We start from the raw sequence: 72,089 nt of genomic DNA, 5'->3' as shown, positions 1-72,089 counted from the left end.
GCGGAGGGGCTGGGCCCGTGAGCCATGGCCGCTGAGCCTGCGCGTCCGGAGCCTGTGCTCCGCAACGGGAGAGGCCACAACAGTGAGAGGCCTAGGTACTGAGAAAAAAAAAAAAAACAAAAAAACACAACAAAACCCCGGGGCAGGTGAGGGTGTGTTGACCCTGCTGCATTGCTATTACCTTTGTAAACCGCTCCAGCTGTTTTAAAAAGTATTTTCAGAAAACGCATAAAGATTTGTAAAAAAATCATTGACCCTGTGATTTTACACTGGGACCCCTATCTTAAGCCAATAGTACAAATGCAGGGAAAACTATATGCACAAAACTTTTCATCAACATATTCATAAGAGCAAAAAATGAAAACAACAGAAATATCCAATAATTATGGGAAAGTAGGGTAAATTAAGGGATATCCACTAAAAGGAACACTATGTGGGTATATGTATATTAAGTATGAATGGTATGTAGCAATACTTATCCAGCCAACAAATATTTATTGAGCCAGCTTTACTATACTGTGCTAAGCACAAGTGATACAATGATGAACAAAAAAATGGAGAAAGTGTTGTCCTCATGGAGCTTGTGGATAACACTTACAATATAATATTCAGTGTAAATGACTGACTACAAAATTCACATACTAGGAGTACCCCAACGCAAAAATGAAATGCATAGGCAAAAGGACAGAAACAAAATAAAATACAAACTTTGTGGTGTTTTGGGAGATAGTAATGGCACAGATGATTTTCCCCCTCTTCATCATTTTACAGACTGTATTGAGTATTTTTAAATTTTAAATATTGTGAGTTATATAGAAACATCAAGAGCTACTTTTGTTAGCCGAAAAAAAACCCAGAATAATTAGTATGGATAGAACAGCTGCAGCTCTGCATGCAGATGCGCAGGGATTGAAAACAATTGTGCAAAAAGGAAAAGTGTCAGGAAGAGCAATGGGATCTGAGCTAACTCATTTTTGTTTTTAACAAGTGCTTGTTAATCTGTTGCTTCAAGTCTTGTTACAATGTGTACTTTAAAAAGAGCCTTGGGGCTTCCCTGGTGGCGCAGTGGTTGAGAGTCCGCCTGCCGATGCAGGGGATGCGGGTTCGTGCCCCGGTCCGGGAAGATCCCACATGCCGCGGAGCGGCTGGGCCCGTGAGCCATGGCCGCTGAGCCTGCGCGTCCGGAGCCTGTGCTCCGCAACGGGAGAGGCCACAACAGTGAGAGGCCCGCGTACCGCAAAAAAAAAAAAAAAAAAAAAAAAAAAAGAGACTTGGAGGGGTGTCTTCCTCTGCCAGTCCAGGAACTCTAGAGAGAGGCACACGGTACAGGAGAAAGAACATTGGGTATTGGAGTCCCCCAGACCTGGGCATACATCCCAGTGTGGTAACTTTCCAGTTGAGTGACTGAGGTAAGCTCCCTGGATTTACCTGAACCTGTTTTCCCTTTTAAAAATAAGGCTAATATTACCTGCTTCATAGATTGTTGTTAGTGTTAGAATTTATGTATCTACATACACAGAGGAAAAACTCTAGAAGACCATTGTATCAGGATTATAACTGGCTACAGATAACAGAATCTCAACCACAGTGGCCAAACAAGATAGGCCTTTATTTTGTTTCACATCATGAAATATCTGGAGGTAAACAGTTTGGGTTTTTTTTGTTTGTTTGTTTTTGTAAAGCAATTCTAAGATTAAAGCAGGGGACAAGAAAAACCCAACAACAACACAGGGGACAAGGTCTTTCCATTCTTTCTGCTCTGCCATCTTTGCCTGTGTTTTTTTTTAAAAAATAAATTTATTTATTTACTTATTTATTATTGGCTGCATTGGGTCTTCGTTGCTGTGCGCGGTCTTTCTTTAGCTGCGGGGAGCGGGGCTACTCTTCATTGTGGTGCGCAGGCTTCTCATTGCGGTGGCTTCTCTTGTTGCGGAGCACGGGCTCTAGGTGCGCGGGTTTCAGTAGTTGTGGCTCGCAGGCTCTAGAGCACAAGCTCAGTAGTTGTGGCGCATGGGCTTAGTTGCTCTGTGGCATGTGGGATCTTCCTGGATCAGGACTCGAACCCATGTCCGCTGCATTGGCAGGCAGATTCTCAACCACTGTGCCAGCAGGGAAGCCCTGTGCCTGTGGTTTTGATCTTCATGGGTCCAAGACCGTTCCTCCACCTTCAGACATCTAGTGTATAGGGTAGGCAAAAGCCTGCACCAGCTGAGTCTGCCTATGAGCTTTCCTGTAAGCTTTTGTGCTTACATAAGCCAAACGTAGCTCCTAAGGCTATTCCTAGTTCCACAGTCACACATACCCATACACACTTACTCTAGCCTCTCAACTTTTTGCAGATACTGCTTACACCTGGCACAGTGACACATAATATGTGCTCAACATATTCATAAGGACTTCCCTGGTGGTGCAGTGGTTAAGAATCCACCTGCCAATGCAGGTGACACGGGTTCAATCTCTGGTCCGGGAAGATCCCACATGCTGTGAAGCAACTAAGCCCGTGCACCACAACTACTAAGCCTGCGCTCTAGAGCCTGCGAGTCACAACTACTGAAGCCCACATGCCTAGAGCCCGTGCTCTGCAACAAGAGAAGCCACCGCAATGAGAAGCCCGCGCACCGCAATTAAGAGGAGCCCCCATTCGCCGCAACTAGGGAAAGCCCACATGCAACAACGAAGACCCAATGCAGCCAAAAATAAAAAATAATGTGTTGAGTTGAAAAATTAGTCTCCTCATCAAGGTATGCTTTCCTTATTGAATAATAAGTCAAAAGTAAAATATTAATTTCTTGACTTGATATGAGTAAAGGCTCCTGTCAAGAAAGTTCTATATGTTCCTTCACTAGGAAATACCCACAGTGAGGAAAAAATGAAAAGCTACTCACCTGGCTCCCAAGCCATCCTACGACCCACATTGTCCAGGTTGCTTTGCGTTGGGCTAGCTAATCTGAAACCCAGGAGACAGAAACCAGAGGCTGTCCAGCGTGTGGCCTGTTTGGAGAGCATGGTCCACGAGCACGCCCAGGGATAGAGCAGCCACAGGTGCCACGTGAACCTTCCAGGAGAAGAAATATGTCCTGAGTGCAGGTCTGGCAACTGTTAGGCAGCCATGTCTGCGAGAAAGTGTATTGAGAACTGAAGAGTGACTAAAATGAGCTGACTTCATTATCCTTACCTATGGTTGCCAAGGCAACAAGGCAACAACCCCCTTAGGATCTTAGGTAATAAGATCCTTTCAAATACACTTGGGAGATATCAGTTGTCTGTTGCCTGCACCTGCCTAGCGGGATATGATTCATTGGGTTTCTGCCTTCTGGTGAGCCAGAAAATAGCGCCCTGCATAAGTCTATTAGTTCTTACTTGTGTGTTTTCAGGTCCCACTGATATATACCAAATACCCCCCAACAAAAGACCTCCTGTTACAGACACATCCGCAGTGTGTAGAAGGATGTGGTGTTGAGTAATTCCTTCCTGCCCAGACCCAGATTGTTGATTCATAGCATCCTAGCTACTCATAAGATTGGTTGAAGCAATTGCTTGCTTTTCAGAATTACACAGAGAAAGGGTATATAAATCTACAATCCCTTAGCCACAATTCTGAAATTTCAGAGTTTTGCCTCTGAAACCAAAGGTTTGGTGCTCAAACTAATTTGGCAGCAGAATCTGACCTGAACTGTTAATGTAAGTCTGTTTATGATCCTTATTTATTCTACCTAGTACAAATAATTATACATTTCACTGGGAATATATCGATGGGTTTAAATAATTCCAGACTCTGCTGGAAGTATCATGTAATGCTATGTAGTATATGCACCACATTTCTGAAAAAAAATTTTGAATTCCAAAACACATGGCCCAAGAGTTTCAGATAAAGGATTATGAACTTGTAAAATTAAACCCCAGGGAGATATGTAGTTAGTGATGGGTTATTCAACACATCACGTTGTACTTGCAGCTTCTTTATAAACTGTAGAGTCTCTGCTTTCCCTGCCCAAACACACAATATATGTAACCCTAACTATTGCACGCTGTATCAGCCCTGTAGAAAATTTTGCAAACTCATTATACACACCCTCAAATTCTTTTTTTTTTGATGTGGACCATTTTAAAAATCTTTATTGAATTTGTTACAATGTTGCTTCTGTTTCGGTTTCTTGGCCCCAAGACATGTGGGAATCTTAGCTCCCCGACCAGGGATCGAACCTGCACCCCCTTCATTGGAAGGGGGGGGTCTTAACCACTGGACCGCCAGGGAAGTCCCTACATACCCCCAGATTCATACACTGTGAATTTTCACTGACTCGGCCTCTGTTTACAAGGATTGCTCCTCCTTACAGGCAAAACAACTCCATTTCCTCTTACTGCTTTTCATATCAGTAAGAAAACAAGCACCCACCTTGGGCAAACATATTTAAGTTTCTATGCAAGTTTCCAAAGAAAGCAAATTTGAAGGGCAACTCAAAGGAAGCCAACATGTTCAATTTCTTTTGTGTATCCCTTAATTTTCTTTATGTGACTGTGGCACAAGGCTTGGTGTTGTGACTCCCGTATGATATTGGCACAGCAAGTTAATCTTTCAAATATCCACCTAAGTCAGAAATCATGATTTGGATCTTTCATTGAACAGGAAGAATCGGATGCAGAATGCAGAACATATGAAGGTTTCATGAATGACAGATTATTAGGTTAGCTGAACAGATTAAGGTCTAGAGGTATTTCTGGTGACCAAGTAGAGGAGACATAGGCATGTCCCTGTTTTCCTCTGTACCTAGAAAAATGGAATGTACTCAATAATGTAGATTAATTGCTCCTGCACAGGGGAAACTTGTACCAACAAGCTAAAGGACATTCCATAGGAAACTCATGACTCCTCAATCATATCTGATGGAAGAAAGTTCTATAACTCAAAAAGGAAACTCGGTAAACTTCACAGCCTCATAAATTGTGTTCATAACCACCATATGCTCTTTGATGCAGGATCCCAGGAAAAATACGAAGATCCTCTTCATGATTAAAGAGCTTGTGCTTAGCACTGAATTGTCTGTCTCTTCATGGATCTGGGTTGACATCTCTGCTAAATGCATTACTTCCAGGAGAAAAGTGACTCCCAAGTCCCTTCTTTGTGCTCTGGAGGTGTGGTTTTAGCTACACCAAACCTTATTATATCAACTCTCACCTGGGCTATTGATGTCGTCTTAACTGTTTCAAGGGTGTGGAACACACTAACCTAAGCTGTGCACAAAGCTTGTTCTCACTTCGTTGAGGCTACTACTCAGATGCTAGTGTATTAGAGAAGTCTTCAACTACTGTAGCAAAAAGAGCTCCACCCAAGACAGTTCTGGAAATGGATGGTGGTTATAGTTGTGAAACCTCACAACTCACATTGGGACTTGAACCCATGGGCTGGGACTTGAACCCACTGTCTTTTATTTATTTTAAAATTTATTTATTTATTTTTGGCTGTGTTGGGTCTTCGTTGCTGCGAGCAGGGTCTACTCTTCATTGTGGTGCGCGGGCTTCTCATTGAGGTGGCTTCTCTTGCTGCGGAGCACGGACTCTAGGTGCACCGGCTTCAGTAGCTGTGGCTCAAAGGCTCTAGAGCGCAGGCTCAGTAGTTGTGGCGCAGGGGCTTAGTTGCTCTGGGCATGAGGGATCTTCCCCGACTAGGGCTCGAATCCGTGTCCCCTGCATTGGCAGGCGGATTGTTAACCACTGCGCCACCAGGGAAGCCCCCCATTGTCTTTTAATTAAAATTTTGCACACCTAGTCTCAGGACTTAATGAAGCTCAGGTTCTTTATGTCTCAATGCAGAAGGAATTCAGTGAGAGACAAAGTGATAGGTAAGAAGTGGCTTTATTCACAGACATACACATTCCATAGACAGAATGCCGTCTGTCTCAAAAGGCAAGAGCGGCCCCGAAATATGGGGGTGGTTAGTTTTTATGGGCTGGGTAATTTCATAAGCTAACAAGTGGGAGGATTATTCCAACTGTTTTGTGGAAGGGGCGGGGATTTCCCAGGAATTGGGCCACGGCCCACTTTTGGCCCTTTATGGTTAGCCTTGGAACTGTCATGGCGCTGGTGGGTGTGTCATTTAGCATGTTGGTGTATTACAATTAGCGTATAATGAGGCTCAAGGTCTACTGGAAGTTGAATCTCCTGCCATCTTGGACCTAGTTGGTTGTAACCAGTTTATATTGTATCCCCAACAGCTGTCATTCTTTTAAAGGTTGTGCCCTGCCCCCTTCCCTCCTGTTTCAGTTATACAACAATGTGAGTGTACTTAATGCCACTGAATTGTAACTTTAAAATGGTTAACATGGTAAATTTTATGTTATGGACATTTTTACCACAATGAGAAAAAAAAAGACAAAAAGGAAGAAAAATAGCTCCACCCAGCACACTTCATCCTTCTCCCCTGTTTCTTTTTCCTTCTTAGCACATCAATACCCAACACTGTAGATTCATATGTCTATTATCTATACTCCCCCAGATGAATGGAAGATCCAGGAGAGCTGATGCTTCATTTGTTTTCTTCACTCCTCTTTTTTTTTTGGCCACACCATGAAGCATGCGGGATCTTAGTTCTCCGACCACGGATCGAACCCATACCCTCTGCATTGGGAGCGTGGAGTCTTAACCACTGGCCCGTCAGGGAAGTCCATTCACTCCTTTATTTGTGTTGCCCAGAAAGTGCCTGGCACATTGTAGATACTCCTAAAGATTTTCTGAGTGAGTGAATAAAAGCAAACTAGCAAGCTAGGTCTGAAACTAGTATTCCCATCTCTAGCTTCTCTCCTTATAATCCAATCCAGCTTAGACATTGACCCTAGAATTACCTGGGTTTTCTTTTTAAAACATAGATCTGATCTTACTATTCCCGTGCTCTCAAATTCTGCATGTTTAGAAGAAACACAAATACTATTTCTAAAAGGAGAAGAAGAAATAACAAGTGATAACCACAGAATGTTACCTAGATCATCTCTGAGAAATAACATTCTAGTTTCTCTGCCTGTCACAGTCTCATGTAAGAGTTAACAAAGATACTAGGTCATAAGCAAACCAACACCATGAATAACGGCAACAAAAAAATTCCCCAAACCAGCTGTGGCTTTTTACTAACTGTAGTAGAAGGTCCAAATTTAATAGATGGCGTGACATTTTAATTCCTTTGAAGGTAACAGTCCCAGTACAATAATTAATACAGCCGTATAATTTATAAGCATGTCTCTCCTTCCCCCAAATCACTTCATGGAGTAGGGATACAGGAGCGTAATCCAACTCCTTGTCGATAGATTCATGGCCTCTACAATCTAGACCTTACCTGTCTTTCTATCTCCTCTCCACGCCATTGTAGGGGAGCAAAATTTGCTACCCCAAATACCTCTTTGGCATGAGGATTAATTTAGGCTGGAAAACTCAGGAAGTTTTTCTTCTTACCTTCCCCTTAACTGCCTAAATGAATTCTCATAAAAAGCCTGTTCCTACTAGAAAAATGGTACAGATGAACCGGTTTGCAGGGCAGAAATAGAGACACAGATGTAGAGAAAAAACGTATGGACACCAAGTGGGGGAAAGTGGCGGGGGAGAGGGGAGGTGGTGGTGGTATGAATTGGGAGATTGGGATTGACATGTATACACTAATATGTATAAGATGGATAGCTAATAAGAACCTGCTGTATAAAAAATTAAAATCAAAAATTCAAAATAAAAAGCCTGTTCCTGGAATAGAGCTATCACCAGAGACATCTGCAAAGATGATGGGCTAGGTGTGGTGGAGAGGCAGGGCCTAGTGATTAGAGTCCACTCTGTGTCCCATTGTCTCTGCACGGCCGGCAAACATTTATTTACCAGACATTTGCTTTTCCATCGTCATGTGCATTACGTCCCAAACCACTACCTGCAGTATCCTCTTTTGTCTTTAGCTGGAGATGATATTTAAGGGGAGGGTTTTGGCTATTTTGGTGAGTTAGTTTTCCTGGCTTTATCCCATGTATAGATGTTATTAGACTTTGATTTTTCTTTTGTTAATCTGACTCATGTTAATTTAATTCTCAGATCAGCCAGAAAAACTTAGAAGGAATTTGTTCCTCTCCCACACCGTGCTCCCCACACCCCAGCAAGAGTGTACTTTTCTACTCACTTTATCACACCCGTGTTCTTGCCCCCCTTCCTTCTGCTCAAACCTCCCCTGTATCCAGAACGTCCCTACTTCCCCCTCCAGCTGGCCCCTTTGTACCCCTTTCCCCTCTCCACCTGCCACAGTTGTGCTCATCCTTCAAGACCCTCTCCTCCCAATCAAAAGTGTGGCGCTCCAAGGACAGGAATGCTTCAAGGACAAAGGACAGCCCTGCCTGGAAAGGTTTCAGCGTTACACCCCCTGCCGGACTCTTAATTGCTCTCCCTACCAAGTTGCCATGGTTACGAAATTCCTGAGCCCACCTGGGCGACACCCACCTGGGTGAAGGGACCTGTCCCAAATAAGGAAAGGCATCTGGCCAGTCCCACTCCCACCCTACAGAAGGAAGGTATATGTGCCTCGACCAATCAGTAAACAAAATTTTCACCTCGGACCGTTCTTTTGTTTTCTGGCTATAAAAATTGATCAATAGCACATTGTTTGGGCTCGACTCTGCCAGACTACTTGGGAGTCGGCCCGCTGTTCTGGCAGCGACCCTTCCCTCTAATAAGTTCTATCTTCTTTACATTCTGGCTTGTGTCTGGAAATTCTTTTCCAACCCACGTTCGGACCATGACAAGAAGCACTTGCCGACTTCCTTGAGTTCATCTGGTATTTTAAGCCTCTCATCAAGCACTATTTTGGGTTTCGATCAAGGTCCTGTATGTCTCTGCGTCTCTTCATGACCAGACTGTAAACTGAGAGGAGGGTGGCAGTGTACACAATAGGTGCTCAAAGCGCGCCTGTCAGAATTGGCTTCTAGTCACGTGTGCCTCCAGGACATTACAGTTCTCCACAGCTAGACCCTCTATGAGGCTGTTGTCTGTCAGCTTTAGGCATGGATGCTGGTGGCTGTGTCCTGCCAGGGCACGGTGATGCCAGAACACACGGACTTCACTCGCAGAGAGAAGAGGCAGCCCTGTCTGCGTCCACCTGACTGAGCCCTTAGGTCTGGTGGAGTTTCCGAGGGAGTCACCGGGGCAGATGTGTACTGTATCTCATCAGAGGAGCAAAAGGGCTTCTGATGAGCAGATCCTGAAACCGTGGAAAGCAGAGCTTTGTCAGCCTCTACCTTTGAGGCAGCGTGGAGGGAGAGATCCGTGTTGACCTGCAGGAAACCCCATGGTCTGGCCATGTCACCACAGACATCTCTCTCATGGGAGAGTCCAACCAGGGACCAGTGGAAGATTAGATGGAGTTAAGTTGGGGAACCAATGTGCAAGCTGCAAAACTCATGCACAAAACTTGACTGATTTCTGGAGTATGAACTAAGGGAATAAACATTAAAAAAATTTTTAAGTTACTTGAGAATTATGATAGGTAGCAAAACAAACAAAAACTCAACAACCGTTTGAAACAAATACACTTCTATTGCTCTAGCTCCAGCTTGACTCCTCCTTTCCTAAATCTGACAGAGATGTCCTACTCATCTTTCTCTTCTTCAGCATTCCCGACAGAACTTCACCAACCCTGAGCAGGAAGAAATTCAGGAAACAGCGGGTATGGGGACAAATCCTGGATTTTTGTCCCAGCTCTGTCTCTGACCAGTTGTGTGACCTCGATTCACCTCTCTGGGCCTCGATTTTCTAATGTATAAAATGGGAGAGGTGGACTAGAGCAGAGTAAAACGCCAGTTCTAATAGATTTAATAGGTTTTCCCAAAAAGGGTTTTGAATCCAGATGTCTGGGAAATTCTGGGCTGGACAGGTTTCTGCACTGTGGGACTTCTCAGATGTATGCATTGTAACTTTTCAAGAGGGAGAGAAGTGCTGGGTGTCCCAGATTTCCTTGGCCACAGAATTTTTTTCTTCCCATAAACCCCTGGGACTCACTTGGGTAGATGCTGGAATGGAGAATCTCTAAGTTTCCTTTCCAAGCTTACTTGCCCTTCCCATGCCTGGCCTCACTGTGACTTTCCTGGTCGTGTGTTCTACCTTATTTTGCACGAGTCCCATTTTGTCCCATCGGCTCATCTCCCAGCCATTATCCTTTCAGTGCAAACAGAGTAACATGGGTTTCTTCATTTCTCTGAAAATCTAGATGCATCGTTGTCAAAATGTCAAAATGATATGACTATTTGAAAACAATGCAATACAGGGAACTACAAGTAAATTAAAATTTACCCCCAATTCTCACCACCCAGAAATAATTCTAACAAAGCATTTTTAAACTGAGCCAGAGGATTCTACAATTGGCAAATTTTTATTTAATGCTTCAGTTACAAATGTATATGGCAAAATCTTTAAGACAGATTGAAGTTTTAGAACTCCTATATGTCTGAAACATTGAGTGAAGATTTATTAATTAGGGTTGTTTAGATATTGGGGGAGGGGTTGTGATAGGTTGAAGTGTGTCTCCCTCTGACCCCAAATATATCGAAGCCCTAACCCCTAGTACCTCAGAATGTAAACCTATTTGAAAGTAGGGTCATTGCAGAGGTAGTTATATTAAGATGAGATCAGGACTTCCCTGGCCGTCCAGTGGTTAAGACTCCACGCTTCCACTGCAGGGGACACGGGTTTGATCCCTGGTGGGGAACTAAGATCCCATATGCCACGTGGCGTGCTGCCCACCACCCCACAAAAAAAAAGAATTATATATGTTTAACATCCTCCTATGGACTTACCTAGATCTTAAGCCTTACAGTAAATTGTATTTACCACAATAATTATTGAACACCAGCACAGCACTTAGCCCACCATATCTGCAGCATAAATAGAATAGCTTTTCAGTTTTACCCTAGCAGTTACAACCACTTTCCTCTTCCACTAGAGAAACCGTAAAGTAATGCAAGAGGGTGAGTGAAGTGCCCGTTACATGGAGTACCAGCCCGGATGCCTTCCACTCCCAACCAGGCATCAAACCATGAAAATGCAACAGCCCCACCGTGGCAAACTCTCCTCCCTGGTTCAGCCTCCACTGTCCCATTTCCTCCTACCCACCACTCACCTAGGGCCAGAGGATCTATTCAAAAATGCACAGCTACTCGGTAGCGTCCTCTTGAAAAAAACGCACTACATAAGAGCTGTAAGTAGAATTTTTCAGTGTCTTACTGAGGAATATAGCCTGGGGAAACTGTTCTGAAGCTGGAAGGGAGGACCCAGGATATATATGAAATTTTTTGCTGAGAAAAACATGTAGTCAAGCAGAAAAATATTGTTGAACAGACATCTCAAGTTCTTTCTTTCGTTCTTCTTTCTTTCTTTCTTTCTTTCTTTGTATTGAAGTATAGTTGATTGACAATGTTATGTTAATTTCTGCTACACAGCAAATTGATTCAGTTATACACATATATACATTCTGTTTTTTTAAATATCCTTTTCCATTATGGTTTATCACAGGATATTGAATATAGTTCTCTGTGCTATATAGTAGGACCTGTTGTTTATCCATTCTATGTATAATGGCGTATATCTGCTAACCCCAACCTCTCGCTCCATCCCTCCCCCAATCCCCTCCTCCTTGGCAACCACAAGTCTGTTCTCTATGTCCATGAGTCTGTTTCTGTTTTGTAGATAGGTTAATTTGTGTCATATTTTAGATACCACATATAAGTGATATGATATTTGTCTTTCTGTTTCTGACTTCCTTCACTTAGTATGATAATCTCTAGTTGCATCCATGTTACTGCAAATAGCATTATTTCATTCTTTTTTAGTGCTTTTCTATGTATGGAAACATGCAAGAATCTGGGGTCATTGAAAAATTTCCTTAGTTATGTATCTTAACTATCTAGGGGCTGGTATATCCAAAGCACAGAATGCTTCCTGTTTTTCTCTATTCTGAATTCCCACAAGGTGCACTGCAGTGGATAATGGCTTGATCCCTATAAAACTGGAATGGCAGGCAACATTTTTTTCTTTACAGTAGAACGATCTCCAGGGAATATTGTACAGTGAAAAACAAAGCATGCACGCGTGCGCACACACCCACACCCAAAATCAACTACTTGAGTTAAAACAATCAATCAGTCAATCAAAGAAAAAAAAAGGTGCTGGACTGTTGGTACAATGTAGTATCTTTTATAATTTTATTTTTAATTTTTTTTCCTTTTATAACTTTAAAAAGCAGTCTTACATATTCTTGGATAAATATAAGGTGGTCTCTGTATGCCTATAGTACGCACTCTTTTCACAATGCATTTTATTCGTTTACTTTTCTATTTCTTCCAGGAGACCATGACTTCCTTGAGAGGAGGGAATGCCTTCATTGACCTTTGTATCCTAGCACGTGGCTTGGATCAAATAAGCAATCAATAAAAGTCAGTTGAACAAAGGAATCATTAAATAAAGGCAGAAACACTGCCTTTAACAGTTTCCTCTTCTCAGTTAAATTTACTAAGCCAATATTTTAACATAAATACAGATCCATCAAGGGTGTATGTCACTTCCTACCATTTTAAAGTTGTTCTTTTTAAAAAAATTTTTATTTATTTATTTATTTTTGGCTGTGTTGGGTCTTCGTTGCTATGCGAGGGCTTTCTCCAGCTGCAGCGAGCGGGGGCCTCTCACTGTCGCCGCCTCTCCTGTTGCAGAACACAGGCTCCAGACGCGCAGGCTCAGTAGTTGTGGCTCATGGGCCTAGTTGCTCCGCGGCATGTGGGATCCTCCCAGACCAGGGCACGAACCCGTGTCCCCTGCATCGGCAGGCAGATTCTTAACCACTGCGCCACCAGGGAAGCCCTGTATTTTTATTTTTATTTATTTATTTATTTTTAATCAGGAAGAGTCAGAGGCAAAAAAAAAAAAAAAAGTGAAATTAAACACACACACACCACAAACATGTAATTAGACCAAAACGAAACCAACTTACAAGCCTTGGTTCATCATCTATGTGCACTGATAGCTACGTGCACTGATCCTATAATTCATGTCTACTAAACACTGTTATTTTCCGTATCTGGGCATTAGGCAACTCAGGAAAGGGTTCCAGAAAATTTCAACACTACTGGCAATCATGATTATTAATATTATTAATACTGTTTATGGCCAGTCTTCTATACTCGTGTGTCCGATCTGAGAGAAGAATGTATTTATAGGATTGCAGCCAAACGCAGCCGTAAATGCTTTCTTTCTTTTTTAATATACATTTTATTTATTTATTTATGTCTGCGTTGGGTCTTCGTTGCTGTGTGCGGGCTTTCTCTAGTTGCGGAGAATGGGGGCTACTTTTCATTGCAGTGCGCAGGCTTCTCACTGCGGTGGCTTCTCCTTGCAGAGCATGGGCTCTAGGTGCGCGGGTTTCAGTAGTTGTGGCTCAAGGGCTCTAGAGTGCAGGCTCAGTAGTTGCGGAACAGGGGCTTAGTTGCTCCACGGCATGTGGGATCTTTCCGGACCAGGGCTCAAACCCGTGTCCCCTGCATTGGCAGACGGATTCTTAACCACTGCGCCACCAGGGAAGCCTTGAGGGGTGAGGCAGGGGATGTTAATAATCCCTGCTTCCAACTTCCTCCCTCCCTTCCCAGCCCAGGTTACTTCCTTCCACCTGAGTTGGCTACTTCTCCAGGAAATAATTGCTCTTTTCAGGCTTCTCTCAGAGCAGAAAGAAAGGTCTGGATTCTCCTCCTTTTCAGAATCCACCTTATTCTATGGTTTTCCAAATAACCGCTCTCAGCATCTCTAAAACCCTTAATTTCTCTCCTTCGGCTCTCAGATTGCAGTTTACATAAGAATCCTCCTGGGGAGTTGGTCAGAGATGCAGATCTCTGCTCTGCCCCTGGAGTTCGTCCAGGAGTTTGCTTAGTGAACGGAACTCTCCCTGGGAGTCAGATGACTTTACCTTTTTGTATGGCTTGCACTTTTTACCTTGAGCTTGGGGTAGTTTGAGCAAAAGTTTTGTAAACATTGGTGAAAAATCCTGAGGGAGGAAAAGAACAGCCAGACCAGAGCTGGAGTTCTTCTACAGTCATATAGTGCCGTGAACCACAAAGATGAGACCAGGGCAGTTGTGATGGGATGGAGGCTGAGCCCCATTTACATTCCAGTGAGTGTCTGGAAAGGTGTCTACTGTGATGTTTTTACGGCATCCTGCAGTCTTTCAACTTTCCCCTTACTAATTCTTGCTAAAAGCTCTGCAAGACCCCACCTACCAGAGTTGCTCTGGCTTTTCCCACCATGAGCCTACAGAGGCAGGAAGTCCGCACTGGAAGAAATGCAGGGCATATAGCAGGGTAGAGCCCCCTACCCATCCAGAGAGCTCCAACCCAGAGCAGGAGGCAGGGTTCACGTTTCTGATTCCTGCTTCCTCCCCCTCGGGGTTGGGCACAACTCAGTTAGGAGAAAGGAGTCAGGTCCCATTATCTTGTGGATAGCACACCCTGAGGGCAGATGAATGAAAAGACTCTTCACTTTCTCCCCTCCTCCATGCCCCTGTGCCCTATAAATGTGTCCTTTGGGGTTTCAAAGGGCTGGCTGTCAGATCTGGAAGAAGCAGGACCCTGCAGGTGACATACCACAGAATAGAATGAAAGGAAAAAAGGCCTTTAAAAGGGGGAAAAAAAATTAGGAAGCCTAAATGGGGAGAGGGTTCTTGGACAACAGCTAGGAGACGCTGTGAGAGGCCTTTGAGGGTCTAAAATTGGAGTCTCACAGCAATTCCACAAATTCAGGAAACCTGGGTGGGACTGCGGATCTCTAGTGGGATAGGATGGTGAAGTGATTCCCAAACTTAAAAAATCTCAGGATCTCTTATACTCTTAACAGTTATAGAGACAGAGCACAGAGAACTTTTAGGACACTACTCTTTATGATACAGTTATGGGGCGGGGGGGAGGACTTTCCTTCTATCATCCTATGTTCAAGAGCTGGGTCTATGAAATAAACTGACAACAGGCAGATTAACAGGAGAAAAGGTATACAAATGTATTAATTTTTAATATATGCACGGGGACATCACAGGAAGAAAAGAGAATACCGCCAAAAGCAGTGATATTTGAGAGTTTTTATAACATCTTTATTGGGGGATGTAGGCTGTTTAGAGAAAAGTAAATAATATTTAGAAAAGATGAATGGGTCCTTAGAAGAATAGATGGGAGATATGAAAATGTAGGGGAGCAAAATTTGCCACCCCAAATATGTCTCTTTGGCATAGGAATTATTTCAAGCTGAAAACAAACATGGCCCCAAAACCTCAGGAAGAACCTTTGACATTTCCCCCTAACTGCCTAAAATAATTTATACAGAGAGCCTGTTCCAGGAAATGAACTATCACCGCAGATATCTATAGTATTATATGAATCAGGCATGGTAGACAAAGAGGAACTTAGCAGTTGGTGCTGAAAACCCCCTCTGTCTCATTGTCTGTGCTTGGCCCCCAGCAAACACTTGTTTGCCAAACACTGGCTTTTCCATCTCCATGTGAATTGTCTTCCTCCCCCTTTGAAGTCCCAAAACACTACCACCAACATCCTTTGTGTCTTTACCTGAAGATGGTATTTTAAGGGGAGGGTTTTGGCCATTTTGGCAAGTTACACAGTTTTCCTGGGTGTCTCCCATGTGCAGATGTTATTAAACTTTTGTTTGATTTTTCCCGTTAGCCTGTCTCCTGTCATTTTAATTCTTAGAGCAGCCAGAAGAAACTAGAAGGAAAAAATTTCCTTCCCAGCAATAGTTTGTAACAAAATTTGTCTGAGTGTGATAAAATCCAATCTTTCCTGGCTGTGAAATTACCTGGGAGATTTATGACAAGTGAATTTCTTTTGCCTCCAAAGGAGGTGACAGATAAGGGGAGTTCAGAGAAAGCCTCTCCCTGCATTTGCTGTTTTTCCAAGTGCCTTCAGCTCAAAATAGTCAGTATGCCAAAGCAGCATATTTTAGGTTGTCATGTCTTCAATTTCTTCAGTATAATAATGGATACATGTCATTATACATTTTGTCCAAAAAACTAGAATGTACACCACCAAGACAGTGAACTAATGTAAACTATGCACTTTGGGTGATTATGATGTGTCAATGTAGGTTCATCAATTATAGCAAATGTATCAGTCTCGGGGGGATATTGATAATAGGGGAGGCTGTGCATGTGTGAGGTCAGGGGGCCTATGGGAAATCTCTACTTTCTGCTCAGTTTGGCTGTGAAACTAAAACTGCTCTAGGGACTTCCCTGGTGGCACAGTGGATAAGACTCTGTGCTCCCAATGCAGGGGGCCTGGGTAAGTCTATTAACAAAAAAAGTTATCGAGGATTCCAAAGAGCTTTTGTTTGTGTGTACTGTATCTATTCATTTTTACCATATTTTAAAATTTTTAAAAATTTATATATATATATTTATTTATTTTTGGCTGCGTTGGGTCTTCGTTGCTACACCGCGGGCTTTCTTTAGTTGCGGTGAGCGGGGGCTACTCTTTGTTGCGGTGCGTGGGCTTATTGCTGTGGCCTCTCCCGTCGTGAAGCACGGGCTCCAGGTGCACAGGCTTGAGTAGTTGTGGCTCTCGGGCACTAGAGCGCAGACTCAGCAGTTGTGGCACACGGGCTCAGTTGCTGTGCGGCATGTAGGATCTTCCTGGACCAGGGCTTGAACCTGTGTTCCCTGCATTGGTAGGCAGACTCTTAACCACTGTGCCACCAGGGAAGCCCCATATTTAAAATTAAAACTGAGAAATTTTTATGTACTTATTAATTTAAAATTCAAAATATTCATTAATTTAGAAATAATAATAAGCTCATGACCTATTAATGTTAATGACACAGTTTATGATAAATAACTATATATTCAGCTGTTTGCATCCACGGGTCCAGCATCCGTTTGTTCAGCCAACTGTGAATAGAAAATATTCTTCTCTGGGGAATTCCCTGACGGTCTAGTGGTTAGGATTCTGCGCTTCCACTGCAGGGGGCATGGGTTCAATCCGTGGTCGGAGAACTAAGATGCCTCATACCGCATGGCTTGGCAAGAAAAAAAAAATCCCCCCCCCCAAATTCCAGAAATTTCTAAGAAACAAAACTTGAATTTGCTGGGAGCTGACAACTATTTACATAACATTTACATTGTATTAGGTATTATAAGTAATCTAGAGATGATTTATAGTATATAGGAGAATGTGCTTAGGTTTTATGCAAACACTCCCGCCCACCTTTTTTTTTTTTTTTTTTTTTTTGGCAGCGTGCAGCTTGCAGGATCTTAGTTCCCCCACCAGGGATTGACTGTTTTTTCTCCATTGTATATTCTTGCCTCCACTGTCATAGATTAATTGACCATAGGAGCATGGGCTTATTTCTGGGCTCTCTATTCTGTTTCATTGATCTATGGGTCTGTTTTTGTGCCAGTACCTTACTATTTTGATTACTATAGTTTTATAGTATAGTCTGAAGTCAGGGAGTGTGATACGTCCAGCTTTGTGCTTTTTTCTCAAGATTGCTTTGGCTATTTGGGGTCTTTTGTGGTTACATATAAATTCTAAGATTTTTTTGTTCTAGTTCTGTGAAAAATGTCATGGGTATTTTGATAGGGAGTGCATTAAATCTGTAGATTGCTTTGGGTAGTATGTACATTAAAAAAATATTCTTCCAATTCATGAATATGGAACATCTTGCCATTTCTTTGTATCATCTTCAATTTCCCTCATCAGTGTTTTACAGTTTTCAGGGTATAGATCTTTCACCTCCTTGGTTAAATTTATTCCTTGGTATTTTATTCCTTTCAAAACAATTGTAAATGGGATTGTTTTCTTGAATTCTCCCTCTGACAGTTCATTATTAGTGTATAGAAAAGCTACAGATTTCCGTACGTTAATCTTGTATCCTATGACTTTACTGAAGTTGTTTATTAGTTCTAATAGTTTTTTTGGTGGCAACTTTAGGGTTTTATATATAGTATCATCTCATTTGCATAGTGATAGTTTTACTTCTTCCCTTGCAATTTGGATGCCTTTTACTTTTTCTTATCTGATTACTGTGGCTAGGGCTTCCAATACTATGTTAAATAGAAGTGGTGAGAGTGGGCATCCTTGTCTTATTCCTGATTTTAGAGGAAATGCTTTCAGCTTTTCACTGAGTATGATGTTAGCTGTGGGTTTGTCATTAATGGCCTTTATCATGTTGAGATATGTTCCCAATACCAACTTTTTTTTTTTTTTTTTTTTGCGGTACGCAGGCCTCTCACTGCTGTGGCCTCTCTCGTTGCGGAGCACAGCCTCCAGACGCACAGGCTCAGTGGCCATGGCTCACGGGCCCAGCCACTCTGCGGCATGTGGGATCTTCCCGGACCGGGGCACAAACCCATGTCCCCTGCATCGGCAGGCGGACTCTCAACCACTGCACCACCAGGGAAGCCCCCAATACTAACTTTGATGAGAGTTTTTATCATGAATGGATGTTGAATTTTGTCAAATGCTTTTTCTGCATTTATTGAGATGATCATGTGATTTTTATCCTTCCTTTTGTTAAAGTGGTATATCACAGTGATTGATTTGTGGATATTGAACCACTCTGCATCCCTGGAAATCTCACTTGATCATGGTGTATGATCCTTTTTATGTATTGTTTGCTAATATCGTGTTGAGTATTTTTGCATCTATATTCATCAGAGATATTGGCTTGTACTTTTTTTTTTTAGTGTCTTTTTGTGGCTTTGGTATCAGGGTAATGGTGACCTTGTAGGATGAATTTGGGAGTGTCCCCTCTTCTTCAATGTTTGGAATGGTTTGAGAAGGATAGGCATTAGCTCTTCTTTATATGTTTGGTAAATTCCTTGTGAAGCCATCAAGTCCTGAACTTTTGTATGCTGGGATTTTTTTTTTTTTTTTTTTACAAATTCAATTTCACTACTAGTGATCATTTTGTTCAGATTGTGTGTTACTTCATGATTCAGTCTTAAAGGCTGTGTTTTTAAATTTTTATTTTTTCTTATCTTTGGCTGCATTGGGTGTTGCAGCATGCGGGATCTTTCGTTGCAGTCAGCGGGCTCTTTGTTGTGGTGCACGGGCTTCTCTCTAGCTGTGGCGTGCAGATTTTCTCTCTCTAGTTGTGGCGCGCAGGCTCTAGGGCGCGTGGGCTCTGTAGTTTGCAGCACGTGGCCTCTAGTTGAGGCATGTGAGCTCAGTAGTTTTGGCATGCGGGCTTAGTTGCCCCACGACATGTGGGATCTTAGTTCCCTGACCAGGGATGGAACCCACATCCCCTGCATTGTAAGGCAGATTCTTTACCACTGGACCACCAGGGAAGTCCCAAAGGCTGTATTTTTCTAAATATTTGTCCATTTCTTCTAGATTATCCAATTTATTGGCATACAACTATTTGTAGTATTCTCTTATGATTTTTTATATCTCTGTGATATCTTGTCTTTTTAAAAATTTCTCCTCTTTAATTTTTTATTTTGTTTATTTGGGTTTTCTGTCTTTTTTTCTTGATAAGCATAGCTAAAGTCTTATCAGTTTTGTTTATCTTTTCAAAAACCCAGCTCTTAGTTTCATTAATTTTTTTAGAAAAATAAATTTATTTATTCATTTATTTTTGGCTGCATTGGGTCTTCATTGCTGCACATGGGCTTTCTCTAGTTGTGAGCAGGGGCTGCTTTTCGTTGTGGTGCACGGGCTTCTTATTGTGGTGACTTCTTTTGTTGCAGAGCATGGGCTCTAGGTGTGCGGGCTTTAGTAGGTGTGGCACACGGGCTCAGTAGTTGTGGCTCACGGGCTCTAGCATGCAGGCTCAGTAGTTGTGGGGCATGGGCTTAGTTGCTCCACGGCATGTGGGATCTTTCTGGACCAGGGCTTGAACCCGTGTTCCCTGCATTGGCAGGCTAATTCTTAACCACTGAACCACCAGGAAGGCCCCACTGATCTTTTCTAATGTTTTTTGATCTCTATTTTATTTATTTTCTCTCTGATCTTTATTATTTCCTTCTTTCTGCTGACTTTCAGATTTGTTTGTTCTTCTCTTTCTAATTCCTTTAGATAGTAGGTTAGGCTGCTTTTTGATATTTTTCTTGTTTCTTGATGTAGGCCTATATAGCTATAAATGTCCCTCTTAGAACTGCTTTTGCTGTGTCCCATAGATTTTGGAAAGTTGTGTTTTTATTTTCATTTGTCTCAAGGTATTTTCAGATTTCCTCTTTAATTTCTTCATTGACTCATTGATTTTTTAGTATCATGTTGTTTAGTCTCCATGTGTTTGTGTTTTTCCCACTTTTCTTCCTGTAATTGGTTTCTAGTTTCATACTATTGTGGTCAGAAATATTTCTTGATATAATTTCTATCCTCTTAAATTTGTTCAGACTTGTTTTGTGACGTAGCATATGATCTATCCTAGAGAATGTTCCTTGTGCATTTGAAAAGAATGTATTCTGCTGTTTTTTGGAAGATATCTATTAAGTTCAGCTGATCTAATGAGGCATTTAAGATTACTATTTATTTATTGGTTTTCTGTCTGGGTTATTTGTCCATTGATGTAAGTGGGGTATTAAAATCCCCTACTATTATTGTATTATTGTCAATCTCTTCTATTATGGTTGTTAATACTTGCTTTATATATTTAGGTACTCCTATATTAGGTACACATATGTTAACAAGCATTATATCCTCTTCTTGTATGGATCCCTTTATCATTATATAATGCCTTTCTTTGTTACTTGTTATAGACTTTACTTTGAAGTCTATTTTGTCTGATATGAGTATTGCTACCCATGCTTTCTTGTCGTTTTCATCTGCATGAAATATCTTTTTCCATCCTCTTACTTTCAATCTCTTGGTGTCTTTAGCTCTGAAGTGAATCTCTTGTAAGCAGCAAATGGATGAGTCATTTTTTTTATCCAATCAGCCACTCTATGTCTTTTGATTGGAGCATTTAGTCCATTAACATTTAAAGAGATTATTGATAGGTATTTACTTATTGCCATTTTGTTGCTTGTTTTCTGGTTCTTTTTATAGTTCTTCTCTGTCCTTCTTTTAGTTTCTTCCCTTGTGGCTTGATTATTTGCTACAGTGGTATGCTCTCTAGTTTTTGTATATCTATTGTAGGTTTTTGATTATTGGTTACCATATGCTTTGTATATGTTGACCTAAAACTTTGTCTACTTGTTTTAAACTGGTAGTCATTTAAGTTCAAACATATCCCAAAAGATCTACCTTTTTTTTTTTTTTTTTGGCGGTACACGGGCCTCTTACTGTTGTGGCCTCTCCTGTTGCGGAACACAGGCTCTGGACACGCAGGCTCAGCGGCCATGGCTCATGGGCCCAGCCGCTCCGTGACGTGTGGGATCTTCCCAGACAGGGGCACGAACCCGTGTCCCCTGCATCGGCAGGTGGACTCTCAACCACTGCGCCACCAGGGAAGCCCTATATCTACCTTTTTTTTACTCCCCTCTGCCACATTTTGTGTTTTTGCTGTCATATTTTATATCTTCATATTATCCTTTCACTGTTTATTGTAATTATAGTTGATTTTACAATTTTTTTTGTCTTTTAGTCTTTGTAATAGCTTATTTAGGTTGTTGATCTACAGACTTTACTGTATATGTGCCTTTACTAGTGAGATTTTTCCTTTCCTATTGACTCTCACTCTTGTTATAGCCTTTTCTTTTCCACTTACAGAAGACCCTCTAACATTTCTTTTAGGATAGGTTTAGTATTGATGAAATCTTTTCGTTTTTTCTTGTCTGAGAAGTTCGTTATTTCTCCTTTAATTCTAAATAATTATCTTGCCGTGTAGAGTGTCCTAGGTTGCAGAATTTCCCCGTACAGCACTTTAAATAAATCATGCCACTCCCTTCCGGCCTGCAAAGTTTCTGCAGACAAATCAGTTAATAGCCTTGTGGGAGTTTCCTTGTATATGAGTCTTTAGTTTTTCTCTTGTTGCCTTTAGAATTTTTCTCTTTATCCTCAACGTTTGCCATTTTAATTATGATATGTTTTTGTGTGGGTCTGTTTGGGTTCACCTTGTTTGGGACCCTCTGTGCTTCCTGTACATGGATATCTTCTTCCTGTTCAGGAAGTTTTCAGCCATAATTTCATCAAATACATTTTCAATCCTTTTCTCTGGGTCTTCTCCTTCTGTGATTCCTATAATGTGAATGTTGGTATGCTTCATGTTGTCCCAGAGGTCCCTTAAACTATTCTCATTTTTAAAAATCTATGGGGTTGTTTTTGTTCTGATTGGATTATTTCCATTATTCTATCTTCCGGATCACTTATACATTCTTCTGTATCACCTAGCCTCCTATTAATTTCGTCTAGTGTGTTTTTCATTTCAGTTATTGTATTCTTCAGTTTTGACTGGTTCTTTATTTTCATTTTCTAGTTCCTTGTTCGTGTTCTCACTGTGTTCATCTGTTCTTTTCCCTAATACAGTTAGCATTCTTATTACTAATGCTTTGAACTCTTATCTGGTAAATTTTGTTTTGTTTTTTTTTTGGTACGCGGGCCTCTCCCTGCTGTGGCCTCTCCCGTTGTGGAGCACAGGCTCCGGACGCGCAGGCTCAGCGGCCATGGCTCACGGGCCCAGCCGCTCCGCGGCATGTGGGATCTTCCCGGACTGGGGCATGAACTCGTGTCCCCTGCATCTGCAGGGAGACTCTCAACCACTGCGCCACCAGGGAAGCCCTGGTAAATTATTTCTCTTTCATTAGTTGTTCTTTCAGATATTTTCTCTTGTTCTTTCATTTGAAAAAAATTCCTCTGTCTTCTCATTTTGCCTAATTTCTCTATGAAATCAGGTGAAATAGTTACCTATTTAGGTCTTGAAGGGATGTTCTTGTATGGGATTGTCCCTGTACAGTCTGTGAGCGCCCAGTGGCTTTGGTGGTAGGGCTTGATCTGATGTGAGAATGAGTCATGTCTTCCCCACAGAGTATGCTGGCAACTCTCATCTTGGTAGGAAGTGAGGCTGGAGATGGAGGGGCTAGAGCCAGAGCCAGGTGTGTGGGGCTTCTACTCTGCTCAGTGGTCAGCACCACCCTATTGGGGGCAGGGGTGGGTCACAAGTTTCTGGAACAAAAGCTCTGAGGGCTGGGTCTGAGCTTGTTCCATTCCCTCTTAATGTGCACTACCCAGTACTGGCACTCTCACTCCAAAAGGGAGCAGTGCCGGAGCAAGTGGGGCTTGAGCGGGCACTTGGCATGGGTAGGGGAGAAGGCTGTGGCGGTCCTAGCCCCAGTCAGTGCCCTGGACCTCTCCTGATTTGCTGCCTCTGTAATGCCGGCAATGGCTCCCCTTGGCTGCCGCCCTCAGGCTGGTGTTGAGCTGCGCTATGGAGCAGTAGGGGCTGGAGTGGGTGCTCAGCTCAGGCTGGTGCACATGCTGGGGTGGTCATGGGAAAACGGCCAGAGTCCCCAGTAGTTTCAATCTGCTTCCTCTGCCTTGTGTTGGGAGTGAGCAAATGTGTGTGTGCTCTTCACGAGCAGAGTCCAGGTTTCTTACAGCCCTCCTGTTAGTCCCATTGGTTTTCAAACCAGCTAGGGGGATTTGTCTTCCCTGTGTTGGACCCCAGGCCTGGGGCACTCAATATGTGGCTCCAGCTACTTGTTTCCTAGGGAGGATCTCCGAGACTGTGTAATCACCCTCCTCCTCTGTGTCCCCTCCCAGGGGTGTATGTCCTGACCTTATCACTTCTCTTCCCTTCCTACCCAATTCCGTGTGACTCTTTCTTATAGCCCTGGTTGTACAAGAGTCTTCCTGACCATCTTCAATTTGTTTTCAGTGAGAATGCTCTGTATGTAGATGTAGTTTTTTGATGTTGTTGTTTTGTTTTTTTGCGGTACGCGGGCCTCTCACTGTTGTGGCCTCTCCCGTTGCGGAGCACAGGCTCTGGACGCGCAGGCTCAGCGGCCATGGCTCACGGGCCCAGCCGCTCCGCGGCATGTGGGATCCTCCCGGACTGGGGCACGAACCCGTGTCCCCAGCTTCGGCAGGCGGACTCTCAACCACTGCGCCACCAGGGAAGCCCTGTAGATGTATTTTTGATGGTAGGAGGCGAGCTCCATGCCCTCCTACTCCCCTCCTCGGAAATTTACATTTATAAAGGAAATTTCCATTTGTAGAGCTATCTCCCTCCCCTTTGCCAGGAAGAGGAGGACTCTTAACAGTTCTTACCAGTGGAGAGGGCAGCAACTTAAATCTGCATAACAAACATTACTAAACAACCCTTGTTTATCATACTTCTCCTGGTCACTTTCCCATTACTTCCCTTACATGCTCAAAAGCCACCCAAAACCCTTTTGCCTTTGTTTAACCTAAGTTGGTATATTAAACCCAAATTCCAACCACCCATTTGAGCTACTCAATACTTAGTACTCAATACCTGTGAATGCATGTGCAATGCACATGTTAATAAACTTCTGTTTGTTTTTCTCCCCTTAATTTGTCTCTTGCCAGTCTAATTTATAGCCCCCCCAGCTGAACAATCTAAAATGGGTAGAGGAAAAGGATTTCTCCCCTCCTCTATACCCTCAATTGACAACCCCCCAACCATTTTTCTGTAAAAGTTATATTTCTTGTTAACACTTCAGGAGCTGGGTTTATTTGAACTTTACTTGGGCTGTACTGGTAAACACATAATTACAACACATTTATTTGACATTTATGGAGCTCTTATTGTATGCAAGGAACTGTGCTAGATGCTGGAGCTACAGCAGTAAACGGGGGAGATGAAGTTCTGTCCTCTTGAAGTGTATAGTCCAGGAGAAGTGAAAAATTCTAGAGTAGTGAATTCCCTTTGCCATCAGTGCTGGGAAGGAGAAACATGAGGTGCTGTGAGATTATGGAACAATCAAGGGTGTCCAGGTTAAGAGGCTGAGTGCAGGAGGGGTCAGCAAGGTTGTGCTGAGAACATTTTTCAGGTAAAATGAATGCCCGAGGCAGAAAAGTGGGTAATAAGGACAAAAATGGATTCAATGCTGGCCAAGTCTCAGAACCATGTGAAACAGCGTAGAGTCTTTAGGGAGCTGGGGGTTTGGACTTGTAGCCAAATGTTGAGAGTGAAGGGTGAGAAAAGCTTAATTATACTGTGGTGTCAGTGCAGGGTTAGGTCAGAGAAGTTCACTTTTTATGCTATGATACTTGGACTTGGTCTTGTCTGACCTGGTCCTGCTAAGGTTTTATAGAGGTAAAGATCATATTTATACTTTTGGAAGCTCACTCTGGAGGCAGCATGGGTGATGAGCTAAAAGAAAGGGAGGGAGGTGGAAGCAAGAAAGCTTCTGCAATAATACAGATAAGAAATGATGTAGACCTGAATTGGGGGTTGGTAGGAGGGCAGATTTTAGGAATGTTTGGTGAAGCATTTGAGGAGAATTGCTGATAAACTGGCAAAATGAATTCCAGCAGGATCAGGTGGATATGCTGTGAACAGTTTGCACAGCTCTAGGTGGCACCATTCACATCACACTGTGGTGGTTGTAATCTTCATAAATAGTAATGCTGAGAGTTGTGCAGTGCACAGCCTGGGCAGCCTTACACAGCAACCCTGACCCTAAATTCATTTACTTCTATTACTTTTGAACCTTGGAGATTTTAAAATTTTATTTCTCTTCTGGTTTTATTTCATTCACTTTCTTTTGGAATAATCTCAGCATTGAAGGAAGGGGTAGGAAGTTAATGTAACTGGGCAGTGCACTCTTATCTTTCTATATAATTTAACTACTTTTCCACTTAACATGGCAGAAATCGGAGCTAAAAACTTTGGGGTCAAGATGTGGCATTACCAATGCTCCCAGATATCACAGAAACACAAGTGGAAATAGAGGCTTGTCTTGCACTAATATTTCTAACTGGATAGAGCCTCAATGGGCTTGACTTTTTTTTTTAGAGCAGCAGAAAGTCTTTGTGAGCCAATTTTCCTGTTGGGTACAGGTGTTTTCCTCAACAGTTTAAATAAGTCTTCAGTAGACAGCTCAAAAAATCTGTTCTGGTTTATTGGCTTAAACTCTCTGGTTCTGGATTATCATCTCTCTTATATAAGAATAGACACATTCTATTTTTTTTTTAATTGCTGAAAGTTTGTACCCTTTTACCAATATCATGCCATTTCTCCTACCCCGCAGTCCCTGGCAACCACTTTGCTACTGTTTCTATGAGTTTGACTTTTAAAAAAAAACTTATGTATTCATTTATTTATTTTTAGATTTCACATATAAGTGATACCATGCAGTATTTGTCTTTCTCTGTATGGCTTATTTTACTTAGTGTAATGCCCTCCAGGTTTATCCATATTGTTGAAAATGACAGGATTTTCTTCTTTTCTTAAGGCTGATAAATATTTCATTATACCTATATCTAAGTAAAGATACAGCTATAGATACGTCTCACATTTTCTTTATCCATTCGTCCATCAACAGACCCTGAGGTTGTTTCTGTATCTTGGCTATTGTAAATAACGCTGCAATGAGTATAAAGGGCATAGATTTCTTTGAGATAATAGTTTTGTTTCCTTTGGATATATCCCCAAAAGTAGGACTGCTAGATCATGTGGTAATTCTATTTTTAATTTCTTGAGGCACCTCCATACTGTTTTCCATGGTGACTGTACCAATTTACAGTCTCACCAGTAGTGTACAAGGAATTCCTTTTCTTGACATACTCACCAGCCTTTGTTATCTCGTCTTTCTGATGAGAGCCCTTCTAACAGGTGTGATGTGATATCTCATTGTGGTTTTAATATTCATTTTTATGATGATTAGTATGTTGAGCACCTTTTCATGGACCTTGTGGTCATTTTCATGCCTTCTTTGGAAAAATGTCTACTTAAGTCCTTTGCCAATTTTTAATTGCATTATTTACTTTTTGCTATTGAGTTGTATGAGTGCCTTGTATATTTTGGATATGAACCCCTTATCAGATAAGTGGTTTGCAAATATTTTCTTCTCCTTTGCTGTGTAGAAGCATTTTAGTTTGATGTCCCATTTGTTTTTTACTTTTGTTACCTTTTCTTTCAGTGTCAAATCCAAAAAAATCATCACCAAGACTCATGTCAAGGAGCTTACTACCTATGTTTTCTTCTAGGAGTCTTATAGTTTGAGGTCTTAGGTTCAGTTATTTAATCCATTTTGAGTTGTTTTGTGTGGTGTAAGACTTTCATTCTTTTTTTGGTGTATGGTGTACTTTCATTCTTCTGCTTGTGGCTGTCCAGGTTTTGCAATACCATTTATTTAAGAGACTATCCTTTTCCTATTGTATATTCTTGGCTCCTTGGTTGTAACTTAATTGGCCAAATATGTGGTGGTTTATTTCTGGGCTTTCAATTCTGTTCCATTGATCTATGTGTCTCAGTTATGTCAATACCATACTGTTTTGATTGCCTTGTAGTACAGTTTGAAATTAGGAAGTGTTATGCCTCTTGCTTTGTTCTTCTTTCTCAAGATTGCTTTTGCTATTCAGGGTCTTTTGTAGTTCCACACAAATTTTGGGATTGTTTATTCTATTTCTGTGAAAAACGCCATTGGAATTTTTATAGGAATTGCATTGAACCTGTAGGTCACTTTGAGTGCTGTAGACATTTTAACAATATTAATTCATCCAATCCATGAACATAAAATACCTTTTCATGTATGTGTATTTCCTTCAATTTCTTTCATCAATGTCTAAGAGTTTTCAGCATACAGATCATTCACCTTCTTGATTCAGTTTATTCCTAAGCATTTTATTTCTTTTTGATGCAATTATAAATGGGATTGCTTTCTTAATTTCTCTTTCTGATAGTTCATTGTTGGTGTTTAGAAACACAACTGATTTTTTCATATTGATTTTGTATCCTGCAGCTTTACTGAAATGGTTTATTAGTTCTAACGGTTTTTTGGTGGAGCCTTTAGGGTTTTGTATCTATAATATCATGCCATCTGCAAATAGTGACAGCTTTACTTCTTCCTTTCTGATTCCGATGCCTTTTCTTTTTTTCTTGCCTAATTGCTCTGGCTAGGACTTCTAATATTATGTTGAATAAAAGTGGAGAGTGTGGGCATCCTTGTGTTGCTCCTGATCTTAGAGGGAAAGCTCTTAGAGTTTCACTCTTGAATATGTTAGCTATGGGCTTGTCATATATGGCCTTTGTTATGTTGAGGTATAGTCCCTCTATACCCAGTGTGTTGAGAGCTGAAACATTTTATCTTAAATAATACATCCAGAGAAAATGGACCAGGTGAGCTCAGATTGTTTCTGTAGCAAGCATCAGGATATAAGTGAGCTCAGTTTTATAAATTCCCAGGGGCCACTAATTGGGATCTTTAAAATGTCATGGTTAATTAAGTCAAGCCAAGGATCTGAAGCCATTTCTTACTCTAATAGTAGTATACACAGAAAGACAGTCATGAAGTCATAGTTTTGAACAGCAGGGTAAATTTATATGAAATTTCATACCTGTGCCCCTCCTTCTTTTTCTGGTATGTAGCTGTTTTCATTTGCAAAAGATAAATCCATGCCAAGAATTCAACTGGACATGACCTAAAATTACTTTTTTTTTTTTTTGCCGTACGCGGGCCTCTCACTGTTGTGGCCTCTCCCGATGCGGAGCACAGGCTCTGGACTCACGGGCTCAGCAGCCATGGCTCACAGGCCTAGCCGCTCTGCGGCATGTGGGATCCTCCCAGACCGGGGCATGAACCCGCGTTCCCTGCATCGGCAGGCGGACTCTCAACCACTGCGCCACCAGGGAAGCCCCTAAAATTACTTTAATCTTAGCATGTACCTTGGAGGTATAAAGTCCGCTTTCCTTGGCAACCGTGTATAGCCAATCCACACAGACTTTACATGTATGAACAGGGGGTCTTTCTTCAGAAGTAGCAATGAGGTTTATTAGAATATCGAGTCAGGTATAGCTTGAGAAACCTATTATAAACCTATTATTTAATACAAACTGTCAAACATAAGGTTGGCTTATTAGTTTTAGAAGCTATGAAGAAGATGGAGTAAAATACAAGTACTGTTAAGGGGCAAGAAAAATTGTTCCAGGGAATCAGAATCCATCACCAAGATAACCAAAATAAGTGTTTTGACTAAGTTTGAGGTTGAGCAGAGGATGTCATAAATCATACTTCGGGGGAAAATCCCAAATCTGAATATGAAATTATGCTGCACACGTGATAGTATTTGTCATGTGTTTGCTTTGCTCATGGCCCACGTGCCACAGGTTAGGTTCTCCACTTTACAGACAAGAAAACTGAGGCTAGTGTCAACAAACAACTTAAGTGGCAGAGTTTGGATCAAATTTTTAAAACTCTGATTAAAAAAAACCCCAAAAACCTCAGGCTCTCTTTTACATACCCCAGCGCTTTTCTGTATCTTCACAGAGGTAAATAAATCATTCTGGGTAGTTTTATTTTCTAGTGGCAAAGAGTCTATCCACTCAGAAAGCGAAACATAATAGAAAGCTTTCTAAAATTATGTAATATATTTTCTTGCCCCGTTAACATTATTATGCTAAATAATACTGAACATTTACAATGTTTTCCTGAGAATTCATCCTTAATAAGGGTGATACCAGAGATGAGATGATGCTCCCAGGGTCCGAGGTATGGGGGGCACTGGCCGCACACCGTGTTGCTTTTCCAGTTTGTCAGAGCATGATTTTTATTCCTCCCCCAGCTGCTGTTTGTGCTTGCAGTGTTTTCGCCGCCTTAAATGGGAATCTCCCAGGGTCTTAGAATCTAAATAATTAAACCAGTTAGAATTGTACATAAATAGAAGTAAGTAGGCCTGAAAGGCTGCACAAGGAAAAGATTAAGAGCACAGTCCCTACTTTCCATTTTCATGTTACCACAGCCCAATTAAATACTTCTTTAAATTTTATGTTGTGTCCCAGATAGGAGAGCGCACCACTTAACTGAGTTCTAGGTAAATGAGGGACAACGAAGCTTTCATTAGAAGCAAGAGATACATATACACACACGCGATTTATTTTTTCACTGGTACTGACTACCCCACTTAAAAATTTCTACTGGACTAAAAAATAATTTATTTTTGAAAAAGGACTATATTTTAAATACTCGTTTAGCATTTGTTTATATTGTTCTATTGTTGAGTTTTTTTCCACAGTGGAATGTGTTTTTGGTTTTCCTACTGCAAAAGCCTTTGTTATAGATTTGCATAGACTAGTCACTAATAAATCTTGCTTTAGTAAGGAAGTAGCAGAACAGGAGCCTAACTCTGGGCGAGTTTTAATGTTCCTGAGCCCTGGTTTCTTCATGTGTAAAATGCAGGTCAGTAACAATGCAAACGAGGTCATATGGTATAGCAGGCTGCCATAGTCCATCAGGGCTGCTGTAACAGAATACCAGAGACAGGATGGCTTATAAACAGAAATTTATTTCTCATAGCTGTGGAGTCTGGAAAGTCCAAGATCAAGGCCCCAGCAGACTGGGTGTCTGGTGAAGGCCTGCTTCCTGGTTCATAGACAGCTGTCTTCTCGCTGTGTCCTCACATGGTGAAAGGGATGAGGGAGCTCTCTGGGGTCTCTCTTAGAAGGGCACTAATCTCACTTATGAGTGCTGTGATTGGGGGTTAGGATCAACATCTTAGCATTCAGCCTACAGCCCAGGCTTAGCACAGTAATGGCACAACAAAGGATGAATATTTGAACACGAATTCAACTGAAATTCAAGTAGAACAGAACTCAAAACCATATACTTACTCTATAGCTTAAAAAAAACTGTTCACCGTCATCTCCTCTACTAGAGGGAATTAAAGCTGGCCTGTTAAGTTGCCTGACAGGACCACTAAATGTCTAAATTGGGAATCGACTATATTCTATCCAGTTTAACGCTTTCTGTTAACACGGGGAAACAGAGGTCCAGGGAGTTCGAGAAACTTGCCCAGAGACAGACAACTACTTTTGGGCTGGGCCAAGTGTAAGACCGGGGTTCCTTTCATTAACACCAACATCTTTTCATTTACGTGGACTTTCACAATTTACCAAGCACCTCGTCAGCTCCATGACCTCATTTATTATACTATATCCGTGAGCTTACAGAGATGGCTTTTGGGAGATTTTTTGCATCCACAGACCAGTGTTGCAATAGCTTATTCTATACTGACCCTTAAATTTAAAAAATATGTTTGTACACACACATGTAAATGTGTGTGTACATATACATGCACACATGGAAGACACGGCACCACATCTCCCTGTGTCACCCCATGCGGGCCACACCCTGGCAGTCACAAAGCACAAAAAGAAAAGGGTCTTTGGTTTCAGGATTCCCGAGGTGCCACTGGGCTCAGAAGTGTTTACGCTTTCAAGAGGAGTAGGAATATTTTAGGCTTCCCTTTAATGAGTCTCATTTTGAGATAGGATGGCAAGGTTGGCCAGCCGCTCTTCATGCAGTTTTTGTAGTAAGTCTTTCAGAGAATGAATGGTGAAGCCAATTCATTTCTCCTCCTGGAATTTGTCCTTCTTCTTTTTCTCTGTTGTGAGGTTATATATTAAAGGTATGGGCATACAGACATTACGAAAGATAAGGGCTATCACGTGAGGGAAGAAATCAGAAAATAAATCCAAAGAAACCTACGGAAATTAAAAATCTGAACTCAGGGGCAGGGCAGGAGGCGACACGGTCTTTTCACAGAGCCGTTACACATAATGCAACTGTCCTCAAAAGCAGGAATGGAAAAGAACTAGCCATTCAGCTGCAGAACGAAGCTGGGGTCTTGGCTTTAGAGCTTTCCATGTCTTTAGCATTAGGCTGGGCAGCAGGTGCCTTTTCCAGAGTAGGCCAGAGAAGATAAGTCCAGTTTTGTTTTTAAGGCTTGAGTCAGCTCTGTGGCCAGCAGCTCGTGGAGGGACACACCGTCGTGGGAGTACACCCAGTTTCTCCCGGTCCAGTCGTAACGCTTGGGGCCACTGCAGGACAAAACACAGTCAGAGTAAGTCCACGGGAACAGCCCTTCAGAAGAAACTCTCACCAAGAAATTGAATGACTGCAGTGCAGATCTAGAAAGTAATACTTAACGAGCCATGTATTTGACTTCTCGTCCTAGGGTCTATTTAATATAACTGAATCACTTTGCTGTACACCTGAAACTAACAAAACATTGTAAATCAACTATACTCCAATTAAAGAAAAAGCAGCTACACAATTATCCTCTGGTACAATTCACAGAACACCTTTCAAGACCTGAAAATATTTCATCCCTATTGATGAGTCTCCGTGTATCACATTCTGATCTTTTGCTTTTCCTAACTCACATATGATACCTGAAATATCACAGCAGTGTCTTTTAGATGATGGCCATTCATGTACCACTGACATGATTTGTCCCTTACCTACATTATTATTATTTTAGTACGTTCATAACACTGGGCAACCACTACCTCTATCTAGTTTCAAAACATTTTCATCACCCACAGGAAATTCCATATCCATTAAGCAGTTACTCCCTATTCACTCCTCTCCCCAGCCCCTGGCAACCATCTGTATTATTATTTTAAAAAATAGTTTTCTTAATTCAATTTTAAGTCCATGAAGGTGAGAGTTTGATGGGCTAGTTCATCCATCTCAAGCTCATCTAGTGAACACAAGCCGTACGTGCACTTCATGCTGGGAACGCTGTGTTTGTGTGGACCCAGGTGTGGCTAGGTTTCGCCGTGTCTTATTATTCCAGATGGACACAGAGTGTGCCCATTAATTCCACCTCCTCTGGGCCTAGTGGAGGGGTGGGGGGAACACGTGCTGAGGCAGGAGATAGATAGGCCTCAGGGTAAGCACCTGGAGTTCGTTCCCTGTGGACAGAAACTCCAAAATATCAATAGCAGGACAGTTGGGAGAAGAGCTGAGCCCTGCCCTGATAAGAGACAAAAGGCCGCATATCCCTCATTCTCAAAGTCAAGGAGACCTTCCCAACTACACATGCAGAGAAAGGCTCCTTGCAAGTCAAAAGGGAGGGGGCGCCACCCCATAGTAAGTGATGTCAACTACCCATAGGCCTCTTCGCTAGAATCCATCTTGGCTAAGAGATGCACATGTACACAGGGGAGGACCCTGAGATATACCAAATATGGCCTCAGAACCAGGCAAAGCAAGATGATCGGTTAAAGGAAACCTGGAAGAAATGCTCCATAAAAGTGATTCAAACTACCACAAGGGCGCGACTCTCTCTCTGAGCCCGCAAGTGTGTCTATCCACACATACTATACTCTTTTTCCTCCTAATAGTACTTTACTTGCTTTGCTACTTTCCGTCTCTACGTGGAAATTCATTTCTACACAGCTGATGGGCCAGGGCCTTGTCATTAGCCACTGGTCCCTGGTGGTCTAGTGGCTAGGATTCAGCGCTCTCACTGCCACTGCCTGACCTCAATCTCTGGCCGGGAACCGAAATCCTGCTTCAAGCCGCTGCAGGCCGAGGCCACCCGAGATCAGTGCCAGCAGCTAATGGTGCTACATGATGACGCCTTGATGGACAAAGGAGCAGAGGATGCTGAGAGCCCACGGGAAGGAAGGGACCCCTGAGTCCACCTGCACACTCAGGGGAACTCTTCCGAAGTCCAAGACTGGGACGGGTTTGCCAGGGACGAGGAAAGCTTAGAAGGGAAGCATCTTTGTGGGGTTAGGAAAACATCAAGGATTTCTGTATTACCCACCAGAGGCTGGGGTTTGAACACTTACTTAACAATGGGGATAATGATAATAGGGACAAACCAAAAGCACTGGACTTTTGTTTAATATGCACAAATAGCTGAACACGTAAAGGTATAATAACCTGGACCAAATCCAGAGAACGTTCCCTTGGCCCTGGACTCCGATTTGCTGCCGGGATGCCAGGCAAGTGTGAGAACCTCCAGGCCCCTCCACGCTGCCTTGGACGCCCAGCTGTCCACCCAGACCTCTCCTTGATTCCACCCTACAATCTCCTCAAGCAAGGTGATGGGGGAAGGCCACTGTTTCCTCTACCTGAAACGCTGTCAATGAAAAAGCCTCCCAAATATCAGAAATGCAGCCCTAGGAAGGATTATTTTGGACGAACGTGAAAAATTGAGTGGAAAATAAATTTTTTTTTTTGAGGAACATAGTATCCATGACAGTAAATGGCTGCTCGGCAGATTTTCTTTCCAGATTCCCATCATGAATTACAGATTTTAAGAAAACAACAAAACTTGGAATTTCTCAGAATTTCTTATTATCCAGAAGTAGATTTTTCTAAACATGCCTGCGGTAGGATCCTATTGCTGGTAGATGTGTCCAAATGCTATAAGGACTTTTTCTGTCTCAAGATACAACACGAGGGAATTCTGTTAGTGGAGCCATCACAGCTGGTTCTGGTGCCCTGCCTGCTATTTACAAAGCCACTGATTCCCAAAGCTGATGGCTGGATTTGAGCTGATCCAGCCAGTTTCTCTCGTACTAGTTCCTCTGAGATGACGGACAAGACTGCAGCCCTTGTGCATGGCCACAGTTAGGGTCAGGGCAACTGTTTGAGGCCAAAGAGAACAGGCTAATTGACCCTCCCAGGGTAACCCCCCAACCCCTGCCAAACTTCAAGTAAACTACCTGGATCTAAAAGCAAGACCATCTGTGAATAAGGGCCTCGCTAGAAATGACAAGTGATTCCTTGGAGTTGTTTTTCTTGAATTGTAACATACTTCCTAGACGAGGCTGGGATGAAGGAGGCCTAATGCTTTATTTATTTTGAATGAAGAATCACACATTACAGCACCATAAACAGTATAATATTAACTGCCTAAAAGTGATGTCAACACTGGGGCAGGAGAAGAGTTAAATACTTTTTTTGTTTTAATGCAAAAACCGTGAGGCTTTCAAAGACTTCCATGCTGGTTATATCTGGGCCTTTCCCAATTCACATCGCGTTCTCTTTGGAAGTGCTAATGAGTGACCAGGAAGGCTGGTCTGAGAGCTTTTTGTGGGCGTCTCTTTTACTGTCTTACAACCACTTCAACAGCAGCCAGAGGGATGAGGGACCCTCTCTCCCTGCATGTTCTCAGGCCTTGAGACGCAGTACAGACTGTCTCCAATACAATCTTTTATTCCGCTAGATTGAAAGCACATCAATGGAAAAGGCAGGAGGGATGAAAAGCCCTAGAAGGGCTGTTTAAAACACCTTCCCACCTCCACAGAGTACACAGCCCTGTTCTGCAAATGGAATTAAACTGGCCTTTAACTGAGATGCTCAAAATGAACCAGAGGCCAAACTTTGAAGACAAAGGGCAACTTGTTCAGATGCTGTAAAAGCAAAAGTGGCTTTTTCAAAGGCACGGCAATGATTGAGTAGAGAAAAACTGTCAAGGTGGGGCTCCGAGAATTTTTCACTTTGCATCTTGTTAACGTCCCGCTATCTGCTTTTAGAGCCACAGAATCACGAGACAAGAAGTGATAGAACCACAGTAAGCTTTCCTACTGAGCGTGAGACATGCTGTGAAACATCAGAAAAGGTTCACTTACACAGCTGCGAACACACGAGGGTGACCCTTCTTAAACGGTCCACAAAGTCTTGTTTCGAGCAAGCTGAACAAGGAGAGATTTTGACTTCTGAACGTACCTGGATGGTGAAGACAACCAGATTTGCTTGTTTGGGGTCTGCTTGTTGATCACGTACGTTCCTAGATCTCCACCCAGTTTAATTGTTAAAACACCACTCTGGTGCATCAGATGGAAAAAGCATGAAGAAAATAAAACAAGACAGAGTTATCACGGTGTCATAATCGCCTCCTATTTTGTTATATCTCAACACTTTGCATTTATACAGGTACGCAACATACACCATAAAGAACTGTCTTTAATTTAGTGTTTGGAATTAGGAGGTAACGCAGAAAGAGCGCTGCTCTCAGAATCAGACTATGATTAATCACGATGACACTTAAAAATCTCAGTGCTTTTCCTCGTTTCCTATGAGGTGGCAAGGTGAGAATATCCTTAGTTAAGTGACTAGTCAGAGGCATTGCAGCTGGCAAACGAAAGGATCCACATCCTTATTGGTGCCTTGGTTCCTCAAATACCGGCCAGAACATACTAGAGACATTAAAAAATGGAGACACACTGGGCTTCCCTGGTGGCGCAGTGGTTGAGAGTCCGCCTGCCGATGCAGGGGACGCGGGTTCGTGCCCCGGTCTGGGAAGATCCCACATGCCGCAGAGCCGCTGGGCCCGTGAGCCATGGCTGCTGAGCTTGCGCGTCCGGAGCCTGTGCTCCGCAACGGGAGAGGCCACAGCAGTGAGAGGCCCGCGAACCGCAAAAAAAATAAAATAAAAATAAAAATAAATGGAGACACCAACTCTACCGACGTCCCAGTCAGCACAAACATCGGGCAGGCCAAGTTCATGACCGAAGAAAGGAAAAAAGGCAAGAGAGAAGGAAATAATCAAACCACCTGCTTTGCTGGTCTCAGAAGAGCAGTAGCCTGAGCTCTGCCAGCAGAAGGCTGACACTCCAGACTAGGGTTCTTATTCCCAGACCCTTCCCAAGCTCACAAGCTTCTCAGATACCCCTCTCCAGCTTTACTTTCCTCTACTGGAGCCTTGAATTCGTCAAAAGACTGGCTGGTCCACCTTTGCCCAATAAATGCTCACTTAAATTTGAAAACCCTCTTTCAACAAAGGAGCCCTTTACTCCCAAGGCCTGAGGTCTCTCTAGAATGCACAGGATATTAAAGAAACAGCTACACGGCTGAGCTGGTGAACGGGGAGCCTCGCTGCCCCCCATCCCCTGCACGGCCCGCAGACAGGCAGCCTTTCTCTGTGCCTCTCAGAGCCCCTGTCCACCAAGGGGCCCCCCAGTGGTTCTTAGAAAAAGTTTTGTGTTTGGTTTGCAAACACAAAGAGCTGTTGAAAAGGTGGAGGGAATTCCCTGGTGGTCCAGTGGTTAGGACTCCGTGCTTCCACTGCAGGTCGCCCGGGTTCCATCGCTCGCCGGTTGGGGAACTAGGACCCACAAGCAGTATGGAAAAAAATAAACAACAAACAAACAAAACATGGCGGAGAAAGTGCCAATAATAATATAACTCATAGGCATGGGATGGGGAGGACACTATTGGGTTATTTTTTAAATAATGTTTTTTCTGATTAAAAAAGAAACGTAGCAAAATTATAGAGGCATTGGGAATACAGGTGGTATAAATAAAATGCAAACATCAATAAAAATAGCATCTACTGTTTTTCAGTACCTACTCTGCGCCAGGCACTGTGCTTTGCACTTTGTGTAAAACCGCTTCCTCCGTGACCATAACCATGGAGGTAGGAACCATTACCCCAATTTATAGGTGAGGACAACAGAGGGACAGGGTAATAAAGAAAACTTAGTAACGGGCAGGGCTGATCTTAAATTCAGGTCTGCTCGGGTCCATAAGATGCTGTTGTTTCCATAACACGAAGCGCTCTCTCAATCCCATTAGTCAGCGACATGAGCTGTTCACTCTCAGGTATCGGCTGCAGTTTTTAAATGCAGGGCTAGGATCACGGTATACATAAGTTTGCTTTTTAAAACATTTTTTCCTGAAACCCACGTGTACTATTTTGTTAGGACTACCTTTCATTTATTTAAAAATTTCTTACAACTGTATAATTTAGTAGTTTTTAGCATTCCACAAAGTATTTTCATAAAGTGTGCAAACATCCCCACTGTCTAATTCCAGACTACTTCCGTCACCCCCAAAAGAAACCCTGTACGTATCAGCAGTCACTCCTTCCCCGCCTCCATATATAGTTTATGGCTTATTTATCCATATGATATGAGGCCCAGAGAATCAAGACATAATTTCTTCTAATCTGACCTATTTGTGGCCCTTAAATGCTCCAATGTGCATTGACCCTACACCTGGGAGGTGCGTGATGCAGCGGAAAAGGCAGGGGGCCAGGTCTAGGGATGTGCGTCAAGCCCCATCAGCTCTGTCGTCTCCTTGGGACAATATCTGCTCTGCCTCCTTCAGAGACAGTGCGAGGGCGAGGGCCTGAGGTGCTTCTGGGAAGGTTCCCCTGACGCCCCTCAGCTGGGACCATGACCCGTGCATGTCCCCACAGCTTCTGTGCTTTCCTCACTGCGTCTGAGCTGCTAGCTTGTTTGCTGGTCACCTGCCCCTTCGCTCCACTACTATAAGCACCTTGAGAGCAGACCTGTCTTTTCATCCTAGCACTTTCAGTATTTGTACAAAATATCACTGAATTAGAAAAAAACTGTGGATCAGTGAACTGAGTGGCTGATAACCAGGCACTGTGATAACACGCACATACCACATGAAGGGCAAGGTTATGTAAGGCAACACTCAACCACGCCCCCTCTTGTTCGTGGTGTGTAATTAGACGTTTTTCTTCACAGAGCCAGAAGCTGTTTCCAAGGGAAAGTGGCAAGAGAAGGGAAACTAGCTGTCTTACTGGTTCCCCAGGAGTTCTTAAAGCTTTTGCAACTGTCTTCAAGTAGACCAAATAAAGAGAGTTTTTTGTCCATTAGTGTTATTCCTTAAGGGGCAATCTGAGTGTCTACTTTGAGAGAGTGGGTAGACGTTAATGCAGGGCAGCGTGGGAGAGAGAGGCAATACTGAGCAGCTGGAGGAGACCCTGGCCACGGCTGGTGAGGCTTGATTCCCGACAGGCAATATCAGTGGAAGCAAAAATAGCAAGGCTCAGGCTCTGTTGTCACCAGCTCATTTGCAGAAACAGGCACATACGGGAATGGCATGTTGAGTCGGGATTTCACATACGTGCATGTGGCCTCCCACACTCCTAAAACGGATGCTGACTTCCCCTTAAGGAATAAGAATAATGAATATAAAGCACTTTTACCTACATTGTTTCACTGAATCCTAAGATACACCCGGGGAAGTAGAGGTTACTGTCACCTCTCCTTTACAGCTGAAGGACCTGCCCTCACAGAGAATTCACTGAAGTGCTCTCAGAAAGAAAATACAAATGCAGGATGCTAGGCCAGGCCCTCTGTCACCATATCCAATAAAGTGCTAACTCTGAGATGGGGTGTGTGACCTAGGACCCAGAGCTGGTCTTCAGGGGTCTGCATACAGCTCTCATAGGTATGCAGGGATGTTTTTCTTGGGAGAGCAGTCAGATTCTCACAGGGTGTCCTGATCGCCAAGTGGTTAAGAAACCTCTGCTCTGTGGCAATAATATGCAGACAACTCAGTGAACTAAGGACATGGGCGGCAAGCAAATTCTCGTTAAAGTGTCTAAGAGGCCAGGGCTCTGCCTGGAAGAAAAACGACGGCAGTTTGGAGGTAACTCTCTAAATAGTGTGGTGCTTCTCATGCATCAAGTGTAGCGGACTCCGTGGTTGCCTGGTGATGGGAGGGGCTTGGGCTCTGGTAGGCAGCTCCTTCTGATAACCATTACCAGTGAGCAGCGAGGCCTGGACCCAGACACTGACATCCACCGCGACCCGCCCCACTTGATGGACCACACAGCAGCCAAGAAGCTGCTCATGTCTCCCAGTCCACAGGAGGAAAGTGAAGAAACGTGGCCTGGGTGTATCTAGAGAATTCCTTTCATTTGCCTATTTGGCCAGTAGCAAGTGGATAAAACAGCACTAAGTGCTGAGTGGCATCAATGAAAGCATGTTCTGGAAAAGTAGGTGCGCCTCATTTCATTTACATGGTGAATCGACATTCGTTAAGTCCCCGCTAAGTACTTAGCAATGTTCCAGGCATTGGGAGACCAGGAATGGGCAGTGTTCCAGCTGTCCAGCTCAGTGTAGCCGTGGGAACTGATGTGTAAAGAGACAGTTACAACACAGGGTGATCATCCTCAGAGTGCTGGGCAAGGAGGGCAGGGTGGTGTCTGCCTGGAGCATCTAGGAGGGCTGTAGAGAGGAGGTGACATCCAGCTGGACCCTGAGGGCATAGAAAGACTGCACTCCAGCCAAGCTCAAGTAATGGTTTTACAGGTGTTCTGCTGTCTATAATGTAATTTCAACTGATTTATCTTATATGTGAAATACATGAGTTTGCTAGCACCTGAAGGACTCTAATCAGGAATTCACACCCGAGGGTAGATAGCATTTCAAAGTACTTAGAAGTCCAAACTACAGAGGGAGCTACTATATGCCATTAGCCTTCTACACCTACACTAGAGATTTTCCTACTTGGCAAATGATTTGCTAGAAATACTTCTTCCCTAGTGAGTAGAATGGTACTCAATGTACAGTGTATGGATTGGCTAGAAAAACTCAGGTGCCTCTTCCCTTGGAAGAATGGGTTTTAGACTCTGGAAAGTGTAGCAGCTGAATCACTCTTCAGAGAGACACTCTGAAGGTAGGTAAGATCCTGACCCACCACTGAGCAGAAGCTTTTGTTGCCTGCCTTAGTGAGGTAAGCAGAATCCAGCCGCTACAATACTGGCACCTTTGCCTCTAATGAAACATTCACGCAAAGTGTTTGAGTCAAGCAGGGGCTTCATTAATCCTGTAAGGACAGGTGGTGTGACTGTTTCTGTGGCATGTACCTAAAGGTTTGCATGTGTGGCAGAGTTTAGCCTGAGCCTTGGTTTCCCCATAGTTACAGAGCCTGGTAAGGAGGCTGGGGTAGAGGAGACCTGTAACTTCCCCGGCTCTAATCATCCCACAGACGGTCAAGTTCCGGAGGCCAGTCTGTAATGGTTCCCAAGTAGCTCTGTCTTCTGAGGCTGCCTGCATAAGCACGTCTACAGCCCCGCCGGGACATTTCTGCTGCTGACAGCGACCAACGAATCCACCTGGAAGGCATTCAATCGTTTCTTGCCTCGTTACCACCAAGGCCCTTACTGTCCTTACAACTAGGCTTGACACCTGCCCATCTGATGGAGTCCTTTTCTATCCAGTGCCCCCAACAGCAATATCCAATACCATTTCTATTGCTTTAGCCTGACAGCTGGTTGTCCTAAATAATTCCATGATTTAATCCCAAATGCACTCTTCATGACATTTTCTGGTATTAATTAATTGCTGTCAAGAGGGTTAACCTCTGCAGGGGATGTGCTCCCAGTGGCAAAAAAAGAGCTGCTCCCTAAGGCCTAAGCAATAATTCTAAACCCAAAGGCAGACCCTTGTTCAAGTCTGCCACCTGGTGGCCAGTCGATACACACCAGCATTGCCCTGGCTTCTAGGATTTGGGGCTTAAATTTCATCCAGCCCTGGGGTTCTCACCCAGCTGCATTAGAATCCTCTGAGGAGTTACTCTAAAAACTTAAAAAACCCCAAAGCCTGGCCTGAGCCACACCCTAGACCGATTTTTATTTGATTAATAAAAATCCCTAGGGATGAGACCCAGGGATGCTCATTAGAATCTCAGGTGAGCTTTTCAAAAACATGCTTCCTAGGACTGTACCCTGACCACTGTATGAGAATTTCCAGGAGTGGGGCCCATGTCTAGTCTGAATACATCTCGGGCAATCTCTCACCCGGCTTAGGAACTAGCCTGCCTGCATGATGAGAGACGTCTTGCTACACAAACACATGCCTGGGTCCCTCCCTGATTTATCTTAACAGGTATTGAGTGAAGCTTGAGAATCTGTATTTTTAGGCAAACGTGAGGCTCAGAGAGGCTGAGTGACTTGCCCAAGGTCACAAGCCTGGTGATGCAGGGCTGACACCAGAACCCCAGTCTTTTGGTCCCATCCATAACCACATACGGCTGGAGAGGAATTCTTTATCTTAGCTAAAATTCCTAGGGAGGATACAGAAGAATGAAAAGAAGCAAATAGGTACCGCAAAGGAGACATCATAGTCTTCAAATGTGTAAGGTTTGTCTGCAAGGTCTTCAAAAAACTCCGCTAAAGAGTCCAGTGTCTCCTCGGCCAGTCTTTCATAGGTGGTATCGTCCAGAGGGCTGTGAGGGGAACAGAAACAACCCCGATCATGCAATCAGCAAACCGCTCCATTCTATTAACATCGATGGACACATTTATTCTTTACTTAGATTTTTTAAATTGATGGAAAATATCTAACATATACAGAGTAAAAATTGAAACAGCATCAAAGGGTTTACAGAGAAGTAAGCCTTTCTTCCCAAATAGGCAGCCCCCATCCCAGAGTCATCTATGATGAGCAATCTTTTAAATATATCAATGAAGCACCTTGCAGTTTTCCTTTCATATGTCTTGGAAATTGTTCCATATTAGCACATACAGTTTTCATAGTATTTTATCTTATGTTATTCATTCAGTTTGTCCCCTTCAGCAGGACACTGAGGTTGCTTCCATTGCTTTTGTTGTGAAAATTTGTTGGGCAAACCACAAAGTGGGAGAAAATATCTTTATTCTATATATCTGAAAAAGGACATATCTAGAACAGGTAAAGAACTCGTAGAAATCAATAAGAAAAGAAAATCCAATAGAAAAATGGGCAAAATACTTGAACAGGTTTCATTAAAAAAAAAAAAGATATCCAAATGGCCAATGAACGTATGAAAAGGGGCTCAACTTTGTTAATCTTCAGGAAAATGTAAATTAAAAAATCACACTGAGATACCACCAGAATGGTTAAAATGAAAGAGACAGATAATATGAAGAGTTGGCCAGGAAGTACAGTAACCAGAGCTTTCAGATACTGCTGATGGGCAAGTAAATTGGACAATCACTTTGGAAAACTGTTGATACTTCTACTAAAATTGAATATATTCATATCCTATGACCCATCAATTCCACTCTTGGGCATTTATACAACAGAAATGCATACCCAAATATAAATTTCCTTAGCAGTGAAAAGACCAAAACCAATTTCGATTTGAAAAAAATAATTCAGATGACAGAAATATAGAATTGTATAATACAATTTGATACTTAATAAATATTGTAATTGCTCTAAAAAGAAAGAAAGAAAAAAAAAAAAGAAATGCATACCCAAGTTCACCAAGAGACATGCACCATGCTAGAATGTTCATAGCATAACTATCCAACAGCCCAAACTGGAGCCTGCCCAAGTATCCATAGGAAATACCATAGATAAATAAATTATGATATATTCATAAAATGGAATACTACAGTGCAAAACAGAATTGTCTGTAAATATAACAATATGGATGAAACACTTCTTTTGATGGTGACTGAAAGAAGCCACATAGAGACATATTTATATTTGATGATATCATTTATATAAAGTTAAAAAACAGGCAAAACTAACCCATGCTATTGGAAATCAGAATGGTGCTACTCTGGGGCAGGGAGGGGTTAATAACTCGAAGTGAGCAGAAGGCTTGCTTTCATGGGGCTGGTAACTAACATTCTATTTCTCGAAGCATTTCTTGAGTTACATGGTATCTTCGGTTTTTGAAAATTTATCAAGCTGTATACTTATAACTTGGAGACATTCCTGTATAGGTACTATCTTTTAATTTTTTAAAATTGCTACAAATCCAAAGAGACAGAAAGTAAATTAGTGGTTGCCAGGGGTTGGGGGAGGGAGGAATGGGGAGTGATTACGAATGGTTATGGGGTCTCTTTTTGGCGTGATGAAAACGTTCTGGCATTAGACAGTGGTGAAAGTTGCACAACCTTCTGAGGACACTAAAAACCACTGAATGGTACATTTTAAAATGGTGGAATTTATGGTATGTAAATTATGACAAAGAAAATTGCTATAAACCTCCCTGTATGAGCTTCTGCACCCAGGTGAGGACATGTCTGTAGGTTACAGGAGGCATCTCGGACAGCTCCATCATCTGAGAGTTTCTAAGTGGCCCCAGGAAGACACCAGTGGCTGCCAGTCAGTCAGTGGAAGACAGAGGTTTGCAGTATGGCCCCTCCCCCACCCAGCCCATCCCCCACCTCAAGGGCACAATGTGGGGAAGGCTACAGGGCTGATCGGGACATGGCGAGTGGGGGGCCTGCGGTGGGGCTGTGCTGGATGTTTCCCTCTCCCTCTCCTCGGCTACAGCCGACGGAGGGGGGATCTGGAGAGAACCAGGAGAGTTTGACATGTGCCTGGAGGAGCTTGGGGAACATAAAGGCACCCCTGACTCAGGCATAAAGTCCAAAGTCAAGAGCTTGACAGGTGCTACCTGTCGATGACAGGGGGGGCCATGGCAGAAGTGGGCTGTCCTTAGCACGACAGGTCGAAGGTGTGCTTCCCAGAGGCCAGAAGTAGATCCTGAAGAAGGAAGCTGGACTTGGGGCTTCCTGCAAAGGTCCCACCCAACCTCAGAGGGCTGCCTGGAGGGACCGGGAGACAGTAGCAGAGAGTCTGCCCAAGGAGGTCACAGGTCCCACTGCCCGCCTCCCCTGCAGCCATGGGGAGTGACAGACAAGGAAGAGCCTCCAACCAGGGTTTCAAAGAGGGAAGTCCCCCAGAGCCAGGGCAGAGGCTGTCCCAGTGCCACTGGACACCTCGGCCTTCGAGGTGGATGAGTGACTGCATGGTCCTGTGGTTGCAGCCTGGGGGTGTGTGTGGAAGGAGAGTCCCTGCAGATACAGGCGCAGGGCGGTGGGCTGCAGCGGTGCCTGGTAGATGTTCCCCAGAACCCATTGCGTCCTCCCTCCAGGCACCCGCTAGGCTACATTTCCTGGCCTCCCCGGCTGTTAGCTGGGGCCCCCTGCTAAAATGTGAGTGAGGGACAGATGTCACCTCCAGACCTTCCATGCTCTTGTCTCTTTCTGTGGAGTGGAAGCTGGACAGGGTGACCTGGCCTCGACCTGCAGAGGACAGTAAGTTGCTGATAGGTGACAGGAAGGTGGAAGGAGCCCGGCTCCCTGAATCATTTCACAGAGGTCTGGCCACCCCCCACCGACAGAGAGGGGGGACACGAACCTCTCCTGGTTGGAGCCATTGCAGTTTTGGGTCTACTTGTTAAGAAGCTTGGCCTGCTCTAACTACTAAGATGTCAAAGAGAATAATAACAAAACTCTGGAAACAACCTAAATGTCCAGCAATAGGGGATGGGTTAAATGAATTATGGTACATCCATAAAACTTAATACTATTTCATTAAAAATAATGCAGTGGGGGGCTTCCCTGGTGGCCCAGTGGTTGAGAGTCCGCCTGCCGATGCAGGGGACACGGGTTCGTGCCCTGGTCCGGGACGATCCCACGTGCCGCGGAGCGGCTGGGCCCGTGAGCCATGGCCGCTGAGCCTGCGCGTCCGGAGCCTGTGCTCCACGACGGGAGAGGCCGCAGCAGTGAGAGGCCCGCGTACTGCTAATAGAATAATAATAATAATAATAATGCGGTGGGTAAGTAGTGATGTGGAAAGACGCTTATGAATGCTGCTGCTTAGGGAGAAAACAGATGGGATGGGTTGCTATGGGATGGGTTTTGGTTTTCTTTGATTTTTTTTTTGTTGTCGTTGTTAAAAAAGGTAAGAGAAAAGAAAAAAAAGTATGTATATGTGTGCATATACTGTATATTGAGAGAGAGGGAGAGGGAGGAAGAGATCTCTGATGTGGAAGGTGTTTATCTCACCCAGCGTCACCCAAAGTTCCCGTTGTCCTCAAATTCATCCAACAGACCCACTGCTTTTTGACATTCAGGATCTGGTTGAGGCAGCTCAGACTCTAAAAGCCAAAGTGAAGAAGAACGTTACCATTTTACAACGTACAGTCCATTAAGGCACAGTTTGAATATCACTACTTCTACGTTCGGGACTGACGAGGTTACAGTGTTTCAGAGTGTATCTTTCTCAGGAAGTTGTTTCGCCTTCTTTTAGTGCATCAAACTGCGCTCTCCCGGGCTCTCGCTAAGCCTGCGCTGTCCAACTCGGTAGCCACAAGCCACAGCCAGCTATTTAAATGTAAATTTATTGAATAATATAAAAATTTAACAGTCAGTTCCTCGGTCCCATGGGCCACGTTTTGGGTGTCCTGTGGCATCATGTGGCTCGTGGCACAGACAGGACACACCCACCACCACGGGAGGCGCTGCTGGCAGCACCGCTCCGGATGGGGCTGGGGCAGTTAGCATGGGGTGGGGGGAGCGGAGGGGGGTTGGGGGGTGCGGTGGGAAGTGTCAGCAAAGTTCTTAGAATGTGACTAAAGTGAGCGACAACAGATAGGTGTCCAGAAGACAGGCTGTGCCTCCAGTGCTATGTGACAGATCTCACTAACACGATCTGCAGGGGACACCACGACCCACTGATTTCTTTCAATACGTAACTGCTGAGCGCCCTGGAGCCCGGCTCTGAGGACTGGGGTCTGAGCTGATGACTGCCAGGCAGGCGGACCAGCCAGAGAGATGGTGGAGGGGACGGAGGTCTGGACGGAGGGAGAAGCGGTACAGCCGAGCAGAGATGGCAAGGGAGTGATGGAGAGGTGGGCTGCTGGACCTCATCCCAGGAAGGCACTGAGCGGCTTCCTGAGGTTGGTGGCAAGGTTCACCTTCTCCACAGAGCATGTGGCTGCCACTAAGAGAAGGGGGCAGAGGCTGTGGTTACTCTCTTGAGCCATCAGGGCCCTGGGCAAGCTGAGAAAGGAGGAGGCTGAGAAGTGAGTGGAGGAAATGGGGGTGCGGAACACGGATGGCCGTTTAAAAACGTTGGCTCAGAAGGGAGAAGTGACAGAGCGGCTGTGATAAGCACAGTATCGCCACAGCACATTCTAGAGTGTTCACCATCAGCGGGGTAGCGTCCTCAGACTTTAGACAAAAGGACTCAGTTAGTCCTCATTACATTCCAATGAGGGAAGTACTGTTCACGACAATGATGTCCTATAAAGTTGCCACAAACACTGGATTAGCAAGTTACTAAGGGAAATATGGAGAGGTTCCTGCGAGCCTCCGGTCACATGTTCACCAAATGATCAATGCATAACCTTGTTTTACATGTGTTGCTGTTCAAAGGTACCTTGTTTAATATATATTGTTGATTCCTTGACACTGAACTCACAGCCAACAGCGCTAGAACTCACGCTTTGGACGGAGCTTATCCAACCCACGTATTTTCTCCCTAAGGCCCATCACAGCCTTCTTGCACAGAGGAACACTAGACAGCACTTCAGCACAATGCTTGAGGGCCACTTTAAACAGTGAAATTATAAACGAAAGTCACGAAAATGTGAAAAACGCGCCACCAAATAGACTGTGAACAGGACCCTTGTTTCCAGTGTGGGAGTCAGGGACATGTGAGTGGAGGTGACTCACATTTTTTTGCTGCTCTGTGCACGTCCGAGAATGACCACAAAAGTGCCCTGAGTATCGATTTTGGGGATAGAAATACATTTTAGTGAGTAGGTGAATTCACAAGTAGAGGATGCAGGAATAAGGAGGATCGACTGTATCTGTATTTTACGGATGAGGAAACTGAGGCACGGAAGGGTAACTTGCCCAGAGTCACACAAACACACAAAGTGGGGGATCTGGGATTGGAACCCACGCTGTCTGGACCCAAGGTCTGGGCCTCAAAGGAAAGAATCACATCCTGGGAATGATACAGGACTCCAGACACGGAGGGGAGGTGTTTGAGAATACAGGGCTCCCCTCAGTCAATTTCCCTTCTCTCTGGGATCCTGGCCCCTCAGATCCTAGCTGTCTCAGTCTCTCTGCTACCTTCACACAGCTGTTTTTGTCTTTTAATTTTACATCTTCGATGGTCTGGTGGGAGGGCTGATCTAAAAGCAAGGTACTCATTCACAGCCAGAGTAGAAGACTCCATTCAGCTGTGGTGAATCCCAAGAGGACAGTGGCCGAAGACTCCCTGCCTTGTCTCTCACCTGCTTTCCCCATCTAACATTCCCTGGGTAACTGCTTAACCCTCCCAAGCTCTGCTTCCTCCTCTGAAGGTAGGGATCATAGTACCGGCCTTGAAGACTGGTTATGAGGATCCAACAGTAGGACATCAATATTCCAAACACGGGGCCTGAGGGTTCCGTCAATTTCCATTTTGAAGCATGTCAATGGAAGTGTGAAGAGGTAGGAGGTCAGAGAGGCAAAATCTGGCCTTTGCCCAAGGGAGGCAGATGGATTTCACGGTGGGGAGCCACCCAGGGCCACCCCTCCTGCGGCCACATCACCTGGAGCCATCGGACTATGTATCTTGTGCGGGTCTGCTTGAGTCTCCAGGGTTCAGTGACTCCGTGAGCGCAGCACACGGCTGGCTCATGGGAGACATTGGAGGAGATACTAGATAGTTCTTGGGCCCACAGCCTCAAGTTCAGGCCCTGGAACCACACGACTCAATTAAGGCCTGGCCTGGTGGTCGGCAGGGAGGCCAGCCTTCACCCCAGGGTCCCCTCGGTCTCCTGGGCCCTGTCAAGCCACAAGCCTGAAGAGAGAATCAGCTCTCATCCGCTGCTGGGGAGGACAAACTGGCATGACCACTCTTGGCATCTAGTGACTGGGGTATCTGCTGGCCCCTCGCTCAGCAATGCCAGTCTGAGGACTTCACCCAAGAGGAGGTTTTGTCCTCGCACGGGCACGCCCAGTGCAGCACCACCGTAAGAGCAGCTCACTGGACTCAACCGGATGTGACGGGGGGAGCCTGGACAAGGTGTGACATACTCACCCAACGGCTACTATCCAGCAGACAAAGCAAATAAATGACAACTGTGTGCATCAGTGTCGCTGAGTCTCAAACACTGATCACAACGATGTTGATCACGAGGAGTGCGGCACAGCGGAATAAATAGAGCAAAATGGTTTTTTTAAACGAATGCTACATGCTTTAGGGAGACGTACACAGGAGGTGAAACTCTGAGAAGGGGATGCCTGACAGAATTCAGGGTAGCAGAGTCCTCTCAGGGAGGACCAGGCTGTAACGGAAAGCGCACCAGGCCTTCACGGAACACTCAATATTGTATTTTTTTAAAAAATATTTATTTATTTATTTGGCTGCGTCAGGTCTTAGCTGTGGCTCGTGGGATCTTCGTTGCGGCATGCGGGATCTTTCATTGCAGCGCAGAGGCTTCTCTCTAGTTGTGTGCGGGCTCCAGAGCATGCAGACTCAGTAGTTGCGGCACGCCGGCTCAGTAGTTGTGGTGCATGTGCTTAGTTGCCCCGAGGCACGTGGGATCTTAGTTCCCCGACTAGGGATCGAACCCACATCCCCTGCATTGGAAGGTGGATTCTTAACCACTGGACCACCAGGGAAGTCCCTGGAACACTCCATATTCAATTTCTTAACCTAGCGGTGGGAACACGGGAGTTTGTTATTAATCTTTAAACAATACGGATATATTTTTAAAAGTATTTTATTATTTATTTTTGGCTGCATTGGGTCTTTGTTGCTGTGCGCAGGCTTTCTCTAGTTGCGGCGAGCAGGGGCTACTCTTTGTTGCGGTGTGCGGGCTTCTCATTGCAGTGGCTTCTCTTGCTGCAGAGCACGGGCTCTAGGCGTGTGGGCTTCAGTAGTTGTGGCACACGGGCTCTAGAGCTCAGGCTCAGTAGTTGTGGCTCATGGGCTGTAGAGCTCAGGCTCAGTAGTTGTGGCTCACGGGCTCTAGAGCTCAGGCTCAGTAGTTGTGGCACACGGGCTTGGTTGTTCCGTGGCATGTGGGATCTTCCCGGACCAGGGCTCGAACCCGTGCCCCCTGCATTGGCAGGCGGATTCTTAACCACTGCGCCACCAGGGAAGCCCACGGATATTTTGAATACACTTTTGTGTATAGACTCTACGTATAGAGTCATGTATACTGTCTGTGGAAGACAATAACAATGAATTTAGAGTGAAGTAGGGCATAACCACCCAGGCAAAGGCCATGGGGTCATAAGTGACGATCGTGTCCCTCTAGAAAAATTAATAGATGCCTAAACACCTTCCGAGGTATGCAGAAGTGGCTGCAGCAGGAGCTTCTGAAGTTGTTTAAGAGCAGTGGCACCTAGGTATCTCCTCCTTGGAGCTGCCTCCAGCATTAAAGGGGAAAGGTTAGAGACCCTGTCACTGTCACACTCTCTTATTATTAGGGTCGGAGGCTGCCTGCTGGAAGCAGGGTCTTCTCCAAGCCTCGGGGTGAATAAGGCAGGCAGTGGAGGGCTGTGAGCTGCAGGCTTGCAAGGCATTTCTGTGGATTCTGGGTTCTGCTGAGCAGCTGGAACTGAGAACTGACAATCAGAAGCTAAATGTGCTCACCTCCAAAGCTGTGCACACAGTAGCCGCCAGACACACGTGGCCACTGGGCACTTGAAACATGGCTGGTGTGACCGAGGAACTGGATTTTAAACTTCACTTAATTTTAGTTTTAAAATGATACTCAATAAGGTTACTGGAAAATTTAAAATATGTTTGGGACAACTCAAGTGTGTGAATTTATTTTTTCAGTTGTGAATTTTATAAAATCTAAATATAGATCAAGTATTTCCACAGTAACCTCAGTTTAACATCTGATGGACAAGGAATGGAAGTATGAAATCCATACTGGATTTGGAAGAATGAGTACAAAGAGGGAATGTGAAATATCTCAGTAATCTTTCAGTCTTGATTACCTGTTGACATGGTAACATTTTGGCTATACTAGGTTATGTAAATGTATTGTTGAAATTAATTTCACCTGTTTCTTTCTACTTTCCCAATGTAACTACTAGAAAACTTATTGCACAGGTGGCTCCCATTCTATTTCTGCTGTGGAAGTAGAAGCAGCGGGTAGAGAAAATAAAGGTGGAGAAAAGGGTCCCCAAATGAACTCCCCAAACAGTCTTGGGTCATAAGTCATCAGGACCCACATGGAGTCCAAGGGATCAACCTGAGGACAGTTAAGGCCTTAAAAAAATTAAACAGGATCGTGATCCCAGTTGCCACTGTCATCCACCCAACTCCACAAGTACTGAAGATGTGCAAGGGAACTGCGGAAGAGACAGGTTAAACCAACCTGATTAACTATGGAAAAAGGGGCCCAATGGGTAGCCTAGGTTGTTAACCACCTAGCAACCTCCCAATGGCCCAAATCCCAGTATGTGCCAAGTGCCCACCTCCCGGGTGCGCCTCTGAATCAACAGCCTTTATCAGCCACTAGGTACCGTCCAAAAGACCACGCCATATCTTGTCACTCACCTAAATTAAAAACTGCTGAGGACGCAGGCATGGAAGGGCACGTCAGGGCAGCTCCAGGTGAGAGCAGCACAGAAGGATCAGAGTAATAAACGTGGGCGTTCTGCAGAAGGGGATCGTGGGACCAGCATGGCCGTAACTACCTAGTTTTCCTAAGAGGGGGAAATCCGTGATTCCAGCTTTGAGTGTTGACAACCAATCCCAGTGTTTCTTCAGACAGGGTCAAATAACACACGTCAGCGGGAGGTGTAGGCCTAAAGTCCAAATTCCGGAGCTCCGTGAACAATTTGGGTTGGATTTCACCTGCCTCCTTCACCATCCACAATCCATCCAGCGGACCAGCCACTCAGAGTTGATCGTCGCCCACTTTCCCGGCCTTTATCCACGCCGTCCTCTCCTCTGAGAGCCCCTCACCGCCCCCTGCCGTCTTCACACCCTGATTAAACATCACCTCCATCCTCCGGTGTAACCTTCTCAACCCCACAGCCTTTCTTTGGGCTTCCTCCTTTCAAGTCGTGGAGTAACCGGGTCAGGTATTACTTTGTATCCCCGCGAGGGAACATAAGTGCAATTAAGTGCTGAAGGCTTTATATATGTTAATTAAACTGCATGCCAGCTCGGCAAAATGGGTACTCTCCCCTTCAGAGAAAAAGAAGACAGGCCTCAGAGAGGTTCTGGGATCCCCCGATGTCCCCGAGCTCTTATGAGTCCAGGGGCCAGAGTTTGGAACCCAGGTCCGATCCAAAAGCCCTGCTGCTCTAGCTACTGTGCTCCACAACTTTGACATCTTTACCTCGCTCGCTGAAAGCGTTTCGTTCATAAAAGCCCATGTATATTATAGTACCTGGCGTATATTATTAAAGTTCTCGCAAAGAGAATCGACAAGCTTAGAGCCACCACAGGTCCCTAAGAGCCGATGCCCGCCCGCCTTCCCTGCCTTTGCCCGCGCGGATCCCGCAGTTGCACTGCATGATACAATCTCTGTCTTCGCACCAGAAAGCGGAAGCCAGTGCAACTGTAACCGGGAGAAACGGAGACGGGAAGGCACGGCTGGCGCCGCCGCCCTTCCCCCGCCTGAGCGCGGCCCCGCGGGAGCTGGAGCGGGTGCGCGTGCCCGGCGTGCGCGGCCTCGCTACGCCGGCGGCCCGTGCGGATACTCACGGGCTGGCTGGGTGTGCCGGCCGCGGCGATCCCGGTGCGCAGGCCCCGGCAGCCGTAGAGCCGGGAGTCCTTCGTTGGCCGCGGGGCCCCGGCGCGGGCCTGGGCAGAGCCCGGGGGCGCCGAGCGGGGCAAGAGGCTGGCAGCCGCTCGGCGCCCTAGCGTCCACATGCTCCTCGCGATCTGCCGCCGCTCCGCCTCCTGCTCCGGGGACGCCGGGCGCCGCCTGGTGGTCACGGGTTGCAGCTGCAGTCGCAAGCTTCCCTTTTCTGCAGGCTTGGGAAACGAGCAGAAGGTAGACTTCAGTAAGAACTTCCCTGCGTTGCTCTATTTCTGCATTTAACAAAAATAGATAGAGAACCTGTTTCGTGCAAAGCAGGGGGCTTACTCCTTGGGCAACATAGTGAATGCGTAACCAAGGTCCCTGACCCCAGAGACTTCAGCTTAGTGACCCGCTGCTGACGAATTCTATACAAAAGGCTTTGGGAGCTGCAGTTTTGCTGTGAACGGGTGGGGGTCCTGAAGCTGCTTGGCCGCCAGTATAGGTTACAGCAGTTAGGAGATTGCGGACAGGAGACTGACTGCCTGATTTAAATATGTCCCCTGCCCACTTCCTACCTGTGTGGCCAGTGGGCAAGTTAATTAACCTCTCTGTGCCTCATCTGTAAAATGGGGTATACAAGTTTCTACTTAACAGGGTTGTTATAAGGATAAAATGAGTTAATCTATGTGAAGTTTTCTTGGACAGGCCCTGGATCCTATTAAGTCCACAATAAATACTAAGTTGTTAATACATTTTAAAATAAAATTTTACTTAGGTAGTGTAGTGCAAAGGAATACGAACTGTGAAAGTTCTTTCGTATTTTAATATGCTTTAGAAAATGTCAAATATGTGTACTAGAGAATATCATCTTTATGGGTAAGATAGTGAGAAGAGGAGATAGAAAGTGTTAAAATTCTACCAAAGCCACCTTGGTACTTTGTGAATGGAGTAGATAAGACACACATATAAATACTTAGGACAATGACAAGTGTTAAATGGGTGTCAGTGTTGCATGGGAGAGGATATACAACTAGGGGTGGGGGCAGTCAGGGAAGTCTTCATGGAGGAAGGGGCATTTGTACAGGGCCTTGAAAAACAGGGTTAAGGAGGTGGGATCTGACTGGCTCTCTGACAGGGCATTCTTTTGGTTGGGAGACATTTTCCTGCATTCAGGTAATTCTAAGCAGCAGTTTATTGAGCACCTGTTATGTAGATGTTAGGCATGGAGAAACCATTTCCCGCTTGTAAAATGTCTGGAGATACTTTTTTTTTTTTTTAATATAAATTTAATTAATTAATTTATTTTTGACTGTGTTGGGTCTTCGTTGCTGGGCACGGGCTTTCTCTAGTTGCGGCGAGCAGGGGCTACTCTTTGTTGCGGTGTGCGGGCTTCTCATTGCAGTGGCTTCTCTTGTTGCGGAGCACGGGCTCTAGGCACGCGGGCCCCAGCAGTTGTGGCTCGTGGGCTCCAGAGGGCAGGCTCAGTAGTTGTGGCACACGGGCTTAGTTGCTCCACGGCATGTGGGATCTTCGCGGACCAGGGCTCGAACGCGTGTCCCCTGCATTGGCAGGTGGATTCTTAACCACTGAGCCACCAGGGAAGCCCTGGAGATACTTTTGATTGTCACAACTAGGCCGGGGTAGGGTGTGTGTGCATTACTGGCATCTAGTAGGTAGAACCCAGGGATGCTGTTAGACATCCTGCTATGAACAGGAAGGACACCCACAACACAATTATCTAGTCCAAAACGCCAATGGTGCCAAGTCTGAGAAGCACTCACTAAAGCCACACTGGTAGAATCCACTGGAGGCAAAGAGAAGTGTGTTGGTTGTTGGCCTTGGCCCCAGACCCGCGGCACTAACAGCGAGGCCCTTCCTCACACACTCAGAACAGCATTACTTAGAGAGTTGAATTATTATTAACCAGCATGCTTAGCATGTTTTGGCATAGAAAGCGCCCCAGTACCTGCTCCAACTGCCTGCAAAGTTGGTATCACTGCCCTGTCTTTTCAACCAAGGAAACAGGCTTGGAATAGCAGAGCAGAGAATATTAAGGTCTCCCAAGAATCTGTTCTTCTCCAGATTCTGGGAGGTGATCAAAGGCAATTGGGCACACCTGGTAAGAGGCTGCGCCCCCCCCCCCCCCCCCCCCCCCCCCCCCCGCCCATGGATGTGCAGAGATGTGGAGGGACCCTGTAGGTACCAGTGCCTTTCCCCTGCTCGCTAGGTTGCCTCCCCCTAAAGGCAGGTGCTAGGAGGTGGTGTGTGGCCACCCCAATATTTCCCTGGAACTCACATTGTCAGCCCTTAGGGTACTTTGATGAGATGTATTCTAGGACAGTGATTTGCAAAATGTGCGGACCAGCAGCTTCGGTAGCACCTGAGAACTTGTTAGAAAGGCAAATTCTCAAGTCCTATTCAGACCTACCGATCAGAAACTCTACGAGTAGGGCCCAGCAATCTGTGATATAATAAGCCCTCCAGGGAAATCTGAAGCACCTTGAGGTTTGAGAACCACTGCAGTAGGGTACATCTTGGGCAAAATTGTGAATTAAGCTGGTGTCACGAGGTTATCTTTCTAAATCTAAAATGTTAATCTAACCATAGCATTCCTGTTAGTTCCCTTTCACCACCATCAAGATAAGTGCTCTTAGCTAGTGGGAAGCAGCCGCACAGCACAGGGAGATCAGCTCGGTGCTTTGTGACTGCCTGGAGGGGTGGGATAGGGAGGGTGGGAGGGAGGGAGACGCAAGAGGGAAGAGATATGGGAACATATGTATATGTCTAACTGATTCACTTTGTTATAAAGCAGAAACTAACACACCATTGTAAAGCAATTATACTCCAGTAAAGATGTAAAAAAAAAAAAAAAGATAAGCGCTCTTCCCACTCCCTTTTGTGTACCCTACTCTCCGGGTAATCTGAGTATACCAGTTAGGATTAGATTTTGTTGAGTATATCAGAGAACAAGAAAATAATGTTTTAAACAATTTAGAAGTTTATTTCTCTTTCACATCCAAAGATGTTGAGGAACTGGCATCCAGGTTTCTTGGGCAGCTCAACAAAGTTATTAGGCATCCTTCCGGCTCTCCAATCTGTTATCTGGGGTGTGGACCTTGTCCTCACAGTCCAGAATAGTTGCCAGTGTATCAGCCATCACACGTGTATTCTAGGCAGCAGGGTGGAGGGAAAGGCATCCTCTCCCTTCAAAAGACACATTCTGGAATTTTCACCTAATACTTTCACTTGCATCTCATAGGCTAGGAATTAATCATGTGACCTTACTTAGCTGCAAGGGAGGCCAGGAAATGGAGTCATTTAGCTGAGCAGCCAATGTGTCCAACTAAAATTTGGAAATCCTGTTATTAAAAAGGGGAGAATGGGGGAGGGATGGACTGGGAGTTTGGGGTTATCTGATGCAAACTATTACATATAGAACAGATGGACAACAACGTCCTCCTGTATAGCACAGGGAACTATATTCAATATCCTGGGATAAACCATAATGGAAAAGAATATAAAAAAGAATGTGTATATGTGTATAACTGGGTCACTTTGCTGTACAGCAGAAATTAACATAGCATTGTAAATCATCTATACTTCAATTAAAAAATAAATTTAAAAAAAGGGGATGGGACTTCCCTGATGGTCCAGTGGTTAAGACTCTGCACTCCCAATGCAGGGAGCATGGGTTTGATTCCTGGTCAGGGAACTACCAAAAAAAATTTGGGGGGTGGGGTGAATGGATATTAGGAGGCAGCTAGACATCTTTGCCTTCACACACTACTCACAGTTCCCAGAACCATCGATGCTTTCTTTCCCATCTGGGTCATCCCTCATGTTGTTCCTTAGTTTTCCATCTCTTTGCCTGGTGTGGAAGATTGGATTTCTCAAAGAGCACCACACAAATACTTATTTCATCTCACATGGACTCCAAAGTCTTTGACGCTCCTCAGAAGTGATGCTGGGTGACTTCCAAGATTAGGTCATAAAAAGGATATAGGTTTCTCCTAACTCCATCGTTTTGGAATTCTTGCTCAGGGGACCAGCCATCCTATTTTGAGGAAATCCAAACTAGCCCAAGCAGAGATCACATAGAGAGGAACTGAGCCCCCCAGTCAACAGCCAGCATCAACCACTAGACAAGTGAGCGAAGCAGCCTTCAGATGATGCCAGCCCCAGCCTTAGGGCCTTCCAGCCGAGGCCCCAGACACCATGGAACAGAAACAAGGTATCCCCATTGTGCCTTGTCTGAATTCCAGACCCACAGCATCTGTGAGCATAAAAGATATGGGCATGGGTTTAAGCCAGTATGTTTGGTGGTAATTTGTTCAACAGTCATGATAACTAGAACATGTGGCTATCTCCTTCTTTTCCTCTAGGATTCAACTTAGATGTCAGATGTGACCCTTTCCACAGTCTTTGCTGAAACCAACCTCCCTGTTCTCACAAGTGTGTCTTAGGCACCCTCCTCTGTGTTTCCACAGGCTGTGATGTCATTGTGACTTTTCTTATTTAGCTAGTGTTTCCTTATTTAGCTAAATAAGACACTCTATTGGTGAGTGAATGAATGAAAGAAAAAGTGAATGATGTTCTTCTTTGTTGGCCTCTTATTCCTCTAGGAATGCCTTTATTATCTTGGGTCTCACTGCCAAGGAATAGTATGGCATTAACTGATACTGGCCAGTAGAGATTTACAGAGTAATGTCATCCTCAAGATGTTTGTTTGTATTTTACTTGGAGTCTCAAAACTTTTAAGACCCAGTGAATGGATTTTTAAAATCTTACCCCTGAAAATAAATAAGTAAATAAATAAATAAATAAATAAATAGTCTTACCCCGAATCTGAAAGTTCTCCAGTCTATACCGTCTCAATGAATATTATCTTCAGACACTGAATGGTTCTTGGCAGTAACCTGGGTTGTCACCCTCCCACCTCCACCTTCCTTTCCCTCACTCCCCACACTCAACCCCTCAATGAGTTCTGTCAATTCTACCTCCAAAATGTATACCAAATCTGCCCAGTTTTTTTTTTTTTTTTTGGTCCCTGTTTAAAACCATTCTCTTGCTTGGATAACTGCAATGGCCTCATACCTGGTCTTTCACCTCCCACCACAGCCAGCTGTTTCTTCAAACAGAAGGCAGTGTAAGAATGCCTCTCTTAAGGCATTCTTTTTTTCCCAAAACAATGATTTAGTGTTTTGCACAAATGATCTATGTTTTATAAAAAGTTAGGAGATTTGAAAAAATGTACTCAAAGAGAGCAAGAAACCACCCCTTGGAATATGTTTTCTACAGTAAATGTGTAGTGAACATTCTTCCACACAATGCAGTAGGTGTATATATTTGGTCTGTTGAACAAGGATGCAAGGCAAAACCAATCTCATTCTTTTTAATTTTAAAATATTTTTTATTTACTTATTTATTGGCTGCGTTGGGTCTTCGTTGCTGTGCACAGGCTTTCTCTAGTTGCGGTGAGTGGGGGGGGTTACTCTTTGTTGTGGTGTGCGGGCTTCTCATTGTGGTGGCTTCTCTTGTCGTGGAGCACAGGCTCTGGGCGCACAGGCTTCAGTAGTTGCAGCACGCAGGCTCAGTAGTTGCAGCATGTGGGCCCTAGAGTGCGTGGGCTTCAGTAGTTGCAGTGCATGGGCTCAGTAGTTGCAGCACATGGGCTCAGTAGTTGCGGCATGCGAGCTCTAGAGCACAGGCTCAGTCGTTGTGGTGCACGGGCTTAGTTGCTGCATGGCATGTGGGATCTTCCCGGACCAGGGATCGAACCCATGTCCCCTGCATTGGCCGGCAGATTCTTAACCACTGTGCCACCAGGGAAGTCCCTCATTCTTTTTTAAATACATGAGTCTACCCAACGAGAATACAAGTTACATGAGAGGAAGCAGCTTGTCTGTTTTTGTTCCCTGATATGTCCCTAGAGCCAGATAAGGGCCTGGCATATAGAAGGTCCTCAATAAATATTCAATATTTGTTGAATAAATAAATTATTACTATGCAAATAACTATCCATGGCACAACCAATATTTATATTTGATACATTTTCTTTCATGGACAGTTAGGTGTTTTTCCTGGAGTTTTAATTGCCTTCCCCCAACTTGTGTTGTCTGCCTTGACTGTATTCTTACATTCCTCAGCTTCCCCAGGATTGTGTGAAATCCCTGGAATGTCCTGTCCTGCAGAAACCCCTCTCTTTTTTTTTTTTGCGGTACGTGGGCCTCTCACTGTTGTGGCGTCTCCCGTTGCAGAGCACAGGCTCCGGACGCGCAGGCTCAGCGGCCATGGCTCACGGGCCCAGCCGCTCTGTGGCATGTGGGATCTTCCCAGACCGGGGCACGAACCCGTGTCCCCTGCACTGGCAGGCGGACTCTCAACCACTGCGCCACCAGGGAAGCCCTGGAATGATATTCTTTAGGCTCAGGGCACAATTCCATCCTGGAACTCCCCATCTGAATTCCATGCCTTCCCTCTTCTGGGGTTACTTCCTTGTTTCGATGGAGAACAAGCTCCAGAAACATTCTAAGAAAGTGTATGGAGAAGGACAGCATCTCTATGTTTTCCTGGGGAAAGAGATCTGACCTCTGCTTACCCCTGGAACTCATCCTGGACCCCCTCCTCACCATTCCACCTGCTCCCCTTTCTAGTGCTTCCACTCGCCATGCCCTTCTGTCCCTCAGGCCTTTGCACTTGCTCTTCTTGCTGGACGCTCTTTCTCCAGCTCATCCCAGGGGGACCCTTCTCATCTTTCAGGCCTCAGGTTGCATGTTCCCTCCTTAAGGAGCCCTGCTCTGAACGATGTACCTAACGGAGACCTTTCCCTCCACTCCGGTCTCTCTCCGTCACCTCCCTCCATTGATTTCCTTTGTAGCATGTATCCTAACTGGCAAGTATATTGTCTGTGTCTTGCTTGCTCACTGGATGTCTCCCACACTAGAATAGCAGCTCCATGTGTCCTGTTCACTGTTGTATCCTCCTGCTGGATGTGGTGCCAGGTAAACAGCAGGTGCTCAGTTTCTATTTGCCAAATGAAGGAATGGATGAACAGTGCTGCTGTGTGACCTGCTGGCTAAGCTTTATCTGTAGAACGAGGATGATAGTGGTATCCACCACATAGTGTAGTAAGAATTTAAATGAAATAAGGGGCTTCCCTGGTGGTGCAGTGGTTGAGAGTCCGCCTGCCAATGCAGGGGACATGGGTTCGTGCCCCGGTCCGGGAAGATCCCACATGCCGCGGAGCGGCTGGGCCCGTGAGCCATGGCCGCTGAGCCTGCGCGTCCAGAGCCTGTGCTCCGCAACGGGAGAGGCCACAACAGTGAGAGGCCCGCGTACCGCAAAAAAAAAAAAAAAAAAAAAAAAAAAAATTAAATGAAATAAGGAATACATTTAAAAAAAATGATTATCTGCATATAGTTAGACCTTGACAGTTATTATTCTCTTTTATTTCTCTGGCCCTGAATTCTAGGCTCAACTCTGACCCTGCTTGGGCAAACCTGAGCTAATCACAGAACCTCTTGGGCTGTCAGAATTTATTCAGTCAGGTATTTATTGAGTGCCTACACACTGTTCTAGTGCTGGAGATACGGGGATAAACAAAATAAACAAAAATTCTTGCTCTCATGGAACTTACATTCCAAGATGTCTGATGGCCTGGATACTTTCTCTGATATTCTCGGTCACTTAGGAATTGGAATCATCTGACTGAGTTTTGATTGGAGGAGGGGTTGAGGACTGGCCTTGTCTGACGAGTTGGCAGGTCTCCTCCGACTGTGCGTGTTTGAAAGTGAGTTTGTTTGATACGGCGCAATGTCTAATGATCTGAGAGCACGTCAGAATTCGAGGAGTCGGCTGACTGCCAGCAAAGCCTTCTGCCCAGAGGGTCTTGAGATGGGTTGCGGGGAAGAGAGCAGCCCAGGTGGTGAAAACAGCCAAGCGGCCCCACCTGCCTTGGGATAACATTTCTTCTGATTTCCCACAGCAAACCTTTCTGTATCCTTCTTGCTGGAAAAGAAAACCAGATTTCTTATTGAAATGCACTCTTCTTGGGCCAAAGGAAAGTGCTGTGTTCATAGGTGTGTGTGTGGTAGGTGCTAATATGGTCCTCTCCGACTTGCCCCTAATTTTCAGATGAAGAAATGGAGGCCCAGAGAATTTAAGTGATGTGCCCATGATTGAAATGGGACTAGAACCCAGGCTTCTGGATTTCTGACTCAGTGCTCTGACCCTACAATCTTAGACAACAATAGTTTCACTAGTTTCCATATACAGGCAGACCTCATTTTATTGCACTTCGCTTTATTGTACAATACTTCACAAATATTGCATTTTTTACAAAGAGAAGGTTTGTGGCAGCCCTGTGTGTCGAGCAACTTTCCCAGAGCCATTTTCCCAACAGCATTTGCTCACTTCGTGTCCCTGTGTCACATTTTGGTAATTCTTGAAATATTTCAAACTTTTATTATTATTATTATATTTGTTATGTTGACTGTGATCAGCGATCTTTTGCTTTACTACCACAAGAAGATTACAACTCGATGAGGGCTCAGATGATAGCATTTTTTAGCAATAAAGTACTTTTAATTAAGGTATGTACATTGGCTTTTTTTAACATGCAATGCAATTACATACTTAGTAGACTATAGTATAGTGCAAACACAACTTTTATATGCACTGGGAAACCAAAAAATTTGTGTGACTCTCTTTATTAGGATATTCACTTTATTGAGGTGGTCTGGAACCGAACCTGTAATATCCCAAGGTGTGCCTGTATCAGTCCCAGGGAAGGGCTCTGATTGGTTCTGCTGGGATCATGTACCTACCCCTTGGAGCAATCACTGTTGCTAAGGGGATGGGGTGATGTGATTGGTCATGCCAGGGGGTGTGGGCATATTGCCAGATGAAGGCAGATGGGAAAGCTTTCCAGGGTGCCCAAAATGCATGCTCTCCCAGTCCACCAGAGGTGATAAAAACTTTCGTCTCCAAATCTCACTCATTCTTGCTTGGCTTTCAGCTTCAGCTCAGTGCCCTGACTCAGAGCCTAACACTTAACTTCCTGCCAGGAGGTGACTTCAGCTCTGGGGAGAAGCAAGCCCATTGTGTTTGCTTGGATCAATTGATAAGAGAAATTACCAAGGATGTTCTTTTCTGACATTTGCCAGGGGCAAAGTTTTCTATAAGGAGGAATGAGAACTAGCCGTAAGTCCCAGGAGACTGATTATGGGGCCAGAATCTGAATCCCAGCTCTGGAATGCAATTTGATACATGACCTTGAATTTACTGTAGATTGAGTTCATAAGCTATTCAACAAATTAATCGATCAATAAATCTAAAATGTTTTCGACAATAAACAGAAACATGTGAATTATTTAAATAATATGCTAAATATGGAAACTTTCAGTGGACAGAAAAAAGGAGGTTTGGATTTATTTGCTGAGAGAGTCCCTGCAGGATCCCTTGGGGACATGTGTCATAGTGTTTGATCCTTGATCTGACAGATTAGGAAAGCTTCAGGCAGGGGACTCTCACTGTACAGAAACCTCTTAATGGAGTCTTGTTGAGAGGACAGGAAGAGAGGAGCATATGATGTATCTGAAATATCACTCTGGGAGAGTCAGTCTTGTTGAATTTGTGTTAATGTAACAATAGCCCTCAAACTGGTATAGCAGAAACATGTAGACTCTGTGGACTTAGATATATTTGCAAAGAATAATTTTTTAAAAAGTTAAAAACATAATTCTCATACAAATATATACTGAGCATGTGTCAAAGATTAAGTAGAGAGGTGTTATGGACTAAATTGCATTCCCCCCAAATTCATAGGATGAAATCCTAACCTCCAGTCCTTTAGAATGTAACTATATTTGGAGATAGAACTTTTAAAGAGATAATTAAGGTTAAATGGGGTCACAAAGGTGCGGCCCTAATCCAATATAACTGTTGTCTTTATAAGAAGAGGAAGGAACACCTGGGTTGCACAGGAACAGAGAAAAGACCATGTGAGGCAGCAAGAGGGCAGCCGTCTACCAGCCAGGGAGGGGGGCCTCCGAGGAAGCCACCCCTTTGGCACCTTGATCTTGGACTTCTAGGCTCCAGAACTGTGAGAAAATAAATTTCTGTCATTCAAGCCACCCAGTCTGTAGTATTCTGTTATGGCAGCCCTAAAGAAGTACAAGAGAGAACCAGCAGGAAGGCAAAGGTGGTTTCAAAGAGGATGGAAGAGGGCTTCCCTGGTGGCGCAGTTGGGGGTCCGCCTGCCGATGCAGGGGACGCGGGTTCGTTCCCCGGTCTGGGAGGATCCCACATCCCGCGGAGAGGCTGGGCCCGTGAGCCGTGGCCGCCGAGCCTGCGCGTCCGGAGCCTGTGCTCCGCGACGGGAGGGGCCGCAGCGGCGAGAGGCCTGCGGACCAAAAAAAAAAAAAAAAAAAAAAAAAAAAAGGATGGAAAAGACTGAGCTATATGGACAGTGATAATGAGAGTGCTGGAGTGAGATTGCTAAGTTAGAGCCACGACAGGTGAGTGTCCTTCAGGTCTGTAAAACTAGAACCTTCCGGGTACCTTCCTAGACAAGAATCGTTTGCATCTTTTTTTTTTTTTTTAATATTTATTTATTTGGCTGTGCCAGGTCTTAGTTTAGTGGCAGCATGCAGGGCCTTTGTTGTGGCATCCGGGATCTTTTTTTTTTACTTGTGGCATGCGAACTCTTAGTTGCGGCATGTGGGATCTACTTCCCTGACCAGGCATCGAACCCAGGCCCCCTGCATTGGGAGCACGGAGTCTTAGCCACTGGACCACCAGGGAAGTCCCAAGAACCGTTTGCATCTTATCAGTCTTCTACAAGTTGACATTCTTGAGACCTAATAAATACCAAGTAACAAGTCAGACTTTGTCACATTGTCCTAGAGCAGAGTTTGTCATCAGTGGAACGATCGCCATTTTGGACTGGACGATTCTATGTTGTGTGGGCCGTCCTGTGCCTCATGAGATGTTTAGCAGCATCTCTGACCTCTACCCGGTAGATGGTAGTAGTATCTGCTCCCCCATCCACTTGTGACAATCAAAATGCTTCTAGACAAAATGCTTCTTGCCAAATGTTCCTTGGTGGTAGGTGGGCAAAACTGTCCCTAGTTGAGAACCACTGTCCTAGTATAACTTTGAATCAAAGGCCCAAAGCCATCTTTTTGCCTGACTTCCAAGTTTTAGATAACTGTCATTAACAGTATTCATATTTCTGCCCCTCCCTATTGGTATGACTTTGGTCTGTTTTTTAACCTGAGTTTCTGTTTCTTTAGCTGTAAAACCAAGCAACACACCTTTACCTCAGAGTTTTGTGTGATTAAGTGAAACTGTATGTGCAAAACAAAGACATCATCTAACCCTTGTCCCCATGATTGGCCATGTCCACACACCTGTGGCCCCAGAGGGCTGAGAGCTCCCCTGGGACCACTTTGGCTGGTGGAGCACAGACATCCAGTCCCAAATTCAGGAGATAGCAGGCCCGTACGGATCACTGAGAAGCCAGGGCCCGGCAGCTGATCTGGGCACCTCTCCTCACTGCTGCAGGCGAGGCAGAGGAGTGGGGTCGTCTTGACGAGACTTAGGTGAGGAACGGGGAGTGGCTGGCTACCCACCCTTCTTTACCCTTGGCCATCGTGGTGTTGCCCACTCTCCTCCCCCTAACATGATGCTGTTGTCAACCCCTCCATTGCTTTCTGCGAGGACTCTGGCCCTGCCTGTTCCTCTCTCCTCTGGCTTAGGCAATCAAGAGTACCACAGTAGGGGGCAGGAATTCCATATGGAAGTGTAACTGGCATCTTTGTTGCTATCCTTGCACTTCTGGTTTTCGGAGGTGAGCTTGTTGATCAACTGAATTGAATTTATGTGTGTGTGTGTGTGTGTTTTTAATTTTTATTGGAGTGTAGTTGATTTACAATGTTGTGTTGGTTTCAGGTGTACAGCAAAGTGAATCAGTTATACACATACATATATCCACTCTTTTTTAGATTCTTTTCCCATTTAGACCATTACAGAGTATTGAAAAGAGTTCCCTGTACTTATAGAGTAGGTCCTTATTAGTTATCTATTTTATATATAGTAGTGTGTATATGTCAATCCCAATCTCCCAATTTATCCCTCCCAACCATACGTGTGTATTGTTAACATATTTTAATACTTTGGTAGGATTTGAGGGGAAAGGGGCTTTTGTGGTCCCAGGCCCTCTCCCTGAAGGAGGAGACAAGGGATTACCTAGGAAGCCACTCTCAGACTAGCCCAGCTCCCTCCGTGGGACACCCCGGGACTCCATCGTCCAGCAAAGGGGCCCGCGTGCATGGGGCCCTGGGACTGGGGAAGGGGTTATGTTACGGTTTCTGTCTTCTTTTTCTTTTCTTTTTTTTTAAGCTGCTAAATGTGTGGTAATTTTTTTTTTTGCAGGGGGTAGTGGTTCAGAACTGGTTCATCCTGAGGTGATAGAACCCTCTCCCATCTGTGGGGACAACTGCTCCCCATTCCCGTAGTATAGAGCACCGACAGGTGCAGCCTGGGCTTAAGGGTCTCTCTGGAGTGAAATGACACTACCTCCAGGGAAAAGGAGAACTGAGTCAGAGCATTTGGTGAGCGCCTTCTCTCCAAGCTCTTCAGCTCCGCTTCTCATTCCCGCAGTACCTCACTACCTGAGTGGAAGCCATACGAACTAATATACACAAGCTATTAATTATAGGAAGCACTCTGAATTATCATATTAGTGAACCAACCTGTGTGAATCATGACTTGTCAGTAAGGTCATATGCTGCACCGGGCTGTAGGTAGGCCCTGGGAGACGGGGAGTGCTCAAGTCAAGGGCAAGGCAGCTGGTCCTAGATCCACGGCACCATCTGCTGACCCTGCGCAAGAAGACCCTTAATCTCCCTGCATTTCAATTGCCTCACGAATAAAATTGTGAGAATCACGTACTAGAATTTTTTTAAGAAGTGGGGGTAGGACCTATGAGCAGTGATGTTCTGGGTGGGAACTCAGGCTCATTTCTTGTAGAAACGGTGCAGCTGGGTGGCCCACTATTCACCATTTAACAAATGTTTAATGAAGCCCCACTGTGTGCCAGCACTGTTTTAGGGGCTGATGATACAACGGTGAGCAAAACAGGCAAAAATCTCTTCCGTCTTGTATTCTATTGTGGAGAGACTGACGATAAACCAAATAAATTAAATAAGGTGTCAGTTGGTGATAGGTGGTATGGAGAAAAATAAAGCAAGGAAGACGGAGAGGAAGTGTAGTGGCCAGCCCCAGATGGTCCTCCAAGGATCCCCCCTGGTATTCACACTCTTGTGTGGTTCCTTCCACATTGTACCGCATTGTACCAGGGTTAGTCTGTGTGAGCGATAGGATGTGGCAGAAGAGATGGAATGTCATGCCTGAGATTAGGTCTTAGAAGACTGTGACTTGCTTCTTGGACTCACTCTCTGATCACTCACTCTGGGGAAACTGGTGGCCATACTTTGAGGACAGTCAGGGAGCATACGAAGAGGCCTACATGGCCAGGAGCTGAGTTACCCAGTCAAAAGCCAGTGAGGAAAGGGGTTTGCCAACAGACTACAACTTCACGTGAGACCCTGGACCAGAGCTCGGAGGAAGCCTTTTCCTCAGTGCTCTAGAGTTGAGAACGTAGACTGAATGTACTTTCTGCATGGCTACCATCACTAGGCCCTGTGCTAAGTAGTTTATGTCTACCATCTCACCTAATTCTCCTAACAGCCATACTGAGTGTACTGTTATTGTCTCCATTTTACAGACCAAGGCTCAGAGGCTAATTCATATGCCCAAATCCTCCAGCTAGGAAGTGTCTGAGCTGGGACTCACACTTGGGTCCTTAGGGTCTCATGATCTTGTACCTCTCCTTTGCTCTTTTCAGACCAGGCTTGTGATGTAACACGAACGCCCTTTTCCCTTCCTTGTTTTATCTCTTGTCCTCCAAATCATTCCTAAATATTGACATTTATTGAGCCCTCTGGCCCCCGGGCCACAGTCGTCCCTCTATTTCACCCCTGGAGTGTCAAAGGGTGGCTCCAGTATTCACGAGGATGATGGTCTATCCCACTCCAGGTTCATAGTTCCTGAAATCTTGTAAGAACATTTAACAGGAGATCTACCCTCTTGACAAAGTTTAAGTGCACGATACAGTATATATATATTTTATATATATATATTTTTATTTTTGGCTGTGCTGTGTGGCATGCGGGATCTTAGTTCCCCGACCAGGGATCGCTCCCACGCCCCCTGCATTGGGAGCGCAGAGTCTTAACCACTGGACCGCCAGGGAAGTCTCACGATACAGTATTGTTAACTATAGGCACAGCAGGTCTCTAGAACTTATCTTGCGTAGGGGACACTCATACCTGTTAAATAGCAGCTCCCCATTCTCCCCTCACAGGTCAGCCCCCTGTGTCCCCTATAAAGGATATAAACTTCCTGCATTTCCTTAATTCTGGAACTTGCTCTCTGGTGCCATTGCGTGCTCCTCCTTTCTTACTGTTTTTATGTAGCTTCCTTTTGTATTAGAGAGGTATCTAATTATTAAGATAATGAGAATGGGATCTCTCACTTCTCAGGTTTTTGCTCCATAGGCTATGAGGCACGTTGGTTCTCCTGCTGGGAAAACAGAGAGATTTCAATGTAGGGCACATACCCAAATGCTGTAGGGGCCAGGCAGCTGGAAATGAGCAGCAGGCCCTATGGAACACATGGCCATCTTGGAGTGTCTTTCTATTTCCTGTGCTGCTGGAGACACAGGCATAAGCACGATTTCACTTTTCTCAACACTGATGTGAAAAACCCACAGCACAAGCAGGATGATAAGCGGCAACTGTCATGGGCTCTGTGCTGTGGTGATAGTGGGGTGGGCTGGGGAGGACTGTGGAACGCAGAGAAAATGTTTATGTAAGGTGTGGCTGCAACTCAGGATGGCTGAATAGCATCCCATGGGAATGCAGGCCTACTGTGTACAGATATTCCAACAGAAGACCACCATCTTGGGTGATTTGGTTATATAAAATTGACTAACATTTTTTCCTTTTTTTAATTGGAGTATAGTTGATTTAGAATATTGTGTTAGTTTCAGGTGTACAGCAAAGTGATTCAATTATATATATATTTTTTTTCAGGTTATTTTCCATTATAGGTTATTATAAGATATTGAATATAGTTCCCTGTGTTATACAGTAAATCCTTGTTGTTTATGTATACTAGTGTGTATCTGTTAATCCCATACTCCTAATTTATCCCCCCACTCTTTCCCCTTTGGTAATCATAAGTTTGTTTTCTATGAAAATTGACTAATTTTTAATTTTTGAAAAATAATTTAAAAATACTGTATAGGTCAGTATAATGCAAGTCAAACAAAACATTTACGGGCTCATTCGGGGTTCTAAACCTTGGCTGCAGGTTAGGGTCACCTGGGGAGCTTTTAAAAGTGCTGATACCAAATCACACCCCCAGCCAATTAAGTCAGAATCTTGGGAGGCAGGATGAGTCATCAGTATTTTTCAAAATGTCCCAGGTGATTCCAAAGTGCAGTTAAGGTTCAGAACTACTGGGTTTGATGACCATCAGATTGTGACCTCTCATTTCTAAGGGCATGTTTCAGCAGGAGGCTGTTATGAGTGATCTGCTCCACCTGGGCCTTTTCTAGCATTCATTGGCAGGGGTGCTAGATCACCAGATGTCAGGTGCCCTGGATGGGACGTCCAAAGGAAAACACTAGATGCTCTCCTGTTCTGTTTCTCTTGAGGGCCCCAACTCTTTGTCATGAAATGTGGGTTTTTATGGTGATGGCAGAAGAGGTCCCTGAGAAACTCATATGTTGTTTTACCTTAAATGGGTGCAAAGCCTCTTTTCATGGTGCACACTATCTGATTTAACATCTTGTCCTGGGTACAATTTCTTATTCAGTCACCTGGGTATACTGTCTATATGTTATATGATCATGACTATATGTCACGCACGTGCAGTCACATCGCAACCACGTGACAACGCCCGGTGGGTAGGTATGCACAAAAAATCATCTTCAAGGTCTCAGGACTGAGTAGGGCGGGCCTCCCCAGATACCATGGTATTATGGTGGTATTAACCATGGTGGGCAAATGGCAGTTCTGATATTCCTTCCCCCCTCCTCAGGTGGAGGTATTTCCCACAATCCCAACCTTGACTCTGCTGTCTTGTCTCTCTTGAATCGCTTACTTTGGCTTGCACACTCATACCTCTTAAATCTCTGCCAAGAATTCTTATTCTCTGCTGAGTTCCAAGCCCATATTTCCAACAGTCAACATTTCCACCTGAATGTCTTATAGGAACCATGGACTCAATGGTTAAATAATAAATCCTGAATTTATTATTATTTTCAATAAATTTGTTACTCACTCTCCATTTGCTTTGTTTTTTGCTTTTTTTTTTTTAAGGAATTTACTGAAAGGACACACAAATGAAGAATTGATAAACCAGAAGTAAGGAGGATAGGAGCCCAGGAAACTTGTTGATTCACAGCCTCAGATACACATGGGTAGCCTTTTAAGACGCTGTCTTTGGATGACTCATTTACAAGTACCTCCAGTCCCCATGTGTTTCTGCTCAAGATTCAAATTCCTGAGCGAGATGAGCTGGTTGGCCTATCTTGGGTCATGTGCTCACCCCTGACTTTAACTCAGGTGGGTGGAGCCTGTGGTTGGAAACCCACCAGAAACAGACGAAATGGGATAGGTGCAGGTCCAGCAGGGTGCTGTTACTAGGAGAAGGAGAAGAACTTCAAAGGAGGGGAAAAAAGATTTTATAAAAACTGTCCTCATCTTATTAATTTAAACATTATGGGGACTTCCCTGGTGGTGCAGTGGTTAAGAATCCACCTGCTGATGCAGGGGACACGGGTTCAAGCCCTGGTCCGGGAAGATCCCACATGCCGCAGAGCAACTAAGCCCGTGCGCCACAACTACTGAGCCTGCATTCGAGAGCCCACGAGCCACAACTACTGAAGCCCACGTACCTAAAACCTGTGCTCTGCAACAAGAGAAGCCACTGCAATGAGAAGCCCGTGCACCGCAACAAAGAGTAGCCCCCGCTCACCACAAATAGAGAAAGCCTGCGCGCAGCAATGAAGACCCAACGCAGCCAAAAAATAATAATAATAAAAAAAATAAAAAGATAAACATTAGGAAATGCATTTGTGAAAAGCCAAATAATGAGGAATGTAGACTAATACCTTACTCCTCATCTTACTCTCATCCCCAGAGGTAAGTACTACCAAGTTATGGTATTTTTTATAGACATTTTTGGTACATTTAGATATTGTAAATATATATGTAAACATACATGTATATACACATTAATATAACTATTTTTAAATGAATATGATGTACTGACTTCACTTAATTTACAGATCTTTACCATTTCAAAACTTACAGCTCTACCTCATTTCTACTTTTACAAGTAAAGTAATTCATGGGCAACATTAATTTAAGCAGTTCAGAAGTTTATAAAATGAAAAGTAAAAATTTCCCTCCTTCTAATCCACATTTTCCTAAATTCCTAGTGCTATTTCCCAGAGGTAACCACAGTTAAGTTTCTTTTGTATCAGAAGAAATACTTCAAGGTAAACAAGTAGGGCCTATTTCTAGGACTGCTCCCTTTCTTTATCCCAACAATATTACAATGCTAATTATCATGTTTTTCAGCCCATTTCCATAAATAGAGCAAAATCAATAGTATCAATGGATGGATGGATGATTGCCAAGATTTTTGTTAAGAAATGTAGTACTTGTTAAGTTACTGTCAGTAAACTTTCTCCATCTTCTAAACTTCCTGACTCCCCAAGTATATATTTTTTCGTATAACAGAGGCCATGCCAATTTTAAAATCAACATTTTATAGATATCCTTGCTGCTTATAAATCTGATATAGAAACTGGTGTTCAAAGATCTTCTACATTATTCTGCTAATAGGAAGGGAACAAACTAGAAGCTGGTTTGTCAAAATCCAGTTAAGTATCTCTCTCTGGACCAGAAAATGCAGTATTACATAAGTAATTCTTGGGGAGATAGATATTTGCAGTTTTTTTTCTTGTTTGAAGTCTGGGGGAATACTTTTCTTCTCATAAAATATTTTACAGATAGAGAGGAAGTTAGAATTGACTGATACAAGCCTTCTTATACTACTGGCCATTTAGAAACAGGTACATAAGCAGTAAAGAGGGGCGTCAGCTGGTGTGTTCCCACTAAGCAGTTTTGGGGGCGAAAGGTTATCTTGTCTTCAGATGGGCACACAAAGCAGGGCTGGCTCTCCCCTCTTCATTGGGCTCCAAGCAGGACATTCTGGACGCACCGTGGCCTGCTTCTCTGATTTTTTCCCATCAAATGGAAGAATTTATATGAATGCAGAGGGATCCCCATTCCCCTGCACATGCTAAGTACTCCCCCGCTCCCCAAGACCATGAGGAAAAGCAGAAGGGAAAGTGGAAAGATATAGAGTGTAATTATTCTGTGCTGGCTCTGGGACAGCTAAATACTTGATGTTCTGACCTGTAAACAAAGTATGGAGCTGTTTCTTGTGTGCAGCCTGTGCTCATTCTAGACTCTGTTCAGTTTTTCTAATTGAACTTCAGAGACTAATGCCATATAAACTTGTCATTGAATGGCACATGGCTGCTTCTCAACCAACTGTCCCACCTCCAAAGCATGGGACTACTGCTAAGAAGGCAACTTAGTAGTAATTGTTCTTTGTGTATCAATTCTGTTGAATAATCCGGAGGTAATTATTATCAGAAATGGGCAGAATTTTATTCAGTTGCCTGTGTTGAAAGCAAAGAGGGGGTCTCTAAGATTATTCTGTGGGGAAGACTTAGAAGTCCCATCTGCCAAGGCACTGCCTTGGTCCAAAATGTGGAGGGGCAATGTCCCCCTGCTGCTATGTTCTTCTTGAGGGAATGTGGGTTTCCCTTTTGTGGAAGTTGGGCTCCTCTTGCTATCAACACTAGTTCTTTCCTCCTTCACCTCCCCTGCAATCAGACCCTCTCTGAATATGTAGTCAATCCCCATTTTTTGGTCCAAGATTAAAACCTAAGCTCAGAACCGGGTATTGCACGCAGTATATACATTTGCTTAACCAACACTTGCTGAGTTAACTGGAAAGAATTCACAGTTACAGTAGAAACCTTCTAATTGGAGTCAAGCAATTGGGAGTTCCTCTTTATTTTGTTTCATTCCAGCCTGCAGGGCCAGGTGAAAGCATAGCTAAAAGTGATGTAGCCCAGGTGTGTAATCAGAACTGCAGGTATGCGGGACTGACTGTCAAACTTAAAGGGCAGGATGAAGAGAAAATGAGATGATAAATGGATATGTCTGTTAGCTAGGCGTTTGCAATGGGGGATACGATCTATTGTATAGAATTGACAGGGGAGGGCAGTCAAGGGTCTCTTCTGGTGGGTGTTCTGACATGGTGGCCTGAGGGAGTGATGAAGGGCCCATCACTTATACACTCTGTCTTCTCATAAATTCCTATGGTATGTTTTTAATAATTCATAGAATAGACAGGAAATCAATAAGAATATAGAAGACCTGAACAATACTATCAAACAACCAGACCTAATTGACATTTATAGAACATTCTACCCAATAACAGCAGAATAAACATTCTTCTCAAGTGTTCAAGGAACATCTACCAAGATGGACCATATTCTGGGCCATGAAATAAGTCCCAATAAATTTGAAAGAATTATGTCATACAAAGTATATTCTCTGATCACAATGGAATTAAATTAGAACTCAACAACAGGAAAATTCTTAAAGTCCCCAAATATTTGCAAACTAAATAATACATTTAAGAGTAGCCTATGGATCAGAGAAGAAATCAAAAGGGAACAGGAAATATTTTGAACTGAATTAAAAAGAAGTCACCCCATGTCAAAATTTATGAGATGCTACTAAAACAA

The 72,089-nt window shown here is 44.3% G+C and overlaps 1 protein-coding gene across 1 annotated transcript; it reads right to left on the bottom strand.

Annotated features, from left to right (window-relative positions):
* Positions 1 to 30,384: 30,384 nt before the first annotated feature.
* On the bottom strand, positions 30,385 to 52,260 carry FXN (frataxin). The gene is made up of 5 exons (XM_029201496.1): positions 52,081 to 52,260; positions 45,411 to 45,502; positions 41,725 to 41,845; positions 35,585 to 35,682; positions 30,385 to 31,932 (listed from the first exon to the last, which is right to left on the bottom strand). Exons 1-5 carry the CDS (start codon positions 52,246 to 52,248, stop codon positions 31,770 to 31,772), a joined length of 642 nt encoding a protein of 213 aa, XP_029057329.1. The 5' UTR covers positions 52,249 to 52,260; the 3' UTR covers positions 30,385 to 31,769.
* Between the last annotated feature and the right edge of the window lie 19,829 nt (positions 52,261 to 72,089).

The sequence above is a fragment of the Monodon monoceros genome, unplaced genomic scaffold (genome assembly GCF_005190385.1).
Source record: "Monodon monoceros isolate NGI ecotype Baffin Bay Population unplaced genomic scaffold, NGI_Narwhal_1 Super_Scaffold_5, whole genome shotgun sequence".
Classification (NCBI taxonomy): domain Eukaryota; kingdom Metazoa; phylum Chordata; class Mammalia; order Artiodactyla; family Monodontidae; genus Monodon; species Monodon monoceros.
This window is presented reverse-complemented; position numbering and strand designations above follow the sequence as displayed.

Excerpts from the sequence above, each read along its gene's own strand:
- FXN (XM_029201496.1), bottom strand. The coding sequence starts at position 52,248 with ATGTGGACGCTAGGGCGCCGAGCGGCTGCCAGCCTCTTGCCCCGCTCG. Across the intron at positions 35,683-41,724 it reads ACTATGATGTCTCCTTTGCG|AGTGGTGTTTTAACAATTAA; the intron begins GTACCTATTTGC and ends CTGATGCACCAG. Across the intron at positions 31,933-35,584 it reads TGGTTGTCTTCACCATCCAG|TGGCCCCAAGCGTTACGACT; the intron begins GTACGTTCAGAA and ends TTTGTCCTGCAG.